The sequence below is a fragment of the Oryctolagus cuniculus genome, chromosome 20, assembly GCF_964237555.1.
Source record: "Oryctolagus cuniculus chromosome 20, mOryCun1.1, whole genome shotgun sequence".
In the NCBI taxonomy this organism is placed as follows: Eukaryota; Metazoa; Chordata; class Mammalia; order Lagomorpha; family Leporidae; genus Oryctolagus; species Oryctolagus cuniculus.
Genome location: NC_091451.1, coordinates 39,486,210 through 39,556,459, shown reverse-complemented (window position 1 = coordinate 39,556,459; position 70,250 = coordinate 39,486,210). Strand labels below are relative to the sequence as shown.

Genomic DNA, 70,250 nt, shown 5'->3' with positions numbered 1-70,250 from the left:
GCAGGAACCCAAGTACTGGGGCCACTTCTGCTGCCTCCTAGGAGCCTTACCAGGAAGCTGGATTGGAAGCGGAGGCAGGACTCGATCCCAGGTGCTCCAATCCGGAACGAGGCCTCCCAAGCAGGAACTTAACCTACTGCACCACAGCGCCTGCCCGCTGCCTTCATGTCCCACCCCCACACTGGCGTGGGCCACGGTCCTCTCTCACGGACTACTGCAATCGCCCAATCACGCCACTCTGCGCTTCATTCTCTCTCACCCACTTGCAAATGCGAAAGGGCACAGGAGACCCAGCTCGCTTTCTTTGCCTCTACTCACAGCCCTTCAATGGCTGGGACTCAGAACACAGGGAGAAGTGCTCACTGCCCACTGCCCACTGCCCTCTGCTCCCGTCCACCTCCTGCCACTGTCACCCTAGCCTTCAGCCCACGCTCGCGATGCTGTTCCCTTTACCAAGGACACTTGTCCCCAGGTCAGCTGATTCTCGCCTTTCAAATTTCACATGAATTGCCACCTCCTCCAAGCAGCATTCCCGCCCACTTCTCTGAAGCAGATCCACAGGACTCCCGACCACGCTGTCCCACCTGTGTCCTCTGTGGAGCCCATCACAGTCTGCACAGCAGGTATGATTTCATTTGTCTACAACCAGGCGACAAGCTGCCGGAGGAGAGGCACCATGTAGGTCTTGCCCACCGCTGTGCCTAGCACACAGCAGGTGGTCATCCGGTGAGTGTCCGAGGAGGGAGGGGGTGAATGCATGGTGGCAGACTTTATGCAGAGAACATTTAAGAAGACGACCCCTTCCGGTGGTACCATGAGGAAGCCCTGGGTGGATGGTGACCTCGAGCAGGCGTTGTGAGGCGTTGTGAGTGAACATGCCAGTGAAGGAAGTAACCACGCCAGGCAGTCCAGTGTAGAATGCGAATGCAGGGGGCCAGCGCTGTGGCGCAGTGGGTTAACGCCCTGCCATGAAGCGCTGGCATCCCATATGGGTGCCAGTTCTAGTCCCAGCTGCTCCACTTCCGATCCAGCTCTCTGCTGTGGCCTGGGAAAGCAGCAGAAGATGGCCCAAGTCCTTGGGCCCCTGCACCCACATGGGGGGCCCGGAGGAAGCTCCTGGCTCCTGGCTCCTGGCTTCGGATCAGCGCAGCTCCAGCCGTTGCAGCCATCTGGGGAGTGAACCAACAGACAGAAGACCTCTCTCTGTCTCATCCTCTCTCTGTAACTCTTTAAGTAAATAAATAAATCTAAAAAAAAAAAAAAAAAAAAAAACAAGAAAAAGAATGCTAATGCAGACTGAACCATGAAACACTCAGCCGGAGCCAGGCCTGCAGCCGCCCCTCGGTCCCTTCCGGCTAGGAGCACCGCTAGGAGCACTGCTAGGAGCACTGCTAGGAGCACCACTAGGAGCACCAGCTAGGAGCACCGCTAGGAGCAGCCGCTGGCCTCTCGGTGGGGGCCATTGATGTAGCCGCCCCTCGGTCCCTGTGTGGCGCAGAATCTTGCTAGGAAGCTCCTGGCCGTGTCACTACCCCTCCGACACTTGAGTCCCGGCATTCTCAGCGAATCATGGACAGGAGAGCAGGTCTGGGGCCTGGGCCGGTGGGCCCTGACTCCTTATGATCCAGATCATGGGAAATGTGCCGTGCTGTGACTTTTTTTTTTTTTTTTTTTTGACAGAGTGGACATTGAGAAAGAGAGACAGAGAGAAAGGTCTTCCTTTTGCTGTTGGTTCACCCTCCAATGGCCGCTGCGGCCAGCGCACCGCGCTGATCCGAAGCCAGGAGCCAGGTGTCCCTTCCCGGTCTCCCATGGGGTGCAGGGCCCAAGCACTTGGGCCATCCTCCACTGCACTCCCTGGCCACAGCAGAGAGCTGGCCTGGAAGAGGGGCAACCGGGACAGAATCCAGCGCCCCGACCGGGACTAGAACCCGGTGTGCAGGTGCCGCAAGGTGGAGGATTAGCCTAGTGAGCCACGGCGCCGGCCCGTGTAACTGCATTTTCAATAGCACAAGGGTCGGAAAATGAAGTAATCAATTAGCCAGCGATGGATCAGGTAGGGAAATAATGATCCATCGTGCGCCAGAATCTCTCTCCGCTGGCAAAAGTCAGGTTTCCAGGGAAAACGTGGCAGCCTGGGAAATGCCCCTCATGTAATCTGAGGGAGAGGAGATGCCTGCCTTTGCATCTTTCTAAAAATAAAGATGTTTAAATCCGGGGAGTTAATGACGCGAGGAGCGCTCAGCTCGGAGCAGCCGGCAGCCCACACACTGTGCCTCATCCGTGCAGCCGTGCAGTCTCACAGCAAAGGCACAGCCAGTCGGCACTCCACTTAATTGCCTAATACAATCTCATTGCTACTTGGCAGTTGCGTGTGGATTGAGTTGACATCTGCATGTATATACTAAAGGTGACATTGAAAACAGAACAGCAATTCACATCTGTACTAGTCATTCAAAAACCAGAAGGGTTGGGGTAGGTGTGTGGCACAGCAGGAAGCCTGGATCCTGTGTCAGGGTGCCTGGTTCGAGTCCTGGCCACGCCACTTCCGCTCCGGCTTCCTGCTAACGTACTCCGGGGGAGGCGGCAGTGATGGCTCCAGTGCTTGGGTCCCTGCCGCCCACGTGGGAGACCTGGATGGGGCACGAGGTTCCCAGCTGTGGCCTGGCCCCGCCCCGGCTGGCGCAGGCATTTGGAGACTGAGCCAGCCGATGGAAGATCTCTCTCTCTCTCTCCCTCCCTCCCTCCCTCCCTCCCTCCACCCCTTACAAATAAAATGAAAATAAATAAAGCTTTTTTTAAAATAAAGGTTTTTACAATATAATTTTAAATTTAAAAAAACCCACCAAGTACGAAACTGAGTGTAGTATGAATCATCCCCTTTTGTGAAAGAAACATCTAGACACACTTGCTAAAGGCTGTATCAGATGGCTGGTGGACGTCATCTACCTATGACGAGACTATAAATGATGTTTACGGCTAGTTCCCAAAATTCTTACCACCTTTATAATTAGAATAAAATGAATAAGCAGTTTTTAGTCCTTCCCCTTTACAGAATCGGTCTGGGCGCAACCGCTCCCATTTGGTGGCGCTCTGACACTGCCCGTGTCCCGCGTTAGGCTGGGCGCGCGGCTGCTCTAACCAAGGGACCCCCACGCAGAGGCTGAAGTAAGAAGACGCTTTCTTTCTCTTCCTTGAACACCTGCAGCGGAAGGTGAGTGGTCCCAGGGCTGCTTGCTGATCTTATCCCACCACACCACTCCAATCCAGCTGGCGGGTCAGCTCTGCCGTCCTCCACGCGTGACGCCCGCGTGGCTGCTCCAGCTGTCAGCAGCGGGACGGAGGGAAGAGACGATAGAGGACAAGCAGCTCTCTTTGCAAGGACGCTCCTGGATTCGCGCACTTCCGCTCATAGTCCACAGAGCAGAACTGAACCCCAAGGGCACAATGTAGCTGCAAGGGAGGCTGGCAGCCTCGGAGTGGAGCTGAGCAGCGATGGCCCTGCGGTGGGACGGGTCCCTGCACGTGTGAGTGCACTGGGGGTGGGGGTGGGGGTGGGGAGAGGGTGGTCGTATTTATGATGATGGAAGAAGAAACAGGGAGCGGACAGCGTGGTATGGTCAGCCATTCAAACAAAATCAGGACAGCAGCCAAGCAGAGGCTTGGAACACTCAGCTGTCTTCTCCGGGCCAGCATAAAATATGCAATAGCCCTCCCCGTGGCCATTCCCTGGAGAGCTAGGCACGGGCACGCTCTCCCCCCACGCCCTGCAAGCCTCGCCCGAGCCCCTAGGCAGGACGGTCAGTGACTTTCTGCAGTTTCCCATCGCGGCCACGTGAAGGCCCCTCTCCCTGCCTTCCCCAAGACTGTGCACCTGTTAAGCCGTCTTCAACTCCACCGACGGTTACAAAGCACCCACGCTGCAGCAGGCAGCCCGTCCGAAGTGGCGCTCCCTCGGGAGCCGGGGAGCCGTGTCCCCATGTCACCTATGAGCGCACACAGGCCGGGCAGCAGGCGGCAGCGGGGGGACCTGCAGCCGGGTTTCCCAGCTGTAACCCCACACCACCACTGCTGTGTGTTTTTCAAAGCCTGGAAAAGCTGACGAGCCCTACAACCTTCTGGAAGGCTCTGCAGCAACCAACTGGCCAGCCTGCTTGTCTGAAATAGTTGTGGTCCTCAGCTTCCTGGAACAAACACACTCTCTTCCCCGCATGGGGAGCAGCCTATTAACCCATCCTTTCGTTCAGGCAAAGCAACTCCACCACCCATAAATCACTTTCCAGGCCTTTCTGCCAGGCAGCCCTATGGCAGAGACGTCACAGCCCACGCAGGGCGACGGGCGAGCCCTCTGGAGCCCATCAGTCAGGCGAGGGAAAACCAGAAATGTCACATGGAGCTGCAAACCTAAAATAGATTACAGCCGAGACCCAAACACACAACCCAGGGAGGAGCGAGGGCAAGGACGGTCTCCAAGCGCGCGCTCGAGTTTCCAGGGCTGGCGAACGAATAAATTGCTGCCCCTACCCCTGGCGGCCGCCCGTGCTGCTCCTTGCCATGGGAGTCAGCTCACAAGTGTAATTTGTTTCTTTTTAATTTTTGATGAGACTCGGATGGGGCATGAAATAGGTCCCCAGCAGGCTCAGGCTGATGGCCCCTCCCGTCTACTCCCAGGTGCCCGGTGATGGAAGGGGCTACCCGAGCTCCCCCTTGGTCACTCTGAGGTCTGTGGCTGTAGAAAAGGGACATCTTACTTGAGGGACATACCCTGCACCTGCAGCGACTTGAGGGCCGCACCCTGCACCAACAGAACGGGGCAGAAGGGGTTGTAACCCGCCACGCGTGCAGGACCTGCCACGGGCCGCCCCTAGACTCCGGCAGCATGTGTATTGTCTCATTGTTCATTGGAACAATATCACAAAAGAGGAACTCAAGGGGCCTGTGCTGTGGCACAGTGGGTTAATGCCCTGGCCTGGGGTGCCAGCATCCCATATGGGCACCGGTTTGAGACCTGGATGCTCCACTTCCGATCCAGCTCTCTATGGCCTGGGAAAGCAGTAGAAGATGGCCCAAGTCCTTGGGCCCCTGCACCCATGTGGGAGACCCGGAAGAAGCTCCTGGCTTCTGACTTCGGATCTGTGCAGCTCTGGCTGTTGCAGCCAATTGGGGAGTGAAGCAGCAGATGGAAGACCTCTCTCTCTCTCTCTCTCTCTCTCTCTCTAACTCTTTCAAATAAATAATTAAATCTTTAAAAAAAAAAAAAAAAAGGAACTCAAGAGCTGACAGAGTAAACAGCCAGGCTTGCTCCACCCTGTATAGAAGGGGTACCTTACTTTGTGGGTTTTCAGCCTGGTTTGAAATAAAAATAATAGTTCCTAAGAACTGAGGGGGCCGGCGCCGCGGCTCACTAGGCTAATCCTCCACCTAGCGGCGCCGGCACACCGGGTTCTAGTCCAGGTCGGGGCGCCGGATTCTGTCCCGGTTGCCCCTCTTCCAGGCCAGCTCTCTGCTGTGGCCAGGGAGTGCAGTGGAGGATGGCCCAGGTGCTTGGGCCCTGCACCCCATGGGAGACCAGGAAAAGCACCTGGCTCCTGGCTCCTGCCATCGGATCAGCGCGGTGCGCCGGCCGCAGCGCGCCGGCCGTGGCGGCCATTGGAGGGTGAACCAACGGCAAAGGAAGACCTTTCTCTCTGTCTCTCTCTCTCACCGTCCACTCTGCCTGTCAAAAAAAAACAACAAAAACAAAAACAAAAACAAAAAAAAAAAGAACTGAGGGCTCTCCAGGCACCAGGCCACGGTCTCAGCTTCTCCAAGTGTTCGCTTGTTTCTTTCTCTCTTTGGCACTGTGAGATGGGCACTACCATATGCCCATTTTACAGATGGGAAAGCCAAGGTTCCGCAGAGGCAGGCACAGTACCTTGTAAGCCCGGATGTAAGCACGGGCACACGGTTCCAGGCCGGGCGTCCTCAGCCCCGCACTGCCCCTCCACAGATCTGTGGGTGCTGACCTGAATCAAGGAGGTGACGTCTATGGGAACAACGGAGACGCTGAGATCGGGCCCCTCTGTCCTGTTCTCAGGTGGGCCAGCTCAGGCAGGACGGGGAAGGAAGTGACGGGCCCAGGTCTCTAAGCTGTTCTGCTCCACCGCTGGGACTTCCCCCGGGACCGAATCCCAGAGCTCCCTCCATCCTGCACTCGTGAGTTGGCTGCCATGGCATCGCCCGTAGCAGTAGAAAGACGGCGCCAGCCACGGATGCAAGCCACATATGTCACTACGATTTATGTGGGGCCACACCGCCCGGCAGGGCAGCTGCGGGGCTCTCTCTCAGGAGCCCAGCCTGCCGGCCCTGGGAAGCAGCCGGGCAGACTCCTCCCCTCCCTTTGCTCCTGGAAACTGACTGGGCCGCCTGATCTGAGGAGCTTAACTGGCGAAGGCACCGACCAGGGAGGGAATCACCCAGTGCTTAGAGATGTGTGAGTACCCGTCTCCCGCTGCGCCACACGGCGCCTGCCCGGGGCTGCTGGCGGATGGGCACTTTGCACCTGCAGCCTTGGGCCCAGAGCTGCTGGAGAACCTGCCTCGGCTCACACAGCTACATCCAGCAGGTGGACCAATCCCACACACCCCTGTGGCCTGCACCACCGATAGAACTGCCAGCACTGCCAATGTCGCCTGCAGCTGGGGAGCCCTGGAACTACGTCACTGCACCCCCCACCCAGGACCAAAGTCAGTGTAGCCAACCCAACCGACGCACCTGTTCTACCACGAAAACCACCCCATCTGTAACATCGCCAGTGGCAACCGAGTCACCGGGTGTTCAGATACCAACAAGGGACAGAGCAAGGTCACGTCACACCTGCAAAAGACACACGAACTCTCTGGCCACAGACCCCAGAGGAAAGGAAACGGCTGTGTTGCTTGAGGAAGAATTCAAACTACGGATTTTAAGGAAGTGCAGTGGGATACAAAAGAATACAGACAATTCAATGAAATCAGGAAAACAAGCCATGATCTGAATGAAAACCTCAGCAAAGAGACACAGAGCATGCAAAAGAACCAAGGAGAAATCTTGGGGAAGAAGAACGCAATTGGCACAATTTAAAAAACACAGTTGATGCAAATTCTCCGTGGCACAGAGGCCTGGGGTGCCCGCATCCCACAGCAGAGCGCTGGTCTGAGTTTCGGCTGCTCTGCTTCCAATCCAGCTCCCGGCTACTGTGCCTGGAAAGCCGAGGACGGGGGCACAAGCACTCGGTCCTCCCACCGTGGAGGAGACTGGTCTACAACAAGCATTTCACGGTTTGCAGACAACAGAATGTGAGGGCTCCCAGCAGAAAAAAACGACAATTTTTTTTTTGACAGGCAGAGTGGACAGTGAGAGAGAGAGAGAGAGAGAGAGAAAGGTCTTCCTTTGCCATTGGTTCACCCTCCAATGGTCGCTGTGGCCGGCACGCTGCGGCTGGCGTATCGCGCTGATCTGAAGCCAGGAGCCAGGTGCTTTTGCTGGTCTCCCATGGGGTGCAGGGCCCAAGCACTTGGGCCATCCTCCACTGCACTCCCTGGCCACAGCAGAGAGCTGGCCTGGAAGAGGGGCAACCGGGACAGAATCCGGCGCCCCGACCAGGACTAGAACCTGGTGTGCCGGCACTGCAAGGCGGAGGATTAGCCTATCGAGCCACGGCGCCGGCCCAGGACAAATGTTTAAGGAGATAGAAATGAGAATTTCCCTGACTTGCTGATTATACATCGGATATATGTAGCAAATTATCACACTGTACCCCATAAGCACAAACATGGACAAGTTCATGTGTCAATGAAAATTTTAAAATTAACTGAAAAAAAGAATAGGTGAGATGAACTTAATATATTTTATTTAACCCAATACATCCAAAAATATTATTGAGAAATATAATCAATATAACTATTATTAACGAGACTTTTTTTTTGCTACCAAGTATTTGGAATCTGTTAAGTACGAAGGTATTTTGAAGGTTTGTGGAGGGGCCAGCGCTGTGGCACAGCAGGTTAAGATGTTGCCTGCATTACTGGGGTGCGGTGTGAGCACCTGCTCCAGGCCCAGCCGCTCCACTTCCCATCCAGCTCCCTGCTTATCTGCCTGGGGAAGTGCTTGGGCCTCTGCCACCCACGCGGAAGACCAGGATGGAGTTCCTGGCTCCTGGCCCAGCCCCAGCCATTGCAACCATTTGGAGAGTCAACTAGAGGATGGAAGACTCTCATTCATTCTCTCTCTCCCTCCCTCTCTCTCTCCCTCCCTGTCTCTCTCTCCTTCCCTCTCTCTCTCCCTCTCCCTCCCTCCCTCTCTCCCCTCCCCCATGTTTGTGTCTCTGCCTCTGTAACTCTGAGTTTCAAATAAGTAAATAAATCTTTTCTTTAAAAGGCTTGTGAAGAAATGAAATTTAAAAATAAGTTTATTTTGCTATAAAACATTTTTTGAAAGCCACATAGTGTGCACTTTTCCATGCACTGGAAGTCTGGCTCTCACTTGCCACACGTGGCCGTGTCCACCCACGGGGCAGCTCAACCGCGAACACCCATAATTCAAAGTGTGGCCCACAGAGTGGGAGCAGCAGCAGCTTCCCCGGGGAGAGCAGGGTAAATGCAGAATCTCAGCCCCGCCAAGGACCTGGGGAAGCCGAGGCTGCGTTCTGACAGCGTCCCCAGGAGCTGTGTGCATTTGTCTGCGTTCTCCCCGCTGTCCGAGGCTGCGTTCTGACAGCGTCCCCAGGAGCTGTGTGCATTTGTCTGCGTTCTCCCCGCTGTCCTGGAGCCGTTCCAGGAGCTGTGGAAGAGTGGAATGCCACGGGATCTTCTTCCCAGCGCAATATTACTGTGCAAATGTAAACAGCTTGCTGCCTACAATTCCAGGAACTCCCGGGCTCTTGGAAGCCCAGCCAGGGATCCCTAGGTCCATGGATGGCACATTAAGAAGCTTGGCTCTGGAGCAGTGGTTTTCACACACACACACACACACACACACACACACACACACACACATATACAGTCAGTGCTGAGAAATAAGCCTTTTCCCTTATTTATAATTGGAAACTCCTTCAGAAGCTCCATGCGTAAAGTGGGCTACGTGGGCCAGGCGTCGTGGCCCAGTGGTTAAGCTGAAACTTGGGCCACTCACACCCCATGGTGGAGAGCCAGCCTCTGTTGCTGACCCAGCTTCCTGCTAATGTGCACCCTGGGAGGCATCAGGTGATGGCCCATGTACCAGGGAGACTCAGGTGGAGCTCCTGGCTCCTGGCTTCAGCCAAGCTGGTCCGGCTTCCTACTAACGCATCTGGGAAAGCAGCAGCAGACGGCCCAAGTACTTGAGCCTCTGCCACCCTTGTGGGAGGCCTGGATGGAGTTTGGGTTCCTCCTGGCTTCTGCCTGAACTAGCCCTGGACATTGTAGCCATTTGTCGAGTGAACCAGAGGGAAGATCTCTGTCTCCTCTCTCTCTCTCTCTCTCTCTCTCTGCTGCTCTACCTTTCAAATAAAGAAATAAAACCTTTTGTAAAAATACAGGCTAAGAGGGGCCAGCGCCGTGGTGTACAGATAAAGCCGCTGCCTGCAGTGCCGACATCCCGTGTGGGTGCTGGTTCAAGTCCTGGCTGCTCTACTTCCCATCCAGCTCTCTGCTATGGCCTGGGAAAGCAGTAGAAGATGGCCCAAGTCCTTGGGCCCCTGCACCCACGTGAGAGACCAGGAGGAAGCTCCTGGCTACTGGCTTCAGATGGGCCCAGCTCCAGCCATTGTGGATATCTTGGGCGTGAACTAGCAAATGGAAGACTTCTCTCTCTCTCTCTCTCTGCCCCTCTCTCTCTCTCTCTCTCTGCTTGTCCTTCTCTCTCTGTGTAGCTCTGATTTTCAAATAAATAAATAAATCTTAAAAAAATACAGGCTAAGAGAGTGCCACTGTGGCTGACTGGGGAAAAAGTCCCAGGCCCATGTGGTCTCCTCCACTCGACCCCTTGCAGGCTTGGCAGGTGCCTGCACTAGCTGGGGTGCCTCAGAGAAGCAGAACCTAGCAAACGTATCAGACTGAGTGCTCCCGGGGACCAGAGATGCTGGAGGTCTCGGATCGTTCCAGACTTTGGAATATTTGCATATTCATACTGTGATATCACAAATACTGACCATGAAATCCATGCACACCTCGCACACACCGTGGACGCACAGCCCGAAGATCACTTCCTGCAGTATTTTTGCTGTGTCTGTGTTTTGACCCCCACCCTTCGCGTGAGGTCAAGTGTGCCTCTTTCCACCACAGGTGCCCTGGCAGTGCTTGAAGGCTTTTGAATTCTGGAGCGTTTTGGATTTCAGGTGTGCAACCTAGACCCGGAGACGTGAGCATTCATTGAGGGGGTCAGAGCACACAGTCACGGAAGCTCGGACTGGCTCTCCCGGACCAGAGGAAGCCCCAGGCAGCAGGATCTGCACCGCAGCCCACCGAGTCAGACGCCAACCTCATCTGGAAAGCCTCACCCACAGTGTTTCATCTGGGTGCCCCGTGGCCATCCACGCTGCCACACAAACTCAGCTGTCACCGTGCCCTAGGCCTCAAGGAGGCTCCCCCCCCCTTCCACTCCCTCCTGGACATGCAGCACTCCAGCCTGAGTTTTTGCCAGGGCCTGGGCACCCCTGCTCTTCCCCAGCCGGGCCCCTCGCCTGCTGTGCCTGCCGCAGGTCCTGTTGAAATGCCTCCACCCTCTGGAACCAGCCGGGGCTTAGGAGCCTGCTCAGCATCTCCTGGCTTAGGATGCACAAAGGATGGAGAACCATGCCTGGCCCAGAGAAAGCAACGCTGCTCAAATAAGATACAGCGAGAGTAAACAGGGACCTGTCCAGGCTCGCTGCGAGCTCCTGTGGGGCAAGGACGTTCAAGGTCTTCCATGTGCCTGGGCCACAGCTGCTGGAGGCCCCTTGCTGATGTGCAGCTCTTGTTGGAGTCCTGGTTTGCCTCCTAAACTCATTCCTTCAAGGGCACTTGCTTCTTCTTGAGCATCCGTGAAGGCTCGGCCCACCATCATGTCTTCTGCCAAGACTGTTTTTCGGGGGCCAGCCCTGTGGCATAGTGTGTAAAGCCACCACCTGCAGTGCCGGTATCCCATACGGGCACCAGTTCGAGTCCCAGCTGCTCCACTTCCGATCCAGCTCTCTGCTATGGCCTGGGAAAGCAGCAGAGGATGACCTAAGTCCTTGGGCCCCTGCACCCATGTGGGAGACCTGGAGGAAGCTCCTGGCTCCTGCCTTCAGATTGGTGCAGATCCGGCTGTTGCAGCTAATTGGGGAGTGAACCAGTAGATGGAAGATTTCTCTTTCTCTCTCTCTCTCTCTCTCTCTCTCTCTCTCTCTGTGTCTCTCCTCTCTGTGTGTAATTCTTTCAAATAAGTAAATAAATCTTAAAAAAAAAAAATACTTTTTTTTTTCTATTGACTGCGGGGCTTCTGGCCACACTAAGCGAGGTCCAACGGAAAGGAGTATTTACCAACACACAGAATCCGAAGTCCAGAGATGGAGCTATTCCTGCAGTCTAATGAGCCCTAAGACAGCGTCAGCTAATGACGATGAAGATCAAGTAAGAAAACAGACGGTTCCTCCAAAGAGATGTGCTTATTTACCTGAGAGGCAGGCAGACAGCGAGGGACAGACAGACCTCCCACCACCGGCTCACTCCCCAAAGACCGCAAGGAGCGCAGAGCCCATGCCAGGTCTCCCGCGTGGCGGCAGGGACACAGTTCAGCCTTCATCGCCACCTCCCAGGGTCCACAGCAGCAGGAAGCTGGAGCCGGGAGCTGGACCCGCAGCCGGGAGTCCATCCCAGGCCCTGCGCTGTGGGAAGCGGTGTCCTAGCCTCCGGCCCAAAGCCTGCCCCTGCTTTTTATTTTTTCCATCAGTGAGGAAGATGTTTCCAGAGGCTCTCATCTCCCACCCACTCCAGAGGACCTCCCCTCATATCCAATTGGCCAGAATTGTGTCACGTGGCCCTGGCTTAACCAATGGCTGGTGGGGAAACTGGTCCGTCAGGATTCACCCTGGAGAGCTGGGGTGAGGCCCAGCCTTGGGGCGGACGGGGCTGCCATGCTGAGAACAGACGGCAGCTGGAAGCCTTGGCCATGGGGGCGGCGGGGCCAACCTGTCAGCACCACCAACAGGGTCCACTGCACCTGCTGTGACCTCCAGGCTTGGGGGGGGGCAGTGCTGTCCTCCTCTGGACTCCACTGCTCGATGCGCCCCCTCCATTACAGGACACCCCACTTTGCAGCTTTCCTCACCTGCCCCCAGAGCTGGCCAGGTGTCTCCTCCACCTCTCTCTGCTGGCATGGGGCCGGGACCCTGTGGGAGTGCTTCTGGAGCGTGTCACTGACTTGGTGAGACACTCCTGGCGGGGGACACCGGAGGATCATGCGTCACATCCGACTCCTCCACCGGGCAGCCCCTGAGGGCAAGGTCTGCACAGGGAGATCCTGTGTCTACGGCGCCTGCGTAGCTTCTGAGGCACAGGGCGTATTTAGTGTGAGGTGTTTCATCGAGGCCTAATCTGGATGCAACAGAGCAGTGAAAACGAACACTGTTACTCCTCGTGGGGACAGACCCTCCGATGTATCAATGTATATGTATCGATGTATCGGTTGGCTGCACAATCGGGTGAGATTGCTCGTTTGTATTTATGTAAAGTTCAAAAGTGGCAAAACGGAGCCTGGGTGACAGAGCAGGAGGCCTGGGGGGAGAGGCCCAGGGGACCTGCAGTGGAGGGAGCTGCCCCCACTGTGGATCTGGATCGCGGTGTCACGAGTGTGCACCCGGGACATTTACTGAGCGTTTCACTTGGGCCAGTCGGATAACCGACTAGTGCTCAGAGCTAAAAAGAAACAAACCTCAAGCCACGAGAAGACGTGGAGAGACCTTCAGTGGGTATCACCAAGCGAACGATGCCCATCTGAAAAGGGCTGCGTCCTGTCTGATGCCAGCGACACGCAGGAGAACTGTACAAATGGCAACAAGAGCGGCAGCGGCCAGGGGCCGAGGCATGGGGGGGTGGGGGGAGAGGCTGAGCAGGTGGAGGCCAGAGGGGCTTCAGGGCAGGGACACCACGCAGACGCCGGTCACAGCCACCTGTCCAGCAGCAAGGCCAGGCCCTGACGGAAACCCAGAACTCACGGTGTGACGCGTCTGCATGTGTCCCCCCGACCCCGCTGTGACACACGCCTCCCCCCCTCACAGGTGGGGACCGAGGGTACCCAGGGGCTCCCTCTACCTGCTGCTCCGTTTTACTGTGAAGCTAAGATTGCTGTACACAATAAAGTCTCCTCTTGCTGGTTACACAAGGAGTCTTCACAAATTTCATGGACAGTGCATGGGTTTCACTGTGTTTTGCACTAGGACCCCTTTAATTCCCTGTCCCGTGAAGGCTGGCGGGTTCTCCTCCATGATGGCATTAGCCAGTGCTCACCCAAGGCTCGCAGAAAGCCAGGACCTCTGCTGGGTCTAACAGACCAGAAGCCGGTCAGTGTTGTAGGATGCAGCTGATGCAAGGGTGGGGACTGGCCTGGCTCGGGCTCCTCCCTGCCCTCAGTGGGGGACACATGGTGACGGTTCATTAAATGAAGAAATGTGCTCCCCCGCAGGTCAGAGACGCGCCCACAGAGAGTGACTGCTTCTCTCCCAGAAGAGGAAACTGACCCCTGTGGCTGAGCCAGGCCGCATGGCTGGCCAGGCAGAAACAGGACTCGCGCCCAGGGGACCATCTAGAAAAGCCCACATCCAGAGCCCCTGTGCTCACTCTCTCGAGTTCCACTGGAGGGTAAACCCAGATGCCTCCCGGGACATCGCCGGGGGTGGCTTTCCCTAACCGAATCACCATTGTCTCTGAGCCGTGGTTACAAAGAGCCCTGACTGCAGCTGTGACAAAGGACATGCCAAGTCCAAGTTCAACCGCCAGCCTGTCAGTCACTTTGACACCGTGCGTCCCTGTCACCTGGTAACTACTAAAAGGTGTAATATTGCGAACCCTTTAATTTTACCTTTCACAGGAGAGAACGGGTGGGGAGAGGTAGGATGCAGTCTGAGACATGTACAAATTACCTCTGACTCTTCTGAATATAGATGTTGTTGACGTCGGATGCCCGCCCGGGAGAGCGGCTGTCCCCTGGGTTGACGGCCGTCAGCGCATAATTGCTGGGCTCACCTCGTCCGTCCTCTCTCGCTCAAGGTCAGTGCTGAGGTGTCAGTCTGAAAGTTTCCAATGCCACGCGAATTGCACGGGAACAAAACAGTGTTCAGGGAGCCGCGCTGACCCCAAGCGGGAAAAGCTCTGTGTGCGTGCGCCTGCACTCACGGCAGGAGTAGTAGGGCTTGCGTGATGACGTCTGCCCATCAGGGAAGAGGTGAAGCAAAGGCAGTAGCAGCAGCGAGACCGCTTCAAGGGGCCGTGGTGCCTGAGCTGAGAGCCGCGGCGCTCAAGATGGCCTGGTCCATTCTCTCCTGGGCCAGCTGATTTCTAGAGACCTTGGGCCGGGGTCCAGGAGGGCCCTCACCAGTGCATCACAGCATGATGATGGCATCAAGGTGGGAGTGAGTGCGAGGGGAGAGGCCAGGTGGTGAGAGCAGGAGCAGGCCGTGCAGAGCGACCCTTACTGCTGATTTCCACCAACTCTCCCCTGGAGACGAGTGGGCTCCCTTCCAAGGGCCACGCTGCCCGAGGCCCCGCCTGTCCAGGTGCCACCCCTTCTTAACACGGCCACAGTGGGACCAGGCTCCCAACACGCATCCAGCCACAGCAGGTGAGGGGCTGAAGCCAGTGTGCAAGGTTCTTCTGAGAGCCTGGCTTGGGGGTGGGGTGGGGGTGGGGGGACAACAGGAGACTTCTGAGAACGCGACAGCACGAAGTCTACCATCTCAGGGTACCTCACCCAGCGGCAGTGAGAACACTCACAATACCACAGCACCATCGCTGCTGTCTGCTCCCACAGCATTCTCATTGCCGCCCCACCCTGCAGGACACCCCAGACCTGTGAAGCAGTGCCCCGCCATTCCTCCCTTCTTCCAGCCCCGGCATCCTCCTCTATAGATGGATCTCTTCCGGATACTTCTTCCTGAAGGAACCAGGCGACAGGTGGCTTCTGTGTCTGACTTCTTCCAGTCGGCATAAGGCTGGAAAGCTCAGCCCCTTTGGCCTGCAGCCACGCCTCTCTCCTCTCTGGTCCACAGACAGATCCATGTGGCCCACCCATCCGTCTGTCGCTGGACTGTGGGGCCGTGTCTTCCTTTGGGCCACTGTGGCTTGGGCTGCGGTGAACAGTCAGTCACACATACCTGCTGTCCTTTGGAACACCTGGTCGATTCTTCCGGACTTGGTGCTACAATGGAGGAGCTGCCCAGTGTTCTGCACAGTGGCCACCCCGCCCCGTGTCAAGTCCGAAGTTCTGCTCGCTCCACGTCCCCGCTCACACCATTTCTCATTTTTAAAAAGTTGGCAGATTTGTGCTTTCAAGTAAGGAGCCAGTCTTTCTTCCGTTACTGAGTGCCCACCGCCGCGTGCTCTCTGGGTGCTGTCAAGAGGGGAGTGGATGGGCCGGGCCCCGCTCTCTGGGGGTACACAGCCAGCTGGGAGTCCAGGAATCTGAGACACAGACATTTCCAGGCTCGGCCCTGGGCGTGGGGAGTCGCCCCTCCACTCCTGCTCCCCCGGCTGTGGATGGTGAGAGCCAAAATCTAACCAGGGGATGCCAGGCTCCAGCCAGAAGAAGAGGCTGGACCTGGGCATGGGAATCCTCCAGGCCCTGGCTCTTCTGTCCACTGGCTGTGACCTTGAGTGAGCTCTTTAACCTCCCTCTGCTTTCTTGTCAGTAAAATGAGGGTGACGCCATTTTCCATGGGGCGAGACGCAGACAAGGGACAAGCTCGGGGCCCGGCCTGGAGCCTACCACGCAGGAGATTCTCAACAGACATGCCTCGCCCTCCTGGGCCCTGCAAGAAGGGAGCCCAGACTGACAGCCGTGGGGGTTTCCGTCCTATGCAGCACCGCCTGGGAGGCCAGCTGTGGGCTGGGGTCATGCCGCCCACTGGGCTGCAGCCCCCGCAGGTCCGCTCCATCTCCCCAGTCCCCAGCTCAGTGAGCTCTGGGATGGGGGTGGGGGGGTCACTGACCACAGCAGTCTCCCAGGACTGCCTCAGCAAAATGCCCAACTCGTGGCATAAAGCAGAAGAAATTTCTTCTCCAATACTCTGGGGACAAGGAACCAGAGGGCTGGCGTTGCGGTGCCCGTGCGTGAAGCCACCACCGGTGACACTGTCATCCAGTATCGGAGCACCCACTTCAGCCCCAGCTGCTCTGCTTCTGAGCCAGCTTCCTGCTATGTGAATGTGCCTGGACAGGCAGCCTAAGATTCCCCAAGTATTTGGGCCCCTGCCACCCATGTGGGAGGCCAGGATGGAGCGCGTGGCTACTGGTTTCAGCCTGACCTAGCTGCGGCTGTTGGGAGCTGGAGAGCCCAGGCATTGGGGAATGAATAGCTGATGGAAGATCTCTCTCTCTCTCTCTCTCTCCCTCTCCCCCTCTCACTCCCTCTCACTCCCTCTCTCCTTTGTGTATGTGTGTATGTGTGTGTGGGGGTTCAAGTCCTGCTCCGCTCCCAATTCCAGTCTCCTGCTAATGCGCACCCGAGAGGCAGTGCTTTGGGTTCAAGTCCTCGGGCCCCCACCACCCGTGCGGGAGACCCAGATGGGGTTTTCAGCCCCTGACTTGGGCCTGGCCCAGTCCTAGCTGTGGTGGGCACCTGCGGGATGGGCCAGCGGATGGAAGATTTCTCTCTTTCAAACAAAACGAAGATAAACAAATAATTTCAAAACCAGATTTTAAACCCATTACAGGAAGCCAAAGAACAGAGCAATTAAAACACTGGGATCGCTGAAAGCCGCACTTGGCGCGCCGACTCCCACCTGCCTGCGGCTGACTGCTGGTGCGGGTGGGGCTGTGGGTGCCTGCTAGGCTATCTCTCTTCGCATGTCTGAATGTTCGAGCCTTCCTACAAGGAGCCTATATTGCCATTACAAGAACCATAGGCATCTGGATGTGTCGATTAGAGCGGGGACGTGTGTGAGGCGCGGCGCTGCTGGCGCCTGTCACAGATCTCTTCCCTGGGAAATGCTATTTCCTCAAGGGCTCCTGCACGGAGGGAGCTCGCAGGACCTCCCCTCCCGCGCCCTCGGCGCTCCCACCCCCACCCCCGATCCAGATTGGTAAGGCACCCGGAGAGCCGGGGCCAGCGCGAGCACAGGAGAGGCCCTGGACAGAGAATGAGGGGCCGTGGCCGCTGATCGCTTTCCCTGATTTACATCAATTTACATTCGGCCCTCGAGTAATCTACATGAAAATCAGGCGGCCTCCACCTATTCCCCGGAAATCAGCTGAGGCTGCCGCCGCCGGGAGGGTGCCTGGAGAGGCTTCCTCACTCCCAAACCCTGGGCAGATTAATTTGTCAGCCAAAACAGGAGCCCGTACTGTAATCATGGCCGCCTAGCACTCACTCACTTTCCCCAAATTGGATAGATAAATGGATATTTGCGGGTTATTAGCCTGAGTGTTTTGTCTAGCTTCATTTTCCATTTACTTCTCTTCTGTAAAGAGTTGGCGTGTCTTCCTTTCGTGGAAGGTTACTGATGCTATTCTTTCATTCACTCCCCTAATGATAGTTTACTGAGGCGCTGGCTGCATACCAGGCAACCGTGCTTGGTGCCCGGGTGAGCAGGTGACTGCCTCTGCTTCCTGTTCACACTCAGATTTGATGCCCCTGCCCTTGACCTGGTCCTTACAATAAATGTCAGCATAGGTGGAAGCCACACCCGGCAAAGTGCACTGGCCTTGAGTGTACAGCTCGACCCGTTCTAACGGGTGCATCTGCCAAATCTCCATTGTGGTCAAGACCTACAGCATCCTGAGTGCCCCAGGGGGCTCCTCATGCCCCCTCTTCCACCGCACTCAAGATAACCACTTTGGTATCTTTCACTATCCTTTAGCTCATCCCATGGTTTCACTGTCTATGGATAGAACTATGGACATACGTAGCTCACCAAAGACCACATTCCATTGACACAAGATCAAACACTGGCAACACTCATTAGGACTATCATGACATTTGTGAGATTGTCTATGTACCAACACACATTGTCCATAGTTTGTTGTTTTTTAATACTGGGCAGTAAGTGATCCATATATACGTCAGTGTATGTGCCCCTTCTCTGCTTGGAGGACACCTGGGGGGTCCCAGTGTGGGATGATACTGAACGTGGCTCCCAAGAACACTCTTCCGGTGGGTATCCACCCAGGGCCGAGGGGTCCGCCCATGGCTAGCACTAGTGGGTACTGCCCATCCTTGTCCTTTGAATTGTTGTGGGATATGAGGCCAGGGGTTGCTGGCTGGATTCCTGTTGAGTTACTGTCTTGGCGTGAGAGTTGCGTTCAAAGCAGAGGCACAGATAAGGTACAAGAAAGCAGGATTCAGTTAAAGAAGTGAGAGAGCAGCCTCCCTCTGTAAGCCGAGGGGCGTCTGCCCCCAGCCCAGCCAGGCTGACCTCTCACTGGGTAAGGGGTGCTGTCCCAACTGAATAACCAAATGGGGTGCGTTTGGGCGGGGCTTCAGTGCACGTGGCCCTCTCTGGGAAGGTGTCAGCGTCCCTACCAGGAGCTCAGCTCACACGTGATCATGACTGGGGGGGTGTGAGGCTCAGGGGCATCCTCACGGGAAGCAGGTGTGCCCAGCCTGCAGCCATGTTGGATCTGCAGGGAAGGGGGTGGGATTCTGGGGTGCGTGGGGGCGGCCAGGAGGCTGCTGGCCACCTCGAAGCTCCTAGGCTCACTCACTAGCTCCCTGTCCAGCCCGTTTCAAATGCAGGGCCTGTTCACATTCCCCCAGCTGCTTCTCCGGTCTTTAGGAGGGGATTAAGGTGATAAAGTCACAAGGGTGGGCTCCTGGCCCCACAGGATTAGTGTCCAGGCCATGTGAGGACACAGCGGGGAGGGGCCAGGAGGGAAGCCCTCACCAGAAGCCCGCGCTGCAGGGAACCTTGTCCTTGGGCCTCGTAACCTCCAACACTGAGAGAACATTCCAGCCAGTCTGTGGTGTTCTGTTACCGCAAGCACCTGCTTTCGCCCGGCAGACCTGGGGGCTGAGGACAGCCCAGACAGCAAAGCACACACAGACTCCGCCCCTGGGGTGCTTCCACAGTCAAGGGAGAGAAAGAAAACAAAGAGGCACAGTGAATATGCGGTCCATCAGAGGGTACTAAGTCCCGGGGTGGGGGTGGGGGGCAAGTGCAGGAGTGGAGCATCACAGATGTCCAGGACGTGTCCCTGAGGTCACAGACGGCCACCCTGTAGGGACCACAAGGAGAATGAAGGAGCAGGCAGGCGGTGGTGCGGATGTCTGGGGGAGCGTGTGGAACAGTCGGTGCGGTGTAGGGAGTGCGTGCTAAGCTACGAGGTCTTAGAGCCCTTGGCAGTGGCGGGGAGCAAACCTGGAGAGCAGGGTGCCTGGAGCCTTCATTTTGAATATGATAGGACCAGCCAGGCCTCTCCAGAGAAGCAAAACCAGTAGGGTGCGCATGTCTGTGTGTGTGTGTGTGTGTGTGTGTGTGTGTGTGTGTGTAGATTTATCTCCAGGAATTGGTTCACGTGATATAGAAGCAAGACTGGCTAAGCCCAAATCCACGGGCAGCCCAGAAGGCTGGAAATGGAGGCAGGCTTGCTGCTGCCATCTTCCTCTGCACGCCCCAGTGTCTGCTCCTGGGCCTTTGTATGGGTCAGGATCCTTCCAAGACACAGGATCTATGAAGCACACAAGAGGGGACCTCTTAGGGGAAATGCTCACAGGATCAAGGAGGCTGAGACGCTCACGGTAGACCATCTGCAAACTGGAGGAGTGGGGAAGCCGGGGCCGTGGCTCCACTCATGTCTGGAAGCCCCAGAGGCAGCGATGCTGACGGTGGAGGCCCCAGTCTGAGGCCCAAGGCCTGAGAGGCCCAGAGGCTGCTGGGGCCAGTCCAGAGTCCAAAGACAGAAGGCTCCAAAGGGCAGGTGCCATGGCCCAGTGGGTTAAGCCACCACCTGCAACACCTGTGTCCCATATGGGCACTGGTTCGAGACCCAGCTGCTCCACTTTCAATCCAACTCCTTGCTAATGCATCTAGGAGAGCAGCAGAGGATGGCACAAGTGTTTGTGCCCCTGTACCCATATGGGAGACCCAGAAGAAGCTCCTGGCTTCTGGCTCCTGGCTTCAGCCTGGGCCCTGGCCCAGCTCCTGCCATTGTGGCCATTTTAGGAAGGAACTAGTGGATAGAATCAATCTCTCTCTCACTCTCTCTCCCTCTCCCTCTCCCTCTCCCTCTCCCTCTTCCTCTCTCTCTGTAACTCTGCCTTTCAAATAAATAAAAATAAATCTTGAAAAAAAAAAAAAGAGAGAGAGAGAGACACGGCTCCAGAATCCTGATGTCCCCAGGGCAAGAGCAAGCGAGTGTCGCCACCAGGACGGTCAGAGAGAGGAAGTCCCCCTCCCTCCCTTCCTTCTTTCTCCATCTGGGACCCTGCTGATCAGAGGGTGCCTGCCCACACTGAGAGTCCATCTTCCCCCTCACCCTGCCTGCCAACACCCACGCCAGTCTCCTCTGCAAACAGCCACCAGCACACACAAGCACACACAAGCAGAAGCTGTGCTCCCAGACATCGGGACACCCTCCGTGCAGGCTGACACCTGAAACCAGCCGAGATAGCCCTCAGCTGATGACATGGGGCCTCCTGGGCTAGCAGGGGTCTCCTTTGCTCAGGTCATCGAGTATGGAAGTTAACCCCCGCACAGCCACGCCCAGGGCCCTGCTTGATCAAATAACTACATCACAGTCCAGCAAGGTTGACACACAGAACAGCACCACCAGGCTTTTGGAAGGTTTTATGCGATGGACGTTCTCTGTGTTGACCGACCTGGGATAGCTTCTGACTCGCTTTATTTTTTTTTTTTTTTTTTTTTTTTTTTGACAGGCAGAGTGGACAGTGAGAGAGAGAGAGACAGAGAGAAAGGTCTTCCTTTTGCCGTTGGTTCACCCTCCAATGGCCGCTGCGGCCGGCGCACCGCGCTGATCCAATGGCAGGAGCCAGGAGCCAGGTGCTTTTCCTGGTCTCCCATGGGGTGCAGGGCCCAAACACCTGGGCCATCCTCCACTGCACTCCCTGGCCACAGCAGAGGGCTGGCCTGGAAGAGGGGCAACCGGGACAGAATCCGGCGCCCCTACCGGGACTAGAACCCGGTGTGCCGGCGCCGCTAGGCGGAGGATTAGCCTAGTGAGCCGCGGCGCCAGCCCTGACTCGCTTTAAAGTGACACAGTCCACCATACTTTGAAAAGGATCCTCCTGGTTTCCTTGTGCAGAACAGATGGTAGGGCCACAGCTGGCTGTCACCAGGGAGACCAGCCAGGAGGCCACTGCAGGCGCCGCGGGAGGCTGTGGGGGGCCGGAAGCCTGGACCGTGGCTCTCCCGTGAAGGGGGAGTGGCAGATGCTGTTTGTCTCTGATCTGCACTGTGCATCATGTTCCACACACAGCAGGTGCACCTGCCACATTCGTGGGCCAGGAAAGTGCGGGAAAACCAGTGGCCCTGAGCATTTTGCACACTGTAAAGTGCTGTGCCCGTGTTCTCTGTCACCCACCATAGCCTTCTTGCCCTGTCCCCTTTGCTCAAACCGGTCCCCCGTGGGAGGAAGTGCCGGCTGTGGCTCAGATCCCATTTCCATCTGGGGACACAGCTTGCCACTGCCCACATGCAACAACTCCGTCTGGCTGCCCTGATCCCTCTCCTCGAGTGCACCAGGGCAGAGGTCGTCCTCCTAAGGACCCTCCCACTGCAAGGGGCCCACAGACTGGCCAGTCGTGGGATTTTTTACTGTGTCCCAGATTCCAGCTCCCCTCTAACCCAGAGAACTCGTGAGAATGTCCATTGCCTTCTGCATGTTTCCCAGAAGCTGGGAGCCCCAGGGAAGGCATCCACCGGATCTCCTCCGAGGTTAACTGATGCATGAATAAGAGGGGTGCGGCCGCAGGGTCCCTCACTCAAGTCCCCCACCCAAACACAGGGGGCTACCAACCGTATAAGCACGACTACACGAGGTCTTCTTTCACCAGCTCTAGAAAGCATTTTTAGAAAGAAAGGAAGGGACGAGCCCAGCGTGCTTCATGGAAAGTGGTTCCACATTCCCGCTGTGCGGAACACAGAGCATCCTGGAGCCGGCCGCTACCTGGCCCCGTTCCCTGTCCTGTTACAAAACAAAGGAGCCAAATTCCCTCTGATGTCTATAAATAAAGTGCTTTGTCCACAAGCAGTTGGGTGGAAGCATTTTTCCAACCAGTTTGCATACGACTTTCTCTGCGAGCAGCACAGCAGATCAGATGCTGGGCCAGGCCCACTGCCCTGTGGAACCAGAGCAATCCTCCTTTCGCAGCACTGATTTCCCTGTCCCCCAAATTCTCCCTCCTGCCTGCGTCAGTCTCGGCTTTGCGTACATTCTGCCCAGGGATGCACAGGCAAAGCCTTCCAAAATTCTTCCAATTTGAGAAATTCGAAATGGCAAAGGACTGAATTTCTTCAATTGCATGTAGACCCCTATTTCTGATCTATGGAATGGCTGGTGAATCTCTCTTTTCAGATGACAAGAGCTATGCAGGGGCCAGCGCCATGGCACAGCAGGTTAAAGCCCCAGCCTGCAGTGCCGGCATCCCATATGGGCGCAAATTCAAGTCCCAGCTCCTTCACTTCCAATCCAGTTCTCTGCTATGGCCTGGGAAAGCAGTAGAAGATGGCCCAAGTGCTTGGGTCCCTGCACCCATGTGGGAGACCTGGAAGAAGCTCCTGGCTTCAGATGGACACAGCTCCAGCCACTGAAGCCATTTGAGGAGTGAACCAGCAGATGGAAGATCTCTTTCTCTCTGTAACTCTTTCAAATAAATTAAAAAATAAATAAAGAGCTCTGCAACCAGTCACACTCCATTTTCAGCTCACCTGCCAGGCAGTTCAGCACCAGCAACTGTCAAGCCTTGTGACTGCTGCCTATTTTCCTGATTCCTAGACTAACCCTGGATTATTTTTACTGAAACTAATTCAAGCATACGCTGGCCCACATCGTCTTCAGAAGAGGTGGACTGCAAAGAAATAGTTTTAGAGCAGTGTTTACGTTTCATAGTGGAATGACAGAAACAGCCAGAATGGACAGAGGACAGGAAGGGAATGACTCTCCGTGGGCACCAACTGCCCTGCCTGATGTAAGCACTTTGCATTAAGTTTTTTTTTTAATGATTAATTACTTGCTTGATTGACTGCTTTGAAAGACAGAGTGTCAGCGAGAGGGGAAGAAACAGAGATCCTCCACCTGCCGGTTCAGTCCCCAAATGGCTGCAACAGCCAAGGCTGGGCCAGGCCGCAGCCAGGAGCCATCTGGTCTCTCCCAAGGGTGCAGGGGCCCAAGCACTTGGGCTGCCATCTGCTGCCCTCCCAGGTGCACTAGCAGGAAGCTGGATCAGAAGCAGAGCAGCTGGGACTCAGCCCAGCCTCTGATCCTGGATGCCAGTGTTGCAAGCAGCAGCCTAGCCCACTGCACACACTGCTGTCCTCTCTTGTTTTTCAAACTTAATCTGCACAGCACATCCTCTAAGACAGAATGGCTGAATCCAGCTTGGACCCAAGGCCCTCTGGCTCCAGAGTTAGTGTGTTGTGCACACTATCAGGCCACTCCTCAGACAGCTAGTGGGGAGAAGGCTGGCCAGTAACACAATATTCCTGAGAAAAGCCCAGTGCGTGTGCTAAGGGGCAGAGAGCAGGTTCGGGTGAAGTCAACAGGGAAGTACAAAGAAAGTGGACTTAAATACAGCTAGCACAAGGCATTCAGCCATCCATCTGTCCATCTGTCGGTACATTTGTCCATCTACCACTTGTCCATCCATCCACCCACCCATCTGTGCATCCATTCATCCACCCAGCCATAGATACATATCCATCCATCCACACAGCCATCTGCCCATCCATCCATCTCTGCACCCACCCATCCACCCATCCACCCACGCATCCACCCATCCACCCATCCATCCACCCATCCATCCATCCATCCATCCACCCATCCACCCATCCACCCATCCACACATCCACACATCCACACATCCACACATCCATCCATCCACACATCCACACATCCACACATCCATCCATCCATCCATGCATCCGCATCTAAGCCTCCAACGCTTTTTGACTGCCACACAACAAAGGCCTCACACCTACCCCAAGGGAGCTCTGGAGCTGGGATGAGCTTTCACAGCTGGCTCATTACACCCCACATCACCCAGTTTTTGGGTGCAGACACCCCTGGGAAGACAGGGTCAGCTGAGAGCCATTGTCAGCGGCGGGCGCTCCTGGGGGCTGGGACAGAGGACAGAGGGCTGCCGTCCGGAGCCCCGACAGCTGGTGGCACAGCAAGGCTCCACCACACCTGCTTTGTTGTTGTCCATTGGACGACCTGTTCACTGCCTGTCTCTCGCTCTGGGACGCCAACCCCATGAGGACAGGGACTTTGCTGTGTTTGGTGCTGTGTCTACAGAGCCCGGAGCAGCGGCTGACCCAGGATGTGGGCACAGTGAATGGAACGAAGGCAGCCCTGGGATCTCTGTCTGCCTGGGCTGCCATAATAAAACATCACCAACCTGGGGGCCGCGGCAACAGAAACTAACCTCTCACAGCCCTGACTGCAAGTTCAAGATGAAGGTGTTGGTGGGGTCAGATTCTCCTTGGCTTGCAGAATCGCCTTCCTGGTGCTGCGTCCTCACCTGGTCTTTCTTCTGCGTGTGAACATCCACCTTGTCTCTCTCCTAAGAACCAGACACACTGGGCAAGGGTCTGTCCTCGGGATCCCTGTGTCCAATACCGTCCCGTTCCCAGGTCCTCGGGCTCAGGGCTTCAACACAAGTGTTCTAGGGCCACGGTCCAATCCGCAGCGGTGCAGAGTACTGGGGGCGTGGCAGGCACTGCGCTCCACACTTAGCAGGAAGGATCTCACTGAGCCCACGCAACGACCCAGAGGTGGGTACTGCCACTCCTGTTCTAGGAGCTTAGGAAGCTGTGTGCTGAACGGTGCACGGAGAGCAGGCAAGATCCAAGGCTGGCCACTTGGTCTCAGAGCCTCCCTCTGTGCGCTAAGTGACAGCTCTCGGGGAAGGTCCAGAGAAGGAGGACTTCAGGGAACTGAGAGCCAGAGAGGAACCTTCAGGCCTGGCCATGGGTCCCGCTCAGGATAGCCTGGGCCACTGTGCAGAGCACGCACACAGGCCAACATCCCACCACGTGGCTTCTTACGTCACCACATCCCCACCTGCGGCCTTGGTCTGTGCCCAAGCCCTGGACCCCCACGGGGATCCAGCCTTCCCGTGGCCAACGCAGAGCTCATCAGACTGCCCAAGTGGCACCGCCGCTCGGGACACAGACCTAGGGGTCACGTTCCGTTCCCTAGCCAGATCAACAACTCTGTTTCTACAACAAAGCCCAAATCACACCACTGTCCCCAGGCCCACAGTTGGCATCCAAGGTGGAACCACCACCATCTCTCACCTGGGCTCCAGCAAAAGCCAACCCCCCTGCCCCCTGCCCCCCTCCCCCCCCAGCCAGTTTCCTTTCCATCTGTGCCCTGCCCCCACGCACCCACCCCGCCCTGCGGACAGCCAGGAGGGCAAATCAGCATCCTGCTCTCACAGATAGAGACTCCCCGGGGCAGAGACAAAAGACTTTGTCACTCCAACAAAGGCAGAGTGCTGGCTGCTTCCCGCCCCCCACCCCGCTTCCTTATCCCAACTCCTCCTGGGTGGGCCCAGCCAGGACTGTGCAGGTAGTGGGTTTTCACTACAGGGGAGGACCTTTGAGCTTGGGGACCCCACCATTTTAAAGCCAACAGGAAGGAGCTCTGCTCTTGGTCCTGGAAAGACACAGGAGCTCATGCCTCCAGATCGCTCGCTGCAAACGCAACCCAACCCGGAGAAAAGGCCGAAGTGCTGAGCGGTCAGGGCTGGGCATTTGTGGCACGAATGTCTACTGACCCCGAATAAAACCCAAACTACCCACCAGGACTCTCAAGGCTCAGCCCACCCCTCTGACCTCACCTCCCAACCCCTCTCCCCTCCTCCGCTCTGCGCCAGCCACGCTGGCCTCCTAGGAAATACATCAGGGCTGTCGCATGGTCCCTCTCCGAGCCCTGCACTTGGGTCTCTACTTCCCACCCTTGAACTTCACCTCGGGGCCTTCCCCAGCCATTCCAGCTAACGCCGCCACCTAGCACATCACGCCATCACGGGCCATCATCTTTTCCAACGCTACCATGCTTGGGAATAGTCTTTTCTCCCCTGTGTGTCAGCCCCCCGACAGCCTTCTAGGGCCCCCCCATCTCGTTCCCCACTGCACCCTCAGAGCCACAGCAGAGTCTGGATGCTAAGTGAGTATCAGGGGGTCACGTAAGTGCCAGGCAGACAGTATCCCCCAACTCGGACACCCAGCGGCTCGGACAGTGTCCCTAGGGGTGGGAAATGCCAGCCACGGAGCCCTGGAAACCTAAAACCTGGCATGACTCAGATTAATGCCAGGGTCCAAGTGCTCAGTGTTGTTCTTCACATGGGAGGCTGTGCTTTGTAGTGGCCGCTGAGGCCGTCAGCGAGGACACCACAGCAGGACTGTGGGAGGGGCCTGTGGCCGGCTGCTGGACGGCCTCCCGCAAACACAGAGACGCAGGCTTGTTGTCTCGAGACAAGCAGCCAGCAGGCTCCTGGCCCTTGATTGGACTCTCTTGAGGAATCAGGGAGACCCCGGGGCCTTGAGCTCCGGTCTCAGAGCGACCTGGGTTGGTCCATCTGGGGAGTGAACCAGTGGAGAGCTCTCTCTGTGTCTGCCTCTCTGACTTTCAAAAAAAAAAAAAAAACAAAAACAGCAGAGTCTGGGGCTGGGGTGTGGCACAGCGGGTTCAGCTGCTGGAAGTAGGGAAAGAGCTCGAGGAGACAGGAGGGGCGCACGTGGCAGCTCACAGCGGGGCCACCTCGCCCGAGCCCCAGGTCCTGACCCACAGCACGGGGGCCCCAGCCTGCTGCACTCACAGGGGAGCCTTGTGTCCCTGAAAGTGCTTTGCAAACCATGAGGGGTTGGACCCAAGAGAACAAGGATGACCACACTTTAGGGGGTGTCAGCTTTACCAGAAATGAAGCCTTGCTCAGCAATGCCATGGGCTTCTCTGATGGGACAACGAGGTCTTCAGCTGGTCCCTGGACAGACAGACAGACAGACAGGCCTGTAGAGGCCCCGGGCAGCCCCTGCCACCCCAGGCAGCTACACCACACTGTTCTTGAGTGGAAGCAGGTGCTGAAAACCTCCTTTCAGGCCCTCTGATTAGGGGATGACAGCTCTGGTTTTAGCCAATTAAATACCATTCCATTCGCATCCATCAGCCCCACTTCATAGATACACGCTCAGGTGTGGACGCCGGGGCCCCAGCAGCTCCTGATCCCAAGGTCTCTGGGGACAGAGGAGCTGAGCTCCTCCTCCAGGACAGGCACTGTGCGTACAGCAAGGTGGCCTGGTCCCCGTCCCCAGGGAGCTCCTATCCTGTACATGAAAACAAACATGGGCCAGCACTGTGGCACAGTGGGTAAAGCCACTGCCTGTGATGCCGGCATCCCATATGAGCGCCCGTTCAAGTCCCGGCTGCTCCACTTCTGATCCCGCCTCTTTCTCTGCCTCCAGTGCTGCCATTCGCCACGCTCCCCGTGTGTCTGTCTCTGTTCTTCTCCCAGGAAGGACGTCGGTCACGCTGGATTTGGGGCCCTCTCTCCTCCAATGTGACCTCAGCTTAACTCGTTACCTGTGCAACCACTCTACCAGGACCAGGGGTCTCCCACGTGCGTGGCAGGGACTCAAGTACTTGAGGCATCATCTGCCGCTTCCCAAATGCCTAAGCAGTGCTGCATCAGAAGTGGAGTAGCCAGGGGCTGGCGCTGTGGTGCAGCGGGTAAAGCCGCCTCCTGCAATGTCGACTTCCCATATGGGCGCCGGTTTGAGTCCCAGATGCTCCACTTCCGATCCAGCTCCCTGCTAATGCACCTGGGAAAGCAGTGGAAGATGGCCCAAGTGTGTGGGCACCTGTAGCCATGTGGGAGACCCAGAAGAAGCTCCTGGCTCCTGGCTTTGGCCTGGCCCAGTCCTGGCCATTGCAACATTCCAGCAGATGGAAGACCTCTCTCTCTTCTTGTCTCTCTCTCTCTCTCTCTGTGACTCCCACTTTCAAATAAATGGATAAATCTTAAAAAAAAAAAAAAAAAGTTTTGAAACCCACTTATGTGAGGGCCCTTCAGTTAATGAAAAATGCATTTATGAAAAAAACTGCATGATCCCCAAACAAAGCTGTATTCTGCAATTTCAGGAAGGATGTGAATGGCGGGGGGAGGGCTCCTAACTCAGCCCCAGGCCCCGAAGCAGAATGGAGCCCCCGGCCTGTTGGTAGGAGGAAGGAGCTGGAAAATCAGGTGACTGCTTCTGGGTCCCAGCAACCAGCGCAGGCAGAGCCAGGGTCAGTGCCAGAACTGCTGACCCCACACCCAGCCTCCAAGGCACCAGGAGCAGCTAGGACCCAAGTCCAGCACATGGGGGTCCAAACTGGCCCGGGGCGCCAGCCCCACGGCTCACCTGCAAGGCCCAGCCCAGGGAATCCCTCACTTCTCCCCACGGCCAGTCGCACCTGGTCGCCAAAGGGGACGAGCCTCGTCGGTTCATTTTTCTCCCCTTCAAAAAAAAAAATAAATTCATAAATGGTCCTTGGCAAGCTGTTTACTACCTGGCTTTAACGGCCTGTTTATGGCCTCGAGCCTGCGTCTGTTAACACGGCCCTCGTCATTTTCCCTCATTAACTGTCAATTTGGAAGCCAGTTCTGGCATTAACCATGCCTAGGCCTAAATGGCTGCGGACAGTTGATTTTATGACCGCGCCTTGTCTTGCAAGGCGGGGGTGACGCAAGCAGAGGGGTCTGAGCCCGGCTCAGGCGAGCACGCGGCTGCCGGCAGGAAGGGCCAGGCAGGTGGGAGTCCCCAGGCCTGAGACCCAGGGGTGTGCGGGCCCCCAAGGAGGCCTGACCACTCCTCTTTCAGCTGCCGAGGGACCGGAGCAGATTTGAAAAGAAATTCAACTTTGTTGACCATTTGGGGGATGACCAGTGGGTGGCAGATCTCTATTCCTCTCTCTGTAACTCTGCCTTTCAAATAAATAAACAAATATTAAAAATAAGAAGAAGAATAAAAGCCTTCCACATGCTGAGCGGAAAGTCTGAAGACTGAACCAGATTTGCCCAGGGACTGTGGTCGGCACTCGGCTTGCTGCCAACACACCCCCCTACTTTGCACAGCCAGGTTTGGGGCTGGTTTGCAAAACAGAGCAGTATTTGGAGGAGACAGCTACACAGCAAGGCAGATAATGACAAGGTGGACAGAGAGTCTGCTGTCCTGGGGAGGGAGGGGCCTCACAGCAGCCGTTCTCTGGCTCCGAGATGTGCCTGCATCCTGCGTGCTGCGCGCGGGGACCACGCTGGGGCCCAGGCTCCCAGCTGCTGGTTACGCTCTGCCTCAGTCTGGGCAGGAGGTAAATGGTGTGCTTCTCCCATGGCGCCTTGACTGAGGCTAGACACAGGCCGCTGTCTCAGCACGGAGAACAAAACTCCCGCTGACCGTCACCTTCGCCTAGAAGTCCTTCCTGCCCTTCGCAGACCCCGCAAGTCACGCCCCTCCTGTGTTCCCAGGGCTCATTCCACAGGGCTCCCAAGCCGCAAAGGCTGTGGGGACCAGCAAGCGACTCCCCCTCTGAGGCTGGCAGGGAAGACCAGGCCGGCTAGTGAGCAGGACACGGCTCCTGCTCGGATACAGACCCATGGCCTCCAGATCGGGCTTTTGTTTTTCTTTTCTTGTTTTAGAGATTTGTTTGTTTGAGAGGCAGAGTTACACACACACAGACATAGAGAGAAAGCCTTCCAATCTGCTGATTCACTCCCTGTATGGCCTCAAAGGCCCGGGCCGGACAAGGCTGAAGCCAAGAACCTGGAATTCCATCCAGGTCTCCCACGTGGGTGGCAGGAGTCCAGGGGCTTGGGCATCTTCTGCTTCCTTCCCAGGCGCTTTAGTAGGGGGCTGGACCAGATGTGGAGCAGGGGCTGGCGCTGTGGTATAGTGGGGAAAGCCGCCGCCTACAGTGCCAGCATCCCATACGGGCACCGGGTCAAGTCCTGGCTGCTCCACTTCCGATCCAGCTCTCTGCTATGGCCTGGGGAAGCAGTAGAAGATGGCCCAAGTTCTTGGGACCCTGAACCCCTGTGGGAGACCTGGAGGAGGCTCCTGGCTTCGGATTGGTACAGTTGCAGCCACTGCGGCCAACTGGGGAGTGAACCAGCGGATGGAAGACCTCTCTCTCTCTCTCTCTCTCTGCCTCTCCTCCTCTCTGTGTGTAACTCTGACTTTCAAATAAATAAATCTTAAAAAAAAAAAAAAAAAAGTAGAGCAGCTAGGACTCCACCTGGCTCTCACAAGAGGAAGCTGCCTTCCCAGGTGGCTGCTTAACTCGGATAGGAATCACCCTGTGCCAGCCCAACTCCAGGTGCTTTACGTGAATTAACGAACTTAATCCCACAAATCACGTGCCAGACACCGTGCTAAGCTCTTTAGGTATTTTTATCTGACGGAATCCTTGCAAAATCTTATAAAGCTGCTAACTGCTGGATCTTACAAAGCCTTCACAGGAGCTGGCTTGCTGAAGGTGGAAAGCTGGGGGCCAGGACTGTGGTGCAGCGAGTTGAGAGTTGAGCCTCTGACATCATACAGGCGCTGGTTCAAGTCCCCGCTACTCCACTTCAATCCAGCTCCCTGCTAACGCACCTGGGAAAGCAGAGGCTATGCTAACTAACACAGACACAGTATTTCTAGTCTTACAAGCCCTGTGATCTGGGGCAAGCCGCACAGCCTCTGTCTGGCTTCTGCTTTCACATCGTGAAATAGACACAGCAATACTGCCTGGATCCCACAATGGAAGGAGATTCACTGGGATAAGGCAGGCAGGGTGCTGAGCACAGTCCCTGGCGCAGACCCAGCAATGGCCAAGTTGCAGCAAGTGTCACCATTACACCCTGTTTCATTTGTAGCTGTGAAATCTCATCTCAGTGGCCCTCCACGAATAAAACCTAGCAAGGCTCCGTGCTCTGTGCTGCACTCCCTCCCGTCCCTACTGGGATCTGGCAACTCTCAGCTACATACCTGTGCAGGTGGGAAGCAGGAGCGGGGGAAGAGGGGAGAGCTGAGGAGAGCAAGAGGGAGGAACTGTAACTTCGGTAGGAGACAGTGCCAGAGACAGGTGACGGGACTGCATTCCTACCGGGTGCCAGGCTACAGGCTACACAGGTGATCTCGTCCCATCCTGGGCAGGCGTCGGCGCCCGTTTCATTGCAGAGGAGCCTGAAGCTCAGCGTTCCCGACCTGCTCCTGTGTCTGCGTCTCGGCTTGCGGGCTGGGACACTGGGAGTCGGTCACAGCGCCACCGCTCCACGCCCCGCTTCAGGTGGTCAAGTGTCTTACCTTCCACAGTGAGTGAGATCACGCAGGGTCTGCCCTTCTGGGCCTGGCTTATTTCCCTTTCCAAAATGCCACCCAGGTTGCCACAGACACAGAATCTCATCATTTTTATGGCTGGATAATATTCCACGGTGTATATGGACCACAGCTTTTGTTAGCCGTCCACCCTTCAAAGCCCATCTCTGTGAATTCCAAGTCTTGGCTACTGGGAAATAATGCTGCAGGAGACACAGGGCGTCTCAGAAATTCTGATTTCATTTCCTTTGCCTATACCAAAATACCCAGTAATGGAATCAGTGGGCCACGTGGCAGTCATATTTTCTAGTTTTCTGAGGACCTCCATGCTGGCTAGGAAGGGTAGGGAGGAGGGGGATAGAGCGAGGCTGGGTGACAGGTGCAACACACAGTTTGAGGGGGGATGGAGTTCTGATGTTATGCAGCAGAGTAAGGCAACTGCAGCCTACAACACTTCAGTGTTTTCAAAAGAACCGGAGGGAAGATTCTGCAAGTTCCCAACACAAGGAATGACAGCATTGAGGAGATGAAGGTGCTGTTCATCCTTATTTGCTCCTTACCATGATGCGGTGCCCATAAACCAGCACAAAGGGTAGAGGTGGGTTAAAACAGGGCGATAACAATGCTCGCTCTGGCTGCAGCAGGACCAAGCCATGCAGCAAGGTCATTCCTGCAGAAGACCCCACCCAGCCCTGATAAAACCCTCCTTTGTTTGTAAAACCTTTGTCCCTATGCTAATTCCATTAACTGATTCTAGAAAGCAGTAATAGAAGTAGGATTTTTATTTTCCTATTTACAAAACATCCACCCAGTCCTGCTTGGCCCCACCTGACTGCCTTCTGCAGTCAAGTTCCTGCTACCCATCGCCTTCCACACCCTCCTAGAATTCGTCAAAGCACCAGTCACCTACTTCTGCAAGTCAGAGGGCTCCTGGGTCAAACCCATCTCTCTTCCTTGCTGGAGCACCGAACTCAGAGACCACTGAGGGAGGGCGGGGACGGAGGATCCCTTTTTAATGTGAAAATGATTTGCATTTTTCTAATTGGATTGCAGGAATTCTTTATGCATCCAGGGTTGTAATCCTTTGTCTTCTTCCAATCTGTGGCTTGTTTGTTGAAGGGGAATTTGGTGGACAATAGTTTTTAGTGTAGCTGTGACTCTTTGTATCTTATTTCCTTGTTTAGAAAATACTTCCTGGGGGCTGGCGCTGTGGTACTAGGCTAAGCCCCTGCTGCAGTGCCTGCATCCCATATGGGTGCCTGTTCAAGTTGTGGCTGCTCCTCTTCGGATCCAGCTCTCTGCTGTGGCCTGGGACAGCAATGGAAGATGGCTCAAGTGCTTGGGCCCCTGCTTGCACACGGGAGACCTAGAGGAAGCTCCTGGCTCCTGGCTTTGGATTGGCCCAGCTCCGGCCATTGCAGTCATTTGGGAAGTGAACCAGCAGATGAAGGACCTTTCTGTCTCTCCCTCTCTCTGTAACTCTACCTCTCAACTACATAAATAAAATCTTAAAAAAAGAAAAACAGAAATAAAATACTTCCCTTACCTGCAGGTCATGGAATAGCTCCCCCTCAGAGTTTATAATGGCACCTTTCCAAGTGACACCCGGAACTGGCCAGCATCTGGTTTTTATAGCTCAGGACACAAGGACCTGTCCCTCCCCCGCGCAGATAACCAGCGCGCTGGCGTCCTCGGCGGTCCCTTCCTCCTGGCCCTGGTGGCCTGCCACGTGAGGCTTACGGCGGGACTCGCGCCCGCCTCTGGGCTTTCTGCTCTCTTTCACTGGTCAGTTTCTCGGTGCCAAAGCAACCGCCAAGTAACTCCACGATGAATTCCACCCTCTTCTGGGCAAAGCGCCCCCGCGCATGCTTCTTCAGGAATGTCTTGGCTATTCTTGCACATTTGTGCTTCCATATACATTGGAGAATCAGCTTTTGCAGTTCCTGGAAAAATCCAGATGAGGTTTTGATTGAAATTGTGTTAAGTCTACGGCTCAGTGTTTTACTTAAGATCTTCAACATACCAAAGCATTTTAGTCATGAAATGAACATCTTTCTCCATTTATTTATGGACTTCAGTGGCTTTTCTCTAACATTCATATAATTTTATCCACAGTGGTCTTCCGCGGAGAGGGCTGCTGGTGCGCTAGAGCAGGCTAAGCCACCCCTGCGATGTTGGTATCCCACATGCGCACCTGTTTGTGTCCCGGCTGCTCCACTTCAGATCCAGCTCCCCGCTAATGACGTGGGAAAGCAGTGAAAGATGGACCAAGTCGTTAGACCCCTGCACCCTTGTGGGACACCAGGGAGACCAGCCTTGGCCACTGCAGCCATCTGGGGAGTGAACCAGAGGACGGAAAACCTCTCTATTTCTGTCTCTCTATCTCTCTCTAACTCTGCCTTCCAAATAATAAATGAATAAATCTTTTAAAAATTTTTATGGGCCTTTTATCATTTTGGTATTATAAATTGTAACATCTTTTAAATTACATTTTCTTATTGATTGCTTGTTGCTGAATAGAAATGTAATTTTAAACTACTGACATTATATCTTGCTATTTTGCTGAATTCTCACTAATCTCAGTTGGTATATTCTCTTGGATTTCCTATGTAAACAATCATACATCTATAAATAACACATTTTGTTTCTTCTTTTCTCATTGCTACATTTTTTTTCTTGCCTTATTGCACTGGCTGGGCCTCTAGGGCAACAGTAATGACAGATGACATTCTTATCTCTAATTCTTTTTTTTTTTTTTAAGATTTATTTATTTATTTAAAAGTCAGAGTTACACAGAGAGAGAAGGACAGGCAGAGACAGAGACAGAGACAGAGAGACAGAGAGACAGAGAGAGAGAGGTCTTCCATCCGCTGGTTCACTCCCCAATTGGCCACAACAGCTGGAGCTGTGCCGATCAGGAGCCAGGAGCTTCTTCTGGGTCTCCCATGAGGGTGCAGGGACCCAAGGACTTGGGCCATCCTCCACTGCTTCCCCAGGCCACAGCAGAGAGCTGGATCAGAAGTGGAGCAGCCAGGACTCAAACTGGTGCCCACATGAGATGCTGGCACTGCAGGTGGCGGCTTTACCTGCTTCGCCACAGCGCCAGCCCTGCCAATCTCTACTTCTTAAGGAAAAGGTTCCAACTTACCACCTTAAGATAGATGACGCTGGCCAGTGCCGCAGCTCATTTGGCTAATCCTCCACCTAGCGGCGCTGGCATACCGGGTTCTAGTCCCGGTCGGGGCGCCGGATTCTGTCCCGGTTGCCCCTCTTCCAGGCCAGCTCTCTGGTGTGGCCCAGGAGTGCAGTGGAGGATGGCCCAAGTGCTTGGGCCCTGCACCCCATGGGAGACCAGGAGAAGCACCTGGCTCCTGCCTTTGGATCAGCGTGGTGCCCCAGCCGCAGCGCGCCAGCCGCGGCGGCCATTGGAGGGTGAACCAACAGCAAAAGGAAGACCTTTCTCTCTGTCTCTCTCTCTCACTATCCACTCTGCCTGTCAAAAAAAAAAAAAAAAAAAAAAAAAAAAAAAAAAGAGAAAGAATCCATTTAAAAAAAAAAAGATAGATAACACTGGCATATACCATCACATTGCCAAAAAAGCTCTCCCATTTCTCTTTTGATAAATATTTTTATTTAATTGATTATAAATAGCTGTCAAAATTTCCCAAATTCTTACTTCTACATGTATTGGAGTAGCTTATTTATTTCAACCTGTTAAACTATAAATATTTATAATTTTTTCCTTAACTCACTTTTGTATTTTAGGAATTAAACGCAGCTTGGTTCCTATGAGTGCATGCATTCAAGACCTGACTGCTCCTGACTCCGGCTTCCTGCTAACGTGCACCCTGGGAGGCAGCAGTGATGGCTCCGGCACTAGGGTCCCTGCCGCCCACGTGGAGGACCTGGACTGGCGTCCTGACTCCTGGTGGTGGCCTGGTCCAGCCATTGCTGTCGCAGGCATTTGGGGATTGAAAGAGCAGTTGTGGGGCCGGCGCCATGCCTCACTTGGTTAATCCTCTGCCTGCGGCGCCGGTATCTCATATTGGCACCAGGTTCTAGTCCCAGCTGCTCCTCTTCCAGTCCAGCTCTCTGCTGTGGCCCGGGAGGGAAGTGGAGGATGGCCCAAGTGCTTGGGCCCTGCACCCCATGGGAGACCAGGAGGAAGCACCTGGCTCCTGGCTTCGGATCAGCACAGCGCCGGCCGTAGGGGCCACTAGGGGGTGAACCAATGGAAGGAAGACCTTTCTCTCTGTCTCTATCTCTCACTGTCTTACTCTATCTGTCAAATAAATAATAATAATAATAATAATAATAATAATAATGAAAGCAGTTGCGAGTCTTCTGTCTCTGCCTTCCAAATAAATAAAACACTTCTAAATTCTGTGGGAAAAATAGAATGAAAAGTTTATTTTGGCACAAAAAAATTTTGGAAATCCATGTATACTTTTTTTCATAATACACATTTTCCATGATTTTTTTAAGTTCCCTTGAATTCGCCCCATGGAACCAGCAGGCATTTTTTGCTGTGCTCTGGAAGATTCCGTGTATTTGTGTATTCCACAAATAGGATACACAACAGGCTTGGAATCAGCTTGAACGCTGGTAGAATTCCACTGGAAAAAAAAGAAAAAAAAACCTACGCACAGGCCCTGTAATTATTTTTTCTTGTCGGGAGACAGTTAACCACTTACTCATTTTTGAAGTGATTATAGGAAATTTGGACTTTTAAATTCTTTTAAATCAACTATGGAGCTACATTTTTCTAGGAATTTTACTATTTCATCTAAGAATTCAAATTGTTGGCATATTTTTATAATACTCCACTAGGCCACTATCTTTTAAATATTTGTTTTACCCGTAGCTTTATTTCATTTTCATTTCTCATGTCTGCCCACCTTCTTTTTGAAAAATGAGGCTTTCTAGAACTTTGCCTATTTTGCGAATCTTACTGAAGACCACTACTTGGCCTTGTGATCCACCCTTAGGCATCTTTTTTTTTTTTTCTATTTCATTAATTCCTGCTCTTACATTTATTGCCTCCGTTCTGCTTTTTGGGGGTCATTCTGTTGTCTTCTCAGTTCATATTTTTTTTTTCCTGTTTCTGGCCGAATCTAACACTTCAAGATACATTTTCCCATCCAAGAGTCCCTTTTAATTCATTGTTGAATTTTGACATGCAATATTTTCAGTATCACTCAATTCTAATTATATTAAAATTTATACTATTATTTTTCTTTCGTCTATGACTTATTCGGAAGTATGCTTTTAAGTTTCCAGATATAGAAAATTACTAAAATTGTCTTTGAATTATCTCTACCTACTTTCTATTTTTTTTTTAAAGATCTATTTATTTATTTGAAAGGCTGAGGAGAGAGAGAGAGAGAGAGAAAGGAAGAGAAAGATCTCCCACCCACTGACTGGTTCAGTCTCCAAATTGGCCACAACAGCCTGGGCTGGAACTGGCAAAAGCCAGGAGCCAGGAGCTTCATCCAGGTCTCCCACATGGGTGCAGGGTCCCAAGCACTTGGGCCATCCTCCACTGCTTTCCCAGGCCCATAGCAGGGAGCTGGATGGGAAGTGGAGCAGCCGGGCCTTGAACCAGCGCCCATGTGGGAAGCCGGCGCTGCAGGAGGCGGCTTCACCGGCTGTGCCACAGCGCCAGCCCCTCTTTGTACCTTCTCTGTGCTGCATGTTCTCCTGCCTGTTTTTGGAGGATCCAGGGCTCGACGTGATGTCTCAGTGTCAGTTCTGCATTGACAAGAGCCCCAGCTTTGGCTTCCGGTGGTGGCACGGGTGAATCTCTCCCTCCCGACACCCCTGTCCTGCAGCCATTATTCAGCTGACTGGCTTCCTCGGTCTGTCTGTGTGTAGATTTCTATCCACCCACCCGTACTTCTATCTATTAAGTTGTTTATCACAACCCTTAAGAGGTCCCTTATTTCCCACAACCCCATAAGTGCATTAAAGCCTATGTCCATTGTGACTTGGCCACAGCCTCCGGTGAAGAGTCCCTTGGAGGCCCAGGGTGCCATCCAGCCATGGTGGCACATGCTGTGGTCCAGATTCCTCATAGGACAAGTTCTGAACTACAGAGAGAAGGCAAGCACTTGAAACCCACTGTGGGTACCAGCAAGTCTCTAGGGATTTGTCTGTGCCACGAGCCCCAGACGCGGCTGCCTACAGGGCCACGGTGCAGATGTGCCAGAGGACACACACCTGCCCTCCACAGTGTTTCTGGAACCATCCGGGTCTTATTGCCTCTTCTGCTGGTCAGTCACTACTTACTGCATACAGAACTGCTAGGTGGGGGACCATGGGGAGTGTAGGTGACCACACAGCAGACGTCAGCGGTGCTGCCTGTGGGCGATGCCTTCGTCCATCTACTGTCTGTCTGTGCTCCTTCATGGTGCTGTCTCATCGCGACACAGAAAACGCATTCTCCGCAGGATCCCTCGTACATTAAAGAGCTGGCACCAGGGTCTGGAATGACGACCGACCGACCGAGAGCAGGAGAGCCAGTGGAGCAAACTCAAAGGCTGGGGCGGAAAGAGGAAGTGAGCCAGGTGGGTCTGCGGAGCCGACGGCAGAGCCCACACCAAGCCTGTCCCAGCTCCAGCCAGCGTCTGCCCTTAAAAATGGGGCCTTCACGTTTCCAGATCTTTTGATTAAGGAAAATGGATATCCGAGTTTATTAGAAAATTTTAAATGCTGGCAATTGATTAAAAAAATTTTAACATGGTATAGTCCAATCATCTGTGTAGACTGGAGATGGCCCCTAGGTGGCTCATGAATCACTCTGTTCTAGAATTTGATCTGTGTCTGCTTTGTACCCACACGCATTCCACAGTCAGCTAAGACCAAGTCCAGTTCTGATCTATTTCTCAAATAGAGGACGGATGACACCAAAATACTTCCACCTTGCCATCGAATTAGAGGCCACTTCATGAGCCTTGGTCTCAACCACTTTGGAAAAAGTCACCAAATTTCTCCATCCACCCACCCACCCATCCATCATCCATCCACCCACCCATCCACATACTGATTCAAACAATCATCTTTTGAACGGCTTCTAGATCTCAACTGCTGTTCCAAATCAGGGAACAGGACCCGTGGATGAGACACAGCTCCTGCTCTGAAGACCTTACGCTCTGCAGGATGAAACAGAAAATGCCAAAAATAAAATAAAATAACACTTTCAGCTGGTGGGAGGCGCTCTCTAAAAGCTGGGTAGATGGAAGCAGCAGGTTGAGTAAGGAATGGCTGCTGGGATGCTGTGTGAGTGACACCTGCTCGCAGAGATAAGAGGGCCGGCTTCCCTTAGGGTGCAGGGACCAGCAAGTGCAAAGGCCTGGGGCAGATCTAGATTTGTCAAGGGAAATTTGTTAATTCTCTCCCAAGGCAGCCCTCCTCCCTAACTCCTTTGTCTTCCACTTGGACCCCCTGAAGCTCCTAAACTCAGGCTCTGGGCCACACCTCTTCTGCAGGGCTGGTTACCAGGAATCTGGTTTCCAGGGAGAAGATAGCGCTGGCTCTAGGCTCTTCTTCCCCGCTGAGATCCAGGTCAAGTGCAGGGAGGGGCATCTGGACCCTTCCCTCAGCTGTCTCCCCCGAGAACCCCCCTCTCTGCCCCACCACCTCCTACGCCACCCTGCCCCTGGAGCAGAACTGTCCCAGCCCTTTCTAGGGCTCTTAGCTCAAAGTTCAGACTCCCAAAATGCCTTGCCTGCGCCCTGCCCTGCCCAGCCCAGCCCAGCCACTCCTGCCCATTCCGCGCCTCCAGCCTCTCTCCGGGAGCTTCGCCCAATGTCCCACCTAGCCCAGTCCCCACACCCCCTCGGGCCTGGGCCCATTCAGCTGTTTTATCTTTGCATAAAGAGTTTGTCCTCTCAGAAATGTCACCGGGGGCTTCCCTGCTCCTAGGTGTGCAGGCCACCGCTCAATGTCTACGCATGCGAGAAAAGAGCTGCATTTCCCGCCTTCCTGGCGCGTTGGTCCCTACACAGTGAGCGTCGTCTTCCCTCCGCCTCACCACGTGCTTTGTCCTATTTCCCTGCCTCTTCCCTCGCCTGTGCCCAGGACGATCTCACCCTCAGTTTCCCCATTTATCAACAGGGGGGCGATGCCGGATGTCCCCTTGGAACCTCTGTTGTGGCCCCCCACAGAGGCCAGCATCATCTCACCCGGCCCCCCTGCTGGCAGGGAAGCCCCTGGGGCTCCTCTCACTGCTGGGAGCAGATGGCATTTGTGTTCTGTTTCACACTCAAGGCCAGTGCTGGCGGGCACGAGTCAGGGGCCCAGATGTCCAGGGCCTGGCTCAGTGCGGTAGGGGTTCATTTTCCTGTCTGAGGTGGATGGGGCCTCGCTGTGTGCCAGCCATGACAGCACCACTGGGAGCTGCCGCAACGCGGTCACCTTCCCGGGGTGAGGACTTCTCCTTACACTCTGTCATGTCTTAGCTCTGTGACTGCTCCTGGCTGGAGGCCCAGGTGCCCTCCACTGACTGCTGTGTCCTGACCTAGGGGAGGGAGGGCTGAGGGGCTCCCTGCCTGCTCAGGATGGAGCCAGCTTCCCCAGGCATGCAATGGAGACAACAGTAACTCAGTCCCAGGTTGTTGTGAGGGTCAGAGGGACCTGGCACATAACAACCCCTGGAGAGGTGGCAGCTGACTTATCTTACCTTATCTCTCCCCATTTTGGTGGGGGAAAAGGAGATAGAAATCTCAGTTTGAAGAAGTTAAATAGATCATGAATTAAGGTTAGTAACATCCTTACAAACTCATGAATTTTTTTAATAATTATTTTATTTATTTGAAAGACAGAGTTAGGGAGAGAGGTAGAGAGGTAGAGAGAGAGGTCTTCCATCCTATTGGTTCTCTCCCCAAATGGTCACCACAGCTGGGGCTGGCCTGATCCAGGAGCCAGGAGCTTCTTAGGGGTCTCCTATGAGGGTGTAGGGGCCCAACCACTTGGACCATCTTCCACTGATTTCCCAGGCCATAGCAGAGAGCTAGCTGGATTGGAAGTGGAGCAGCTGGGACTCGAACCAGCGCCCATATGGGATGTCAGCACTGTAGGCAGAGGCTTAGCCTACAATACCACAGCACCAGCCCCTCCACACAATATTTTTAATACAGAGCCAGAAATGGGTGATTCCAGGTCTTGGCAGGAGACAGACGATGACAAAGGAAAGCTACTGGGGCCACATCATGCTTCTGCTCAGGGCACAGGCATCCTTTGAAAAGGCTCCTGCTGGGCCACACTGGGAAAACATGAGCACCAGTAGGAGGAAACGAGCACGTGTGGCACAGCAGGTTAAGCCGCTCCTTGGGACGCTCCCATCCTACAACCAGAGCGCGGGTTCGAGTCCCAACTGCTCCACTTTCCATCCATACCCCTGCCAATGCTCCTGAGAAGCAGCAGATGATGGATCAAGTACTTGAGTCCCTGCCACCCACCTGGAAGACCCGGATGGAGTTCCTGGGTCCTGGCTTAACCTGGCCAGGCCACAGCTGTGGCAGTCATTTGGGAAGTGAACCAGAAGACGGAAGGCATCCTCTCTCTCTCTCTCTCTCTCTCTCTCTCTGTGTGTGTGTGTCTCCATGTCACTCTGCCTTTCAAATAAATAAATACGTCTTTCAAAAAACAGTATTAATTGTAGAATACTGAACACATAAAATACATTTAAACATTAAACACTCAGAAGAAAACAAACAACTTGACAGCTCATTCTTGGAGAGCACTAGGGAGTTAACTTAGTTGAAAACTGGTAAGTCAAAGGGAAAAAACATAAATACGCATTGTTGAGGGGAACGCAAACGGTACAGTCACTGTGGAAAGAGTTTCTCGCACAGCCGCACACACTCTGAGCGGAAGCCCAGCAAAGCCGCCTCTGGACTGCCCAGAGGAGCTTACTCAGGGAAAGTGAGAACATCTGCCCACACAACTACATGTCCTCTGTAGCCGCGGCGCCAGTTCCATCCCGGATAGGAAGCACGCCCAGTGCCCGCCACAGGGCAAATGGAAAAACCGGGACTAGCCATCCGGCGGAATATTACTTGGCAACAAAAAGGAAAACATTACTAATACTTTGGGAGAACAGGGATAAATCTCAAAAGCACACTAAGTAGAAGCAAGCATATAAAGGCTACCTATTGAATGATTAATCAATTTAGTCTTTGAGAAAAAGGAAAACAATCGTCATGATCTAAGATGAGACAATGGTTTCTTAGCTATGGCAGAAAATGCAGAAGCCACCAAAGAAAAACATAAATCTGACTTCATCAAAAAATTTCTTTTTATTTGATAGGTAGAGTTATAGACAGTGAGACAGAGAGACAGAGAGAAAGGTCCTCCCTCCGTTGGTTCACCCCACAAACGGCCGCTACGGCCAGCGCTGTGCTGATCCGAAGCCAGGAGCCAGGAGCTTCCTCCTGGTCTCCCATGCAGGTGCAGGGCCCAAGCACTTGGGCCATCCTCCACTGCCCTCCCGGGCCACAGCAGAGAGCTGGCCTGGAAGAGGAGCAACCAGGACTAGAACCCGGTGCCCATGTGAGATGCCGGAGTCGCAGGCAGAGGATTAACCAAGTAAGCCATGGCACTGGCCCCATGACTTCATCAAAATTAAAAAAATTTTAGGGAGCCAGGGCTGTGGCATAGCAGGTAAAGCCACCACCTGCAGTGCCGGCATCCCATATGGGTGCCGGTTCAAGGCCCAGCTGCTCCACTTCCAATCCAGCTCTCTGCTATAGCCTGGGAAAGCAGTAGAAGATGTTCTAAGTCCTTGGGCCCCTGCACCCATGTGGGAGATCCAGAAGAAGCTCCTGGCTCCTGGCTTCGGATCAGCACAGCTCTGGCTGTTATGGCCAACTGGGGAGTGAACCAACGGATGGACGATCTCTCTCTCTCTCTCTCTGTTTCTCCTTCTCTCTGTGTAACTCTGACTTTCAAATAAATAAATCTTTAAAAAAAACATTTTAGGGCTGGCATTGTGGTACATCAGGTTTAAGCTGTCACCTGCAACCCTGTCATCCCATATGGACACTGGTTCAGGTTCCAGCTGCTCCACTTCCAATCCTGCTCTCTGCTATTGGCCTGGGAAAGCAGCAGAGGATGGCCCAGGTGTAGGTCTGGGTTCCTGGTTTTGGCCTGGCCCAGTCTTAACTGTTGTGGCCATTTGGGGAATGAACTAGGAGATGGAAGACATCTGTCTCTGACTGTCTCCTGTCTCTCCTCTGTAACTCTGCCTTTCAGATATATAAATAAATCTTGAAAGAAGGAAGGAAGGAAGGAAGGAAGGAAGGAAGGAAGGAAGGAAGGAAGGAAGGAAGAAAGAAAGAAAGAAAGAAAGAAAGAAAGAAAGAAAGAAAGAAAGAAAGAAAGAAAGAAAGAAGAGGAACAATCAAGAGAGGGAAAAGAACCATCAGAATGAGAGGCAATGTTAGCAAATTGCATGTCTTATTAGGGACTCGCGTCTAAAATATATAAAGAAGTCTTGGGGCTGGCGCTGTGGCATAGCAGGTTAAACAACCAGCCTGCAGTGTTGGCATCTCATATGGTCACCGGTTCGAGTCTGGGGTGCTCCACTTGTGATCCTGCTCCCTGCTAATGCACCTGGGAAAGCAGTAGAAGATAGCCCAAGTGCTTGGGCCTCTGCACTCACACAGGAGACCTGGAAGAAGCTCCAGGCTCCTGGCTTCAGACTGGCTCAGCTCCGGCCATTGCAGCCATCTTGGAAGTGAACCAGTAGATGGAAGACCTCTCTCTCTCTCTCTGTCTCCCCCTCTTTCTGTCTATAACTCTACCTCTCAAATAAATAAAATCTAGAAGAAGGAGAAGGAGAGGAATTCTTACAACTCAACAGCAAAAGTACAAAATTAATTTTAAAACGGGCAAACACTTGAATGGGGGCTGGTACTGGGGTGCAGCGGGTTAAGTGACTGCTTGCAGGCAGGCATCCCATTATCAGAGTGCCAGTATGAGCCCCGGCTGCTCCACTTCTGATCCAGCTCCCGGCTGACACGCCTGGGAAAGAGCAGCAGCAGATGGCCCAATACACAGGCCCCTGCCACCCATGTGGGAGATCAGGGTGGAGTTCCTGACTCCTGTCTTCAGCCTGCCCAGCCCTGGCTGTTGCAGCCATGCGGGGAATGAACCAGTGGATGGAAGATCTCTGTCTCTCCCCCCTCTCTGTCACTCTGCCAAATAAATTAATACATGTTTTCTTTAAAAAAAAAAAATGAATAAGTAACTCTCCAAAGCAGGTGCACAAACCTCCAATAAGCACGTAGAAAGATACTCAGCATCATCAGTTGGGAGATGGAAGTCGCCTGAGCACAGTGGTGTGGCTACTGTACGCTCCGCAGGACGATGCAACCTTTGAGTGCATTTCTTTTTCTTGATTTGCTTAATTGAGAAGTGTAGCAAGCGAGAGCGTTCCTATCCACTGTTCACTCCCCAAATGCTTCCATGATTGGGCCAGGCAAAACTGAGAGCTAGGAACTCCATCTCCGGCGTGGGTGGCAGGGGCCCAAGTCCTTGAGCCGTCACCTGCCGCCCCCCAGGATGTGTGTTGACAGAAGCTGGGTTGAAGCAGAGCCGAACTCAAACCCAGATACTCCAGTACGGGATGCGGGCATCTCAACCAGTATCTTAGCCACAACCAGGCCAAACAGCCGTCCTCCAGAGATGCCGTCCATTGCCAGATACACCATTCTTGTGCGGATACAACGAGAAAGACGCTGCCAACTGAATCATCCGCAGTGCCGAGTCTAAGTGAGACCCCAGCAGGAGAGACATCAGGGTTGGACAACAACGCATCCCAGAACTGGTGAGCTACAGCGCGAGCCCGAAGGCCTCAACTTTGTCTCCTAGGTAACCTGCTGTTCTACCCTAACTGCCTCGTGGATTCTATGCACCGGAGATGGAATTCACAGCCAGTGCACTTACGCCAAGCTTCTTCTTTTCACTCTACAACAGCTTGGGAGACACACAGACCTTGAGGTCGATCCAAACTCATTGGAACATTCATCAAGCCCCCAATAGCGACTTCTTCTTCTGCTCTTTAACTCCGACCTCACATTAGACCCGAGCCTAACCAGTATCCCTAACCCTAACAGCAGCCTTGTCCTTAACACCACCGCTGTGGGCTCTGCTCCTCTCCTGACTAAAGGCGTTTTTAGTCTCATTTTACAGATGACCACAGAGAGTCTGAGTCGGACTCGAGGGGATTTATCCAGGCTCCTGGAACTAAAAGACGCACAGCACAGATCTGAGGCTGCAGCACTTGGAGAGAGGCAGAAGCGCACACGGCTCCCAGGCCGAGGGCCAGCCCCTGTGGCTGACCACATGGGAAGGTGCTGCCTTCGCCTTGCAGAGCAAGATGGCCACACCGAGCTGCGCGTTCCTGCTGCTTGTTACTTAGCAAAGGATGTGCAAGCCACATTCTCAGCAGGTGGGTGGGAGCCCCCCAGGAGGACCCTTCTCAGAGAGCTGCAGGGAAAGTCAGAGGGGTGGAAGTGGCCTCGGGACAACTTGCCCCCAAAGCAGGCTGCAGCACCCCCATGGTCCCCATTTCTGTGCCCCCACCCCAGCCCCCAGGATTTACCCCCGCCCAGAAAGCCCATGGGCTGCAATTCTCAGGAAGGGGGTCCCCAGGCAAAGTGGAGCTGATCGAATTTCCAGTGCATTCTCCCAGCACTACAAGCAGCCTTGCTCATGGGGTGGGGTGAGAGGCTCGGTTTCCAGCTCCAGGAGGTGGCCTGGTTGGCTGCCTGACTGCCCCACTGGCCCTCCAGACTCAGGGGGCCCCTCCAGGTAGCCGCAGCCCTCACTGAAGCGGATGGGAGGCACCGGGGTTTGGCCTCAACCCGCACTGGCAGCCTGCTCTGCCTCTCCTGAGTGCTCCCATTTGTCCCAAGTGCAGTGACGTGGGAGGCAGCCACGGTGGCTGCCTGTGGTCGCCTGGGGCAGTTCGCAAAGCACCGAGCATCTCAGATCTCCACCGGTCTCGTGACACTGTTGGGAGGTAAGGGCGATGAGACAGCCACACACATCTGTCCAGGAGCCCAGTGCTTGCCCGGCTCAAATCCTGGTTTCACCTGCTTGCCACAGCCCTTGTGCAGGTCACTTCCCCTGGGCTTCGGCCCCGGCCAAGCAGCACACTGGGATCCCGTGTGAGGTGTCTGTGCACACATGTGCCACTTGGCACTCTCACTCTGCGTAGAGATCTCGCTGTTTTGCATTATTCCCATGCATCCATTAAGGAAAATATAAGCAACGTACGTGACGTCCTGCCAGCATCAGGGTCTGACTTTGTGAACGAGGCCCGTGCGTCTCCGCACAGCATCTCCTGAGCCGCCGCACTTGGTCACTGGTTTACACTTAGCTTCTTCATTCCTTGCAGCAGCCTATCTGCATAGGACTGCTACTAATTAACTCCATTTTACAGATGCAAAGACTGAGGATCGGGAAGTTAAGAAACGCCCTGGCTAATACAGACAAGAGTCTTGCTGCCTTGAAAACCCAAAACCCTTGCTGGCAACCCCCATTCTAGGGCATCTCCTCCTTGCCTAGCTATTCCTTGAGTGGCAGGCATACAGGCCTTGGGGTCAGGCAGATAGGGGTTTGCATATCAGGCCTGCTTACTTCCTTGTACACGCTGAGTTATCACGCAATGTCCTCATGTGCAAATGGGGCTAGGAATGCAAGAGAAAGGCAGAGATAACCACACACCATCCCCTTCTCCCTCCTCCTCCCTCCCGCGGTTCATCTTCCCCATCAAACTGTGTGTCTGTAATGCCCCCCCAGGCTGGTCACCACGCGTGCAGGTCTACACTCTAAGAGCAGTCTCACAAGTGTGAAATCTGAGGCTCAGAGGCCCTGGGCACCCAGAGGACACAGCTACAACATAGGAAATTGGCAAAACTGGAATTCGAACTCAGGTCTTGCCAGAATGTGATTGCTAGTTTGCTAGTTCTCTGAGAACAGTGTCAGGTAGGGTGGGCTCATTAAAGAAAGCGCCCCCGGATACGTGGGTGAGGGGGGGTACTTAAGTCAATCTTGCCCTCTACACAGAACCCAAAGTCTGTGTGGTTCCCAGGGAGCTAATTTCCTGTCCCAATTCACCTGTTTTATTTCCTCCCTAGCGAGAGCTTTCTATTGCTGCCCTCTGAAATCCATGCCTATGAGGACAAAAAGCTCATGTTTTGTCATAAAATAAACTTCTAATTCCATTTTCCACAACATTCTGGAGCCCCTTAGATCTGTTGCGTGAGCACACTATGATTATGAACCTGAAAGACCAAAATACGAATTTCACGATTTAAAACAGTTTCGCCTTTGTCATTATTTTAACTCCTTATCAGCCATGCTCAGGTCAGTTTCTACGCATCTGCCGGACACCCACAGAGTGTCAGGGGCTGCTAGGGCCCAAGGGACGCCACAGAGTGTCAGGGGCTGCTAGGGCCCAAGGGACGCCACAGAGTGTCAGGGGCTGCTAGGGCCGAAGGGACGAAGATAATCACAGTTAGGCTCACACACACTACACTTAGGTCTCAAGGATGGGAGGTACAAGGCAGGGATGGGGTCCCTGTTGCAGGGATGAGGGTCATCATAGGGTCTTGGCTTGGGACTTGAATTCAGTCTTAAGACTTTAAATCTATAATTGGTCCACAAAGGACTCCCAACCCCCAGCACCCCAGCTGCTGTCCAGGACCCCGGGGAGTGAGTCCTCGGCTGGTGGAACTCATTTCTGCAGATGCTGCTGGCCTGTGCTGTGTCCCTGGTTGAGGACCTCAGCACTGGGCAGGGGTTATTTGATCCCATGTTATTTGTATGGCCCTAGCTATCTGATCCCAGGTTATCTGTATGGCCCTGGTTCGATTTTCTGCTAACCCTGCCTGCATTGAGAAGGAATGGAGTTCCTTATTTTAGGGATACTTTTCAAGTTTGGATGCATATGTACTTTTAATTTCACAAGTAAAAACATGAATGTGATGTTTTTGTGTCAGGGTAAAATGTTAGAGATAAGGCTCCAGTCCCCTTCAGTCATCAGCCCCAAACCCAGTCCCCATCCCCAAGAGGGGACCCATGCTGTTAACCCCTTGTAGGTCCCTTCTAGGACTTTTCTCTTGTATTCCCATTGATTTATCAGACACAATACAGCTCTTGCTATGCGCCGAGAATTGCCCTACCTCCCAAAAATGAACTCATTTCTATTTATGAACCCACGCCGCAGATAGGTACACACACACGTAACCGTTCTCTGTCAGATCCTTACAACTTGCCCTTGTCACTCAACCACACGTTGCCTTGGAGGTCCCTCCAGATCAGTGCATTCAGATGGGCTGCTTTCTCCAGTGGCTGTGTGCTTACCCGTCACTCGGGTGCTTTCCTGCCTTGGTCAACGCATGCCCTACTGGGGAGCACTTGGGTTGCTCTCAGTTTATGTTGCCAAGAATAATCTTGCACAGAACACGTGCCTGGTGAGGCGCAGGGGGCATGTCCAGGGAGGATTCACCTGGGGATCTTGCATCTTAATCTATGCGCTGCACCAGGAGTGAAGGCCAGCTAGGGTGGGACAAGGAGAGGGAGGGCGTGAATTTGCTGGTCACTGGCTCCTGCACCACCTGCTTCCTCACAAGGCAGGAAGCGGCTGGGACCGACCTTGGGAGGAGAGTGCAGCGTCTCGGGGGACCCCTCGCTCCCGGCACGAGGGCCCTCACCCTGGAAGCCACCTTGGTTCTTACCAAAGCACAGGAGTGGCCTGCTTTGGGGCGGGTGGCAGAGAAGCCGTGGGAGGGGCTGCACACAGGAGGCCCAGGGGCAGTGCCTGACCTCCAGCCCTGAGACCTCGAGCAGTTCTCTGGACTTCTGTGACCCTCTCTCTGCTCAGCAGAGTGCCCAGTTCCCGGCCCCTGCGCTGGGGTGCCCCTCGCTCTCACCTGAGAAGCCAGTGAAGGAGTGGAGCATTGCAGATCCAGAGGGAAGCACTGTTTTGGCTGGAAATTCCCTGGGATGGGATTTGTGCCTTTTGTTATGCAACTAGCGGAGCCCGGAGCCAGGAGCCCAGGCATCTTCCTCCTAGCTGCCTCACACATCTAAGTTCTTTCAAGTGCTTGGAAGGAAGAGTTGCGGACCTACAGGGTAAGGGCCCCTCCAAGCTGTCAGAGGACGGCCTAGGGCAGCACATCCTTGCAAGCCCGGCACCAGTGGGAGGAGGTCAGACTTCCTATTGTACCAAGAAGACAGAGACCCCGAGGGCCTCCCGGGCTTGCTCCAGCTCTGCAGCCTGTGAGCATCAGGGTCAGAAGCTGCTGTCGCAATGAAGCTGGGACTGTCAGCCCATGCACCACCGCCCAGGAACCGGCTCTGGTTATTCTCCCAGGCTGCCGGCAGGAGGGAGCAGCCCTGGGATGAGACACGACCAAGCTGTGCCAAGTCTCCACGTGGCTCTGTCTGGGGAGGAGCTGCCAGATCCACCACTGGGGGGCATTCTCTTGGCTGGACCATGCCATGACCCACCCTTCACTTGCTGTGTCCACACAAAGGGGCAGGGGATGGTGACCAGGGTCTCAGAACAGGCCCTGGACAGCTGCAGGAGCCACTGCCAGCAGCCGGCGTGGCCTGGATCTCTCAGAGTCTCTGCAACTGTCCCGGGCCAGGGAGAACCACGGGGGCAGCCAGCTGTGTCAATTGGGGGGACCTGGACCAGGCGCTGACCCTTTTGTCCCTCAGCATGCTCCCCTGGGAAGGTATCCTTCTCCAGCACAGCCGGCCCCCAAAGTGACGCAGATGGGTGGCGAGTGTCTGCCTCCCCACTGCACAGAGGAGCGAACCAAGACTCCGATGGTGGCACAGCCCAGGCAATCCGGGAGTCCTCAAGCTTGGCGCATTCCCTACCCCTCCACCCCAGAGGCCATGGGACACTCCACCAGGAAGGATCAGTCCTCAGGGTCGGCCTGGCTGTGTACACAGGTGTGGCTAAGGAGACACAGGTGCTACCTGCAGGGGCAGGTGCCCACTCCCCTGCTCACACTGGCTGCACAAGGCCTCCAGCAGCTTCTAGGGGATCTGTGGGGCTGATAGAGGGACAGACCTTCTCCCCCTCCGCCTCTTTTATCAGTTCCAGGAGAGCACCCACTGTGTTCAATTAACACCGTAACACCCTCCTGCTACAGGTCTTTGGCCTGCTTGGGGAGATCCAGAAGCCAGGAGGTGGACAGCACGGGGTGGCAGGGGCAAGGTAGGATTGCATTCTTCCCTTCCACAAAGAGCCGGGCCTCAGCCCACAGCCAAATTGCAGAATGGCATGCTGACCCCACATCTCTGACCAGGGGTTCCAACCCTTGTCCCAGGGCTGCAGAGTGGGAGAGGCGAGGCCCATGTGGCTGGATGGGGGAGGCAGATCCAGACACCCAGAGCCAGCAGAGGGAGGCAACGCAGGAGGAGAGACTCAAACCAGAAAGGCACAGAGACTGCGCCACGCGGAGCAGAAGTCTCCACGTGGTGATCGCCTTGAAGAAGGAAGGCTAGAGAGGAGGCAGACTGAGGAGCCCGCCATCTTGTTTACGGGAGTCGGTGTGGCTGATGGTAAAGTGGGTGGCTTTGGGAGCTAAGCAGACCTGAGTTCAAATCCAGACTTAGCTGGGAGACCGACCGGGGCAGGGAACAACCTCCATCTGTTTGTTTGTTTATTTTTTTTTAATTTCTATTTGAAAGGCAGAGAGACAGAGACAGACACAGGGAGGTCTCCCGTTCACTGGTTCACTTCCCAATGCCTGCAGCAACTGGGGCTGGGCCAGTCTGAAACCAGGAGCCAAGAACTCAATCCGTGTCTCCCACGTGGGTGGTAGGAGCTCCAGGACTTGCAGCCATCACTGCTGCCGCCCAGCACGCCCGTTAGCAGGAAGCTGGAGTCGGGAGCGGAGCTGGGACTCAGAGCCTGGCACCCTCATGTGGGACACAGGCATCCCAAGTGGCATCTTAACCATGGTGCCAAACGCCTGTCCCTCCCCCCGTCTGTTCTTGGTGTCCCTTCCTGTGACAGGGGACACGACGGGCCTCACCCCAGGAGTACAGAGACCATCCACCAAGCACCAGGACGTGGCCCTTTCCTTCTCCCTCCACCCCCAGTTTGAGCCAGACCTTGAGGGTTGTGTGCCAAGTCCATTTGCTCCATTTTCCAGGACAAGTCGCCCAGCGGTGTGTGCTGATTTAGACACGGTCGCAGCCAGCCCTCAGAGCTGGTTTCCACAGCTTTGTGCGTTAGTATCCGACCCTGGATCCCATTTAGAACACGCATTGCTAAAGAAGTAATTTGTTCCTGGGCAGGGAGACCCGGCCAGCCCGACAGAGATCCGAGGAGTGGGATTTCACAGTGACTCCAGTTTTGCAAGCGAGAACTATTCAATAAAGAACTTCCCTGAAATATGAAGTGGTATGCATTCGCCACACATATTCAATATCCCTCTTTCATCGGAAGTCCCCGGAACACCTCTGCCAAGCCCAGCGCTTTGAAAAGCAGCTCGCTCTCCGGCCGCTCCGCTTTAGGGAAGGGCCTGAGTGGGGAGCAAGTTATTTTAACAATTATTTCAAGTCAAACATTCATTTGATCACCCTAGCCTAGCTTAACTTGGAAAGCTACTTTCTGAGGGTTTGGAAAGAGAGAGAGAGAGAAAGAGAAAGAAAGAATTGCCATGGCTTAACTCAGAATGTGGATAGCATTATCAAAAACTTATGTTCCTGTCTCAAAGCAGACTGGAGGGACTTTAAGATACAAATAATTGGAGAATTCTGGAGTTCCTGAGAAAGTATTGTCATTGGTTGGGCGTGAACATGTCTTGACATCACTTTCGCAATTGCAAATATCGTCTCAATCCACCCAGCAGAGCTGAAAATGACTGTATCTACAAACCTCCTGAGAGTGGAATAAAATGTTAAAAAAGAAAGGAAAACGCAGCAAGGGACCATGTCCATAAGGCGGGTTCTTTAGTTCAAGAGTCCCACATTTGGCTCATCCGCTACTCGTCCGCGATCTTGAACTCCCCAAGCTGTCGTTACTAGGAACAGACTACTTTCCCCCCGCCCCGGAATACATAAATTACAAACAACCCAGAGACATGGGAGATGGGCTCTTGTGATTTTAAACCCAAGGACTTCTGGTCTGCAGGAAAAATTTCCCTGCTAAGTGAAACCAAACCCACGGTGTGGATGAGGCATCATACAGTGTGTGTCCCCAGTTGTGGGTAGGGAGACCGAACTCGAAAACACACACACACACACACATACACACGCCCTAGCCAGGAAGGAGCAGGGAGCTGGGATGGGAGGTGTGTGTGTGTGTGGGGTGTGTGTGTGTGTGTGTGTGTGTAAGAAAAGACAAAGTCTCAACACAAATCAAACAAATTGAAAGTTGAGTTTGCTTTGGAGAATTTGCTTCTCTTTCCCATCAGGAATAAGCAGCCAGGCTGGCACAGGCTCAGCCTCCTTTGCCACCGGCTGTGTGATGGTGGGACCCAGCAGGTGACGTGACCTGTGACCTCTGAAAGTGCCTTCTGTTCATTAGTCCCCCGAGTGCTTTTGCTCCTGAAACCTTGGTTTCTGCACTTAGGTCACGGCGGAGAAACCACCACCGATCGCAGCTTCTGTGAAAGGCAGGCGGAATTCACACACACACACACACACACACACCCCGGGTCAGACCCCCACTCGAAGCCGGGAGGCGCAGGGATGCTGCAGCAGTGACTGCTCTAAAGCAGGAAACACACGGGGACCAGCTTGCAGTTTCCTCATTGCCCGGCAACAAAGTGTCCACAACGCTCCTGCTACAAAACTTCACACCCAGATCTCAAGCTGCCGTACCAGCGAGAGAGCCCTCCTTCAGGGTTTGTTTAAAAAAAAAGGTGCCTGGCTCACAAGGCTCAGTGTTACATGTAACCCCACTGACGCTAACCTTTCTGGACAAACAGTCAACTGTCACCCAGGCCAGGTTAGCTTTTCCTGTAACTTCCAGTTTTATTGGCTCATACACACACACACACACACACACACACACATATATATACACCTTAAAAAAAAGTCTGTAAAAAAAAACCCTCGACCTCCCAAATTGTCTTGTAAGTATTAAATGTCCTCTTTTCACCCAAAAGACGTCCCCTGCCCAGCTCATTTTGATCACAAACACATTTGGGGGAGAAGTCTCTCAAAGTTAAGCAGTTGGAGGTAGCTGAAGGTAGCGGAACTATTTATATTAGCAAATCAATGGTTTTTCCCCAAGAACTTTAAAACTGCAGCTAAGGGGGGGGGGGCAGGGAGTGGATTTTACTCTTAACTCATTTCAAATTGGTCTGAAAGTTTAGGCTGGAGAGCAGAAGGCTCTGAGGACCAATCAAAGCTTCTACCTCTGTGTCACCGAGTGTGTCCCTGCCTTTCCGGTGTCGGCCGACCACAGTATGATGAGCTGGAAAGCACAGAAATGTCAGGAACACACCTCCCCCGCTCTTCCCCCTTCGCGTCTTCTTTCTTTCTTTCTTGCCTTCTTCTTAATTAGATTTCGCTCCAGCAAGGTCTCTTTCAGAAAGAGGATCTCAGCGTGCTCAGTACAAAGAAACAAGTCTCTCTCCTGCCTGGGGAGCCATCTCCCCACCCACCCCCACCCACCCCCAGCCCCCCGCCAAAACATCACAGAAGGAGCGGTGTCACGGGAAAAGTCTTAAATTGACAAGACTGACACCACCGATACACGGGACCGACCGGCAAGCCGAGACAGCAGGCGGGAAGAAGCTGTGCCTGCAGGAAGTCTGTGCAGGGCTCCGTCTGGCACCCACACCACTATTCGGGTGCTCAGTATCCCCCTGCAGAGCGGCCACCCAATCCACATTCCCATGCTTATTTATGGGAGACGGATCTCTTGGTTACAAATGGGTTTATGCAGATTTACACGTTTCACAAACCCTGGCAGCCCAGAGGGGGCTGGGAGCTGCACCCAGGGCCGACCTTACCGCTCCCAGAACCATCTCCCACCCAGAAAGACCCCCGAGTGCGGTGGTGACCCAGACAGGCCATTTGTGTCCAGCGACGGTGCCTCGGGTGCTCCCTTGGGAAGCTGATTTTTGCATCTTAATGTGCTCTGTGACATGGAGCCGTCTGGCTGGTAACATCCTGAAATGATACCTAGACGTTTAATACCTATTTGCGTGTTGGACTGATTGGCTCGGTCCTAAGACAAGCAGTTAATGACATGCCAGTCAGTCCCCAGCCCCGCTTAAGTGTCCCCTTGAACGGGCTGACTTACAGAAAAATGACAGAAATGTTCTTTAATAACCATGGTTTATCCATTTCTTTCAGATAGTAAGTGGCACGTTCTCAACTCATTGCAGCTTTTAATCCCAAATGGACATTGCTTTTGAAATATCCTCTTTCTTTTCTTTTCTTTTCTTTTTTTTTTTTTCCCTGAGGCTGCCACTTAAAAGTTGAAATCTAGCAAGAATGTAATAGTAGGTGCCAGCTTTGTGAATTACAGGGTGACTGCCGGAGCTGATCCTACAAAGCAAGTGTCTTTTTTATACCGCATAAAACGCTGAAATGTTTACATATCAAAAGGCTATAGGCCAATTTCTGTCAAAATTACACATGAAGTTAAGCAGTACAAGCAATTTATTTAAACACTAGTCATTGTAGAAAAATTCAAAACCATATGCTCTCTTCGCAGTTTTTCACAAATGCATTTGACCCATGACTTGGCTAGACATACACGCTTCATAATTTACCCTACATTTCAGACCCCCGTGACGTTTAAATAAAAGATCTTCATTAATGAGGTTTACATGAAGGAAAACTTTAGACGCTCCTATCGGCTCGCGAGGGCTTCGGAGCCCACTCTGCGCTCGCTCTCATTTTCAAATGACTGACTCTGCTAATCATTTCAAGAGAAAGCTCCTTCGAGGACAAACGATCGTCATTTGCATTCTGTGATTTGCAAACGCAGCGGAACAGTCACTTAACCGACTTGGGTACAAAGCCCGGCTGGAAGCGGATTGCTCAAACCCTCCGAACACCAAATCCGCTTTATTTCTCCCTTCGGAGGCCTTTGGGACACACCTTCTTCCCCCAGGGCTGCGCTGAGCTCTCCCTAATACCGTGATTATTTTGTCCTAAGGGACTCCGTGCTTTTATTGGGAATGTTGCAAAACTTGAAGCAAAAAAGCAGCCCGCGCGCGTCCCTACGCCCCGCTGAATGCGGGGTTACGGAGCGCTGCGCGCCGCCTCCGAGTGCCGGGGGCATCTGCGTCTTTCGCTCAACTCCACCGGCCCAACCAGAGGCTACCGTTAGGCCCCGCGGGGAGGGGTAGGGCCGCGGAACTGGGTTTCAGCACTAGTTCTGAGATGTTTGATTTTTTTTAAGCCCAAACACAAACCCCTAGACCGATCGGCATGGTGAAGATGGCGCATCCTGCGCCGTGCGGGGGCCGGATGGGGTCCGCGCTGAGTACCCGGCTCCCCAGTGCGGCCCACATGCCCGGGAAGGGCTCCTGCCTTGGAAAAGGGCGCGCCAGTGTTTTGCAAAGAAAAAAAAGAATCCTACGTAAAGGCATCCGATAGTGACCTCCGCTCTGTGTCCCGGGCAAAGACAGAGAACTGAGAAAGTTCTTGAAACGAATCTTAAGAAGTTGGGGGCGCAGATCCATTTATTTAAAAAAAATCTTTTTGTACTTATGGGAGTGGGGTGCAAGGGTAGCGAGGCGGCGGTTTCTTCCCGGCGAGGATGTCCCGGAACGGGAGGACAAGCGCAGTACCCCGTTGCAAATGGGAGAAGCAATTTAGTCCGCGCCCTTGGAGCCAATTCAGGGCAGCGGCCGCGCCAAGGCGCCTGTAGGATGTCAAGCTCCCAGACACCTCGTGCGTGTAGAATCCGCTGATCCGGTCTTTAATATCTTAAACAGGAGGGCTATTACCGGGGCGCGCGGCTCCGTGACAAGCACATTTTCATAGACTTGTGCGTGGTGATTGCTTTGTGTGAAATCGTGTTTGGGTGATAATAGGGAAAATCAGCGCCGTGTTTACTGCATGCGTGACCCAAGCGCTCGCCCGGCTGCCTCCGCACCGCCCGGGCCCTCCCATGCTGAGCCACCAACAATCGCTTAGCAACACGAAGCGGGCAATTTGCGTGCGGCGCGTTTGTTATTCCGATTGCGCCTGGCCTTGCGGGCCGCAAATTTTCCGTTCGGCTCTTGGCTGACACTCGTGGTTCGGTGCCCGACCGCCTCCCCGGTGCTGCCTCCCCGGGGACACAGGACACCCAACGGGGGAGACCCGAGCGCCCGGCCTTTGGGTCTGGGCCATCCCTTTCCGGAGTCCCCTCTGCCGGAGGGCAGCGGAAACCCTGCCCCCAGCCCAGGTGAGGGTAGGTAGGGACTACACGCCCCTGGGTTCCTAAGTGCCAGAACCTGCTCTCAAGTCCGTCCCTAAACTCCCTTGAGGAGGAGTGACCGCTACCTTTCTGAACTGTTCGGGCTGTAGGGGACCCAGTGACTGCTGGAGCTGGTTGGATGGACAGAGGCCCCAGACCTCGGAAGGAGAGATCGCGGATGGAGGATGAAGACCCCCAGCCTCGCTGGGATGCGTGCTCCCTCACAAAGGATCAGGGGAAGCGGGCCCCCAGCCAGAGGGCCGCTGGAGACCCAGGGGCGCGCTCTGAAGTCCCCCCGACTTGGTGATCAAAGGAACAATGCGCCAATGGAGCCACCGAGGGCGGTGTGGTCCCGCACGCACGTTCACAGTCTCCGCGCCCTGCTGCCCAGTGGCAGCAGCAGCTTTGCTGGTCTTCACAGAGGTGCGGGGAGTCTGCCCCGAGGTCCCGCGGCTCTTCTGCACCCGCCCGGCTCGGGCAAACACCCCGCAAAGAGCCACCGGCCCGCTTGGCCGGCAAACTTGCGCAGGCCAGGTCACCCCTTCTGCTGCGGCATCCGCAGAAGGGTGCGAGGGGAGCGCCGCGCTCTGGAGCTCTGAGAACCGGGGCGGGGTGGCGGGGAGGACAACGCCTGGACCCCGGGTTAGTGGGCAAGGGCGGGCGCCTGCTTCGCAGCCTCGGCCTGACCCCTCTGAGGTCACACCGCAGGCCCGGAGCAGTCTACCCTTAGAAAGTCATAATCTGCCTCACTCCCCCACCCCCAGACTGAGACCCGTCTCTTTCCTGTCCCAATCCCACTAGGCCCCTTTCCAGCGCGCGCAGAGCTCCAAGCAAGGAGCGAGCTTCCCCGGGGCCCGGGGCGCGCGGGCGACAGGACGCAGGGGGTACCCGTGGGCAGGCCTGCGTCCTTCCACCGCTCCCGCGAGCCCCAGCTGGGTAGGACCCGACCTCTCCCGCTGTGGCTCTCGGATCCGGGAAGAGCGGTCCCCTTTCACCCAGCACCGCCGCCGCCACCGGGACGCCAACTCACTTAGAACCTCTGCGGGGGACCCGGGGTCCTTTTCGGGAGAGAACCCGGCAACAACGCGTGTGAGTGACAGGCGGCCCAAGGGGTCTCCCGGCCCGCCCTCGGTGGCTGCCACGTCCCCGGCGAGGTGGCGCGCGGCGCCGCGGGACCTCGGTTGCTCTGCCTCCTCGCGCTCCGCCGCCTTCCTTCCCGGATGCCCGAAAACCCCAGCTCAGAGAGGGCCACCGGGGCCTGGGGAGCCCTCAGCTGTCCCGCGGCAGAGGGAACAGGTCAGGCGGGGGGGGGGGGTGCTGTTTCTTGGGAAGCCGCACAGGCCCCATCTGGACTGCAAACTACGAAGTTTGGGCGAGAAGACGCCCATTTCCAAAACCATTTTTTTTAAAGGTCAAAACCTCCCGCCGCCCGCGTAGGGGTTAGCTGGAAGCGTACCTCGGAGTGCAGCGGCGAAGGATTCCGTCTTCGTCGTGTAAGGACCCGGGACCGCCATGGTGGTTTTCGGACTCAAAGTCGCTACAAAAAAAAGAAAAAAAAAAGAAGAAGAAAAGAAAGAAGATTTTTTTTTTTAAACAGAACACGATGCACCACTTCTTTCGTCGTTTTTGCTTTTTACAAATTTTGGCTTTTGCAAAAACAAAAGCTTGGAGGGGTTAGCCAATTCCATTTGGGATAGTGGAGATTGAAAAAGAAGCCACCTTGGCGAAGTTAGGCGGCGCGGGCGCGGGCCGCGGAGGGCGGGTTTTCAGTCCCGTGTGAGCGAGGACGCGGCCGCTCCCTGTTTCTAAAAAACAAAACCGATTTCCACACGGGGGCGGGGGCCGTCCTCCCGAGGAACCCCCGGTCGGGATGCCTCCGAGCTCCGCGGGCAGAGGAAATCGCACCCCGTAACGGAGCCCAGCCAGAGAAAAGGGGGTGGGGGCGCGGGGCGCGGGCGCGGGGAGCTGTTAACGGCGCGGCACAATGGAATTAATGCGATTAACCGGGGCAATTAGGCCGGCCCGCGGAGATTAGGTTAATGTCGTTAATTCGCAACCCACAATCTCTCCGCAGGCCCCACGGCCCCCTCCCCTCGGCTCCTCTCCCCCCTCCCAACCCCCACCCCAGGAAAAGAAAGGGCCGAATCTGGTTCTGTTTGTCATCTGCATACTACCAGGAACTAAATCCAGGATGACGTCGACTCGGTATAAAACCAGCCAGAGGTTCCGCCGGCCGGAGCTGCGCGCACGCCGCGGCCCGAGTTGAGCGCACGCCGCGGCCCGGGGAGGCGGGAGCAGCGGGCGCGGGCGCAGGGGGCGGGGAGGGGCGCGGGCGGCGCGCTCGCCGCGCTCTCTTTCGGTTTGCTGGGCCGCGGGAGGAGCGTGGACCCCACCCCCCCGCCCCCCGACCTTGAGGCTTTTTCCTCGGCGCGTCCCCGCCGCCCCCCGGTCCCGGCGCGGGGCTCGGGGATGCCCGCCAGCATGTTCAGCATCGACAACATCCTGGCCGCCCGGCCGCGCTGCAAGGACTCGGTGCTGCCGGTGGCGCCTAGCGCCGCGGCTCCGGTCGTCTTCCCGGCCCTGCACGGGGACTCGCTCTACGGCGCCGGCGGCGGCGGCGGCGGCGGCGCCTCCTCGGACTACGGCGCCTTCTACCCGCGGCCCGTGGCCCCCGGCGGCGCGGGCCTCCCGGCCGCGGTCGGCGGCTCCCGCCTCGGCTACAGCAACTACTTCTACGGGCAGCTGCACGTGCAGGCGGCGCCCGTGGGCCCGGCCTGCTGCGGGGCCGTGCCGCCGCTGGGCGCCCAGCAGTGCTCCTGCGTCCCGACGCCGCCAGGTAGGGTCCCCCGCGCGCGCCGGCCTCCGCCGAGTCCCTGGAGCCGGGGCGCCCGCGGCGGGCAGTCCCCGCGCACCGACCTGGCTCCTCCCGCGAGGCCTCCACCCCAACCTTTGCCTGCGGTAGACCGCGCGCCCGAGTCTGCGTCTTCCTTTGCCGCGGACTTTTGGCCGAGAGTTGGCGAGTACCGCTCTCCGGGGCCCGCTCAGGGAGCCCGGGTTTTGAGAGTTCCTAGCCGGCCTGGGGTGTGTGCGGGCGGGCGTCTCGACACGCTCCCTCCACTCCCCGGATTCTCCTGCCTGCTGTCCCGGGTCCTGGCATCCCCTCGCAGCGGGGACAGGGCGGCGGGCGGGCGGGCGCGCGAGGGCGGCGCGGGAAGCGACTGACCATGCGCCCCTCTCCGCGGCAGGCTACGAGGGCCCGGGCTCCGTGCTGGTGTCCCCGGTGCCGCACCAGATGCTCCCCTACATGAACGTAGGCACGCTGTCGCGCACCGAGCTGCAGCTGCTCAACCAGCTGCACTGCCGGCGGAAGCGGCGGCACCGCACCATCTTCACCGACGAGCAGCTCGAAGCGCTCGAGAACCTCTTCCAGGAGACCAAGTACCCAGACGTGGGCACGCGCGAGCAGCTGGCCCGGAAGGTGCACCTCCGCGAGGAGAAGGTGGAGGTGAGACGCCCCGCGGGCCTGGTGGTCGCCCTGCACAGCAGCCGGGCGCGCCCGGCTCCCCGGGGGCACTCCCCGCGCCGGCGGCCCGGTCGCTGCCGTGCGGCGCTTTAGGCCCGGGAAGTGGAGCGCAGACGCGGAAGCCGCTGCCGGGCTTGGTGGGCGGGAGCGCGGGCGTTCGCCGCTGCGGGCCCGGGGCCTCGCCGACTCCCCGGGGCGCCCCGCACCGCGGGCTGGGCTGGGCGGGGTAGGGGGAGCGCGCCGCGGGCCCTGACCCGTTGTTTTGTGCTCGGTTGCGCAACAGGTCTGGTTTAAGAACCGCCGCGCCAAGTGGAGGCGGCAGAAGCGGTCGTCGTCGTCGGAGTCGGAAAACGCCGAGAAGTGGAACCAGGCTTCGTCCAAGGCGTCGCCCGAGAAGAGGGAAGAGGAAGGTAAAAGCGACGTGGACTCGGACAGCTGACGGCCGCGGGCCGCCCGGGGCGCCTGCCCGCCTCGGAGGACTTGCACTGGGTTGCACACGCGCCGCCTTGCGGGAGGGGTCGCGAGGAGGGAAGAGGAGCTGTAAATAAGTGTGCGGGCCGCCCGCGCCGCGCGCCCACCGCAGTATTTATGGTTAAGTTAACGGCCACAGACAATAAAATGCTGGCGAGGGAGACGCGCCGCGCTCTGTCTTTCGTGTGCCGCCGCGGCCGCCGCCCGAGGCCCAGAAGAGAAGTCCACCCGGTGCTCGGGGCGGGAGAGACGCGAAGCGGCGCTGGCCCGCCCGGAGACGGAAAGAAGCCGAAGTTCTGGGGCGTCTGGGTTTCGGAGGGTGGAAAGACAGCCGCGTCTCCAGCCCTGCGGGAAAGGGTGGCGCGAGGCCCGACGGCTGAAGGTGGCGGCCTGCCGGGGTCCCCGCGCGCGCACTCGCCGGAGCTGGGGGAGCCAGCTCCCAGGCACTCCCTATCTCCGCTCCTTCAGGCCGGGCCGCGGGGGACCCGGCAGCCGGTGTGCCCGCTACCCCCGGCTTTTTTTCCGGATCGCCCCCCAGCTGCTTTCTCCAGCTATGGCCAGCGAGTTCCCTGCCGGTCCGCATTTCGGCATCGAGCGGGCGGCTCTGGCTCAAGCTGCGCACCGCAGGGCCGGCCTGGTCTCTGCGTTTGGCGTGGCCAGAGCCACTGTGCCCTTGGGCCAGCCTTGTCCACCGTGCGGAGGCCGCGCCTGAGCCCCCACTTCCTCCCTGGGAGTCTCTGCTCTGCGTCAGGGAGCGGGAGCTCCAGGGAGCACTGTGAGCGCTGGCTCTCGGGCTGTTTAGGAAGCGCCCCTGGGCCAGGCTGCAGGCGACATGGCTCCCTGGGCCGTCAGGAATGGCTTATTCATAGATGGTGCTGGAAACCAGTTTTGGAAATGCGGGAGCTAAGTCGTGGGGATCTTTCGCGCGCGGCGCACGGGGTGCCTGCTCCTGCGCGAAGAAAGGCTTTGCCTCCGCCTACGGGACACGCGGCACATGGAAACATGGAAATAACTTTTTTGTTTTAAACCAGGGAGTGAGTTTTGTTTTTTTTTTTTCAACAGCTGGTTGCAGGTTTGCAAGGCAATGGTGAGTCGCGGAGCAGGTGTAATGTTACCTAGGGAGTGTGGGGTGACCCCCAGGCTCGGCCGTTGTAATTGGGGGTAGCCCTGGGGGAAGGACAGGCAGTGATCAGGAGGAACACGGTTGCCTTGCTGTGTGTCCAGACCCCATCAGCTTGTGACCTGTGACCCTGCAGGATGGCAGTGGCCACCGTGTCTGCCGTCCAGGCCGTTGTGGTCAGGGAGGGCTCTGACACAAGCAGGGTGGTGCCCGCATAAGGGGCTCCTGCAACAGCGCTGCTTAGGGTTTTGAAAACGGTCGTGGTTTATTTTGTGTCGGGCTCGACACCCTAAGATGTATTTACACGATCTTGTTTGCCTCTCCAGGGCCGGGAGACAAGGGATGTTGTCCCGTTTAACAGACGAGGGAGTTCAGGCTTGACCTTAACCCCGGGAGGAGTGAGAGAGGCTACGGTCTTTGCCCTGGGGCCTCTCGGGCAATAATTAGCCCCGTTTCCACTACAAACAGTTCTTGGGATATTCGAAGACGCCAGGACTTATTTCCAGCTAGCCTGGCGATGGCTGCTAATATACCTGCGCCTGCCGGCTCTGCACCAAACTCCCCAGCAGCCGAGGTTCCTCCGTGGTGGAGTCGTCCCACGCTGGGAGGCTCAGCCTGAGCGCCTGTGCCTTCGTGCGTGTGGCTTGTCCTCAGCCGTGCTAGCAAAAGGAGTCTTTCCTTTAAAATCTCTGTTTATCTGCAAAGAGCTCTGTGGCAAGTGATGGGGAGAGGGGAATTGAGGGAGGGGAAGGTCACTACCTCCCCCCCCCAGCACCTGGTGAAAAGCCTCACTCAGGAGGGGAGGGCAGGCCCCAGGTGGCAAGAGCAAGCGCCCTCGCTGCCTGCCGCTGCCGTCTGTGTCCCCAGGCCCCAGTGCCTGGCCGCTGGGCTGCGCGATTGGCCCGGCGCACAGGAAGTGGACATAATAAGTGTCTGGAGTGAGAAGGGAACTGCCAGCAGGCCTGCCTAATTACAGCCCTCCCCAGGCGACTGCGGCTCTGACTTGTCACGCAGGCCAGGTGGGGTCCGGGGCACAAGGCAGGGGGCCTCAGGAGCCCTCCGTGGCGGGGCTGTGGCCTTGTCCCTCGCCTCTGAGAGTGCTCGGATCGTGGTGTTGGATGGCGGTGTGGACGTGTTCCTGTGGCCACACAAGTGACTTTGCCTAGATGGTTCCGATTTGTGTGCCCCCTGTCCCTTAGCCCCAGCCCAGCAGCTGTGACCTGCAGGTGCCAGTGCCGGGGGTGGGGTGGGGGTATCCTGATTTCAGCCACTCAGGCTGCCTCATTGGACCTAGCCTGTTCTTTGGGATGAGGATGGACAACGTGTCAAAGTTTGCTTGACCACAGGAGTGCGTGAACTTGCCCTTGGGGGAATAGGAGTCAGCTTGCAGCAAAGTGCCAGACACACTCAGTAATGACAATAGCAACCCATCCCGCTAGTCTAGCACTTTCTCCCCCAGCCCTCGGGAGGGGGGGACTGTGGCCCGTTTTGCAGATGGGAAATGGAGGCGCAGAGAAACTGAGCCCTGGATGCACCCAGCATCTCAGACATCTGGGGATGCAGGAGAGGTTTGGGGGGGGGGCTTCCCGGTGTCCTAGATCACCTGGGCTTCGGGATCCAGGCTGGGAGGGGCGGAGGAGGGAGAGGAGCTGCACAGGGAGGCTTGGGGTGGGGGGTGGGGATCTCCTCCCTGGGGGCTGACTCCCTATTGCTTTTAGCAGTCTGGGAGAGGGGCTGGGGGGCGGAGTCAGGGGAACTTGAAAACAATTAGGAAAAGCAGCCCTGAGCAGTATAGGTCAACCACCTGCCTGTAATCCAAAGGCAGGTTTTACCGACACTTGACATTTAGACAGTTTTAGCTCCCAGCTGAAGGCCATGAAGTGTGTGTGTAAGAGACTGAAGCAGGCAGGGTCTTTGTGTCTCTGGGGTCTTTGTCCCTTTTCTGAACTGTGAAGTTTTTTAAAGTGACTTCAGTAAAAGTTCAAGCATCAAGACCCCCACCTAAAGATGTGTTTTTTTTCCCCCTAAGATTGATTGAATTATTTGAGAGGCAGTTACAGAGAAGGAGACAGAGAGAGAAGTCTTCTATCCACTGGTTCTCTCCCCAAATGGCAGTGATGGCCAGGGCTGGGCCAGGCTGGAGCCAGGAGCTTCATCCGGGTCTCCCACACGGGTGCAGAGGCCCAAGGATTTGGGCCATCTTCTGTTGCTTTCCCAGATGCATTAGCAGGGAGCTGGATGGAATACCGGTGTTGTAGTGGAGGTGTAGCCTGCTATGCCACAATGCTGGCCCCTTCCTAACCATCTCTTCCCGGCCTTCTGTGATTCCACCGTCAGCTCTCCAGGTTGCCCAGGTGTTGCCAAGGGGTGCCAAAGCATAGTGCTGCCTCTGTCAGGGTGGAGTGCTGGCGTGGACAGGGCAGGATGACGCTGGGGCATGGACAGCTGTGTGTGCACTCCTGTGAGACAACACTGCACCTGCCCAGTGGCCTGCCTCAGGTGCTTCTCCCTGGCTTGTAGAATGGGCGTGGGGAGATCAGAGCTCCTCTACCTTGAGGAGACAGCAGGGCGTCTGACACATTTCTCACGCGGGGTGTGGGAAACCAGTGGATTGCATTAGGAGTTGAGGAATGCACCTTGTCTTTCATTACTGTTGGTTTAGGAGCTTAGGCGTGAGCCTGGGACGCAGACTGACGAAATCAGGCGTGATTTCCATGGTTGAAGACAGGGAAGCATCTGAGAAGGCAGCCTCGTTTGCATTCTTCCTGGGATGAGAGGCACGGAGAAGGAGGAGAAACTTGGGAGTGGATTTGGGTTGGATTTCTGAGTTTTGTGGAATGACCTTGAAGTTTTTCAAAAAGTAAACTGAAAACCCATGCACACAGTCCGTGGAGAGTCCTGGAAAAGAAATGTTTCTGGCTGGCTGGGTAGGCTATAGGGGCCTCTGGTTTGTTGTGGGGGACAGGGGACAGCCCCGAGGCTTGTGTGTGATGGCAGGAGACCACTGCTTGTCACAGCTTGCTTTTAAATCTGGGAAAATGAAACGGCATTCTCTTGCAATCCCAGCGCCCCATGGAGCAGGCGGGATGAGTGATGGCACGTTGCGGTGTTTTCAAGTGGGGCTGTGAGTTTGGATTCCGGCAGCCTCCGATGGTTCTCAAGTCCAGCCCGGGAAGCGTCACTGGGGACCCAGTGCCCCCCAGGCCCCTCCCCACCCCTCAGAGTCCGTCTCACTTCTGCCTGCTGTTTTCCTACTTGGGAGCTCCTGGTGGGGGGGGTGCCCCAGATCAGGTGGCCGGCTCCCATCCAGCCAAGCGCGGCTCACACCCTCTTCCCACACCAAAGCTGACTGATGGAAGCTATCATTAGGGAGGTAATGTTAGCGTTTCGAAGTGCCCGGATCATTTGCTTGCCGATTTGCTAGGCGGCTTCCACCTGCTGCACATCAGCCGGGCTGACAGATCTCCATCTTCCCCTGTAGAACCGAGGAAGGCCAGGTGCCTTCTTTGCTTCCTGGTTCCCAATGCAAGGTCTTTTTTTTTTTTTTTTTTTTTTTTTTTTTGGCGGTGGGGTAGAAATATTTTAAAAACCAGATTTTTCACAGGCAGGATCCTGTGTGGGAGACACAGTTGTGGTCACAGGTGCAGTGTCCCGAGCACAGTGGCCATGGCACCCCATGCTCCCCGGGCCCTCCATGAGACCCCCAGGTTGGCAGGGCCCCCTGCCCTGGAGAGCAGCTTGCCGGGGGCAAAGCAGTTCCAGAGGCCAAGTGGGGGGCTCTGTGCAGACGGCCGTGGGGCCAGCCTGGGTCTGCATGCCGGGGGCACTGCCTGCCTGGCCGCGTGGTGACGGTGCCTGCTTCAGTCACATCCCAAACAAATTACTGCCATCACCCAACTGGGCCGAAAGACACTTCTTTCCAGATGGGGTCTGGCTAATCCTGCTTTGAGGATCCTCAAAGTGCTAAGTCTGGGGCCCGCAAGAGCGGGGCGCCCCTCGCGCGCGACGAGGAGGCCTGGTGCGTTTGGCGCGGCCCCCTCTGTGAAGTCAGAACCCAGCTGGCTGTTTCATCCAAGGATGTTCCGACGACCGCGGCCAGATGGCCGGGACAGTAGGGGATACGCGTGTTCCGCATTATTTTGTACTTGAGGAATAAATATTTAAATCTGAAACCAAGGGACTCACTTTCTACAGGAGCGGGCCGGGGTGGAAAGTGGTGTGGGTGCTGATCCCCAACCCCCTCCCTCCCCCACACACACCCCGGCCTGTCCCAAATGGCACCGCAGCCCTCGTGATACCTGTCACCCTCGGAACCTTCACGGAGGTGGCCCCTGCTCAGCCAGGGCTGGTGTGCCGCCTGCTTTGGGGTCGCTGTTTTTGTCGCGAGCCTCTTTGGCAGCAAGAGGACTTTCTGAGCAACTGGGCTGCCCCTTTGTCCCTGGCTGCACCACCTCCCTTGTGTGTGAATCCCTGCTTGCCCGTGGTGACTGGGTGCGGACACAAATGTCGGTGCTTGCAACCCCTTGTCCTGATGGCAATTAAAGCCCTGAAGAGATCACGCGTCTTTCTGGTTTCTTTCTGCATATTCATGTGTAGCTTTTATTTTTTATTTTTAAGAACAGGAAATATTTTCTGCACTGCCACATTGTGTTTCTTGGGCTTAATCCCTCTGCAGCCTTGCAGGGCAGCTTGCCTGGGGCTGTTGTCACTTTGTTACACTGTAACATCTCCCTCTATGGCTTCTATCAGGTCAGTACTGTTGCCCTTGCTTTATCTCCAGTGTCTTTAATCCCGCCCAGGTGTCTACAAGATGGGTGATATTGTCACCATTTTGCAGAAGGTGAAGGGACTTCTTTCATCCAGGAAGGCTGCTTGAGGGGCTGCAAGTCCAGGACTCTTTCTAGGAGGTCTGCACTGGAGTCCCCGCACAGGCACAAGCAAGCAAGGTGCCCTTTGGGCTTGAACTCCTTCCTTACCCAAATGGGAGAATTATAGCCGCTTTGTGGTGAAAATGGGGGTGGGTAGAGCCTAACGTTATAATTTCCTGCAATCCACGAAAATTACCTAGGGTTTTGGAAACAAATGGCTGATCACGGGAAACAGACTGGTACATGGAGACTGGTCATGAGCACATCATTGAAGAAAAGGTTTGTGCAGGACTTCCAACGACAACAGTAATAATAACGGCCTCCATTCAGTCCACAGATGTAAAGAAGGGGCCTCGTCTATGCCGGATCCTTACCGTCTCTGCCGTCACAGAGAGCTGGTCCCTGAGCAAACAGCCAGGCTGTAGTTTTGGAGGTCTAGGCGGCCACCTGAGTCTGGAGAGGGGATGGAGGCACAGGTGATGGGGTAGGGGGGCCAGATGTCGTCTCAAATAATCCTCCAGAGCAGGGGGCCATCACGGATCATAGCCCAGAGGCCTGTCCGATCCATCACCTGTTTGTCAATAAAGTTTTACTGAGACACAGCTGAGCCCATTTGCGTGTGCATGTTGAGTAGTTGCCATGGCGACCAGCCTGCAAAGCATTCACTACCTGTCCTTGCACAGAACCTGTTTGCCAGCTCCTGGCGTAAGGGTTGGAGTCTAAGCCAGAGGCGGAGGCCATCGCTGAGGGGCTGGAGCCGAAATTATATCATCTGCCTGCTGGTCGTGGCGCTGCGCTGGACCCCCTGGCCATGGGGGGTGCGAGGTTACATGTGGAAGAACACATTGTGATGCCGGGTCCTAAGACTGGTGACACAGTCTGTGTGCAAGAAATGGTTTCAGACCAGAAGGGAGACTGCCTGGCTGTCACAGCCCAGCATTTCCCGCCTGCGAGCCAGTGCCCCCCTGCACCCAGCTCACCAAGCCCCTCTGAGAGCCAGGCCCTGCTGCGTGCAGCGTCGGGTTCCAGATGTGCAGAGCCTGTGCTGGTAAATGAGATGAATGGAATATCAACTCGCGGGTGTCGGGGAGCCTGTGGCAGGCTGTGGCTGGGCAGAGGAGGGGTTGCTGGAGCAGGTGATGGGGGGGGGCAGGAGGAATACCTTTCAGGAAGGGGGGTGGGCTTGAGCCAGTGCATGGCCCTGGGGAGGTGGAGGGTGAGGGCGGGGCACCAGGGACAGGGCTGGCAAGCAGAGGTGGAAGAATCAAAGGCTGTGACTTGGCGGGAATCAGTCTGGCCTGGTGTAGGTGCCCAGTGCAATATATATATATATATATATATAGAGAGAGAGAGAGAGAGAGAGAGAGAGAGAGAGAGTTGGATTTTTCCAGCTGCTTGTTCACTCCTCAAATGGCCACAGGGGCCAGGGTTGAGCCAGAACAAACCCAGGAGCCAGGAACTCCAAATAGGTCTCCCATGGGGGTGGCAGGGGCTCAAGCACTTGGACCATCTCATGCTGCTTTCTGAGGCACACTAGTAGGGAGCTGGATTGGAAGTGGAACAGCCGGGACGCGAACCGGCGCCTGTGTGGAATGCCGGCATCCCAGGAGGCAGCCTAACCCACTGTGCCACCACACTGGCCCCTAGAGCCAACTCTTCACTTTGAAATAATCAGACCTACAGAACGGGCTTCCAGACCCTGGAAGGTGGCCCAGGACATGGCCAAGGGCGTGCTCACATCACGTCCACTGCCAGCCACGGCCCTTCTGGCCCAGGGAGGCTACGGGGCCGTCTGTCCCTCCCTGGCATCTTCTTGGCATCTTTTCTGTCTGCCATCAGAGAAGGGCAGAAAAGCAAACAGCTCAGAGCTGTCCGCAGAGAGGGATTTGTGCCTGTGTGTGTGTGTGTTTGTTTTTAGAAGGGGCGTTAAAATGTGGTGATTTCTGGCCTGGTAGCCAGATTCATCCAAGGAGGAATTTTTCCAGATGCTGTAATTCTTGGGACGTTAACGTGTCAAGGACCCCCCGTGCTTCGAGGCCTCTTCAGCCTTAGCGCCGACTGTTCCCCCTGGAACTGCAGTGGGCGCCTGTGGCAGCTCATAGAGCTCCCTGCACAGTGGTTAACTCAGTGTCCCTACAGCCACAGGTGTGAGCGAGGCAGGACGGTTCTTCCGTTTTGTAGTAGAGGGAACTGCATCAGAGCAGTCAGGCTGCTTCCCCAAGATGGCACAGCCTGAAGAGGATGGGGGAGAGCAGTTTGCCAAGCCCAGAGTTCCATTTATATCTGCCTGTCCCAGGAGCTGCAGTGTGTTGGATTCCCCAGTAGATGACAGCCCACACTTAAGCCCTTCAGGGGGACCAAATTCTCCTGATGCCACTTCTTGTATGCAGCACTTTTTTTTTTTTTTAAAAAACCTTATTTATTTGAAAGTAAGAATTGAGAGAGAGAGAAAGAGAGGTGTCTCTGTTTACTCATTCACTTCCCAAAAGGCTGCAACAGCTGGGGCTGGGCCAGGCCAAAGCCAGGAGCCTGGAACTCCATTCCATCTCCCACCTGGGTGGCAGGGCCCAACCGCTTGGGTCATCTTCTGCTGGGAGCACATTTGCAGGGAGCTGGATCTGAAGTGGAACAGCTGGGACCCAAACCAGCTTAGTCCCCTGCACCGTGACCCTGGCCCCCCAGGCACCCCCTTTTGGGCGCTGCAGTGTTTCTCACATTTTAGAGACTTTGGCCTGGTTTCTTGGGGACTTAAGAGCTTGTCAAGGGGCCAGCACTGTGGCGTAGTGGTTAAAGCTTCCATTTGCAGTGCTGCCATCCCATATGGACGCCGGTTCGAGTCCCGGCTGTTCCACTTCTGATCCAGCTCCCTGCTATTGTGCCTGGGAAAGCACGGAAGATGGCCCAAGAGTGCCTGGGCCCCTGCGCCTGCGTGGGAGACCCAGAGGTTCCTGGCTCCCGGCTTTGGATGGACCAGCTTCAGCCATTGTGGCCATTTGGGGAATGAAGAGTTTCTGTCTCTAACTCTGCCTTTCAAGTGAAATAATCGGGAAAAAAGAAAAAAGAGAGCTTGTCGAGACCCTTCAGTATGCATGGAGCTCACACGTGAGTCCTGTTGCTGAAACAGCCGGAGCTTCGTTTCTGCCAGTGACCTTGGGTTTCTGCTGTGTGCAGAGGGCGATGGGTCCCAAGCCTCTCTCACGCTCACTGTCCGCAGAGTTCACGAGATTCCTGTGTCATCATGTCACGGGGGACCGTCCCCCTTCGGACCCTCGCGTGGAAGGTGAGGCAGGAGGACGGTGTCACCTGGCCAGCGTGGGTTCAGTCCCAAGCCATCTGTTCTGATGAGAGTGGCGGCTGTGAGTCTGGCTTTCTGCAGCCGTGAGCGGTGTCTGGCTGCAGCCTCTGGGGCAACTTCCCTGTGGACCAGCGAGAGTTCCTTCCCAGTCTCTCCTAGGAGGGGTGCGGCTGTGGGGACCTGGGGGCTGTGGGAGGAGTGCAAGCAGGGGCGGGGACTGAGTCCCCCAGAGCCTCCAGCGTGGGCGGGGCCAGGCCCAGTGGATCATCTGGATAGGGCAGCCCAAGATCAGCTCCGGGCCAGGCCGAGGGGGTGCTCTTCAGGGCTGGTGGGAGCCAGACCCTCCCGGGGCTCAGAAGAGGGAGGGGCTGCTTCCCAGTGCGAAGGAGGAGGAGATAGCCCAAAGGATTTTCCTTGGCCCCACCCACTGCTCCTCTGGGGCCAGAGCTGAGTTGTCAGCTCCACCCACCCCTCCTTAGTGTGTGAGAGTTCACAAGAAAGACACAGGCGGAGGAGGACTGGGCAGAGCAGGGAGAGCTCGCCCAGCTGCTGCTTGGCCCGGCCCTGTTCTGTCTGGACTCAGTCTCCCCAGCTGTTAGGGGAGTCGCTAGTCCCGCCTCCTTTGCGCGTTTGCGTGTTGGGGTGGCTGAATGACTTGAGGGGACACACAGGGGGTGGGTCCCAGGGCGAAGGGTGGGTGTCCCCAGCTGCACCAGGACTTCCAAACCTTGGGCAGTGTGCCCCCCCCCTTTCAGCTATGACACTTTTTTTTTTTTTTAAATATTTCTAATTTTATTTATTTGGAAGGCAGAGTAACACGGAGAGAGGTAGAGAGGCATCTTCCATCTGCTGGTTCACTCTCCAGATGGCTACAATGGCC

The 70,250-nt window shown here is 55.5% G+C and overlaps 1 protein-coding gene and 1 long non-coding RNA gene across 2 annotated transcripts; one reads left to right on the top strand and one right to left on the bottom strand.

The window, feature by feature from the left end:
- Positions 1–32,450: 32,450 nt before the first annotated feature.
- On the bottom strand, positions 32,451–38,842 carry LOC127488743 (uncharacterized). The gene is made up of 3 exons (XR_011385028.1): positions 38,727–38,842; positions 37,973–38,223; positions 32,451–33,627 (listed from the first exon to the last, which is right to left on the bottom strand). It is a non-coding gene; the product is annotated as an uncharacterized lncRNA (long non-coding RNA).
- Positions 38,843–58,497: 19,655 nt separating this feature from the next.
- Positions 58,498–60,249, top strand: GSC (goosecoid homeobox). The gene is given in 3 exon segments (NM_001099959.2): positions 58,498–58,929; positions 59,339–59,598; positions 59,900–60,249. Coding segments are annotated over 3 exon segments (783 nt in total). The 5' UTR covers positions 58,498–58,562; the 3' UTR covers positions 60,056–60,249.
- The last annotated feature ends 10,001 nt before the right edge of the window (positions 60,250–70,250 follow it).